This window comes from Patagioenas fasciata, chromosome 8 (assembly GCF_037038585.1).
Source record: "Patagioenas fasciata isolate bPatFas1 chromosome 8, bPatFas1.hap1, whole genome shotgun sequence".
Classification (NCBI taxonomy): Eukaryota; Metazoa; Chordata; class Aves; order Columbiformes; family Columbidae; genus Patagioenas; species Patagioenas fasciata.
In genome coordinates, this window is record NC_092527.1 from 43,225,046 (window position 1) to 43,294,331 (window position 69,286).

At 52.4% G+C, this 69,286-nt stretch overlaps 4 long non-coding RNA genes across 6 annotated transcripts in view; all 4 read left to right on the plus strand.

Moving 5' to 3' along the window:
* LOC136104203 (uncharacterized) overlaps positions 1-7,477 on the plus strand; it is a 13,186-nt gene extending 5,709 nt beyond the window's left edge. Inside the window, exons 1-6 of one of the 2 annotated variants that reach the window (XR_011740377.1) lie at positions 1-1,638; positions 2,106-2,185; positions 2,497-3,283; positions 3,466-3,554; positions 4,474-4,716; positions 5,999-7,477. The exon at positions 1-1,638 is cut by the window's left edge and continues 5,709 nt beyond it. This is a non-coding gene — a long non-coding RNA (uncharacterized lncRNA). Of the gene's footprint in view, positions 1,639-2,105; positions 2,186-2,496; positions 3,284-3,465; positions 3,555-4,473; positions 5,057-5,998 lie in introns of those variants that run through there. The other variant, XR_010651741.2, reaches the window with a different exon arrangement.
* An 18,724-nt stretch (positions 7,478-26,201) lies between these two features.
* On the plus strand, positions 26,202-32,353 carry LOC136104183 (uncharacterized). Its single transcript, XR_010651735.2, has 5 exons — positions 26,202-28,936; positions 29,404-29,483; positions 29,795-30,581; positions 30,764-30,852; positions 31,771-32,353. It is a non-coding gene; the product is annotated as an uncharacterized lncRNA (long non-coding RNA).
* A 2,460-nt stretch (positions 32,354-34,813) lies between these two features.
* On the plus strand, positions 34,814-46,344 carry LOC139828584 (uncharacterized). Its single transcript, XR_011740378.1, has 6 exons — positions 34,814-38,837; positions 39,305-39,384; positions 39,696-40,471; positions 40,731-40,888; positions 45,011-45,310; positions 45,639-46,344. It is a non-coding gene; the product is annotated as an uncharacterized lncRNA (long non-coding RNA).
* A 19,204-nt stretch (positions 46,345-65,548) lies between these two features.
* LOC136104185 (uncharacterized) overlaps positions 65,549-69,286 on the plus strand; it is a 4,805-nt gene continuing 1,067 nt past the window's right edge. Inside the window, exons 1-4 of one of the 2 annotated variants that reach the window (XR_011740380.1) lie at positions 65,549-66,328; positions 66,511-66,599; positions 67,522-67,989; positions 69,044-69,286. The exon at positions 69,044-69,286 is cut by the window's right edge and continues 1,067 nt beyond it. This is a non-coding gene — a long non-coding RNA (uncharacterized lncRNA). Of the gene's footprint in view, positions 66,329-66,510; positions 66,600-67,521; positions 68,894-69,043 lie in introns of those variants that run through there. The other variant, XR_011740379.1, reaches the window with a different exon arrangement.

Below are 69,286 nucleotides of genomic sequence, written 5' to 3' on the forward strand. Positions count from 1 at the left end.
AGAGATCCCAAGAAATCCAGCAAGAGGACGGCAAGGGGGAGCGCTCCAGCAGATCAGGAAATCTCGATAAATGCGGTTAGAGGATGGTGGGTGGGAGCCCCACAGTTGTTTAAGGCATCCCAAGAAATCCAGCAAAAGGACGGCGAGGGGGAGCGCTCTGGCAGATCAGGACGTCTCAATAAATGCGGTAAGAGGATGGCGGGTGGGAGCCCCCCAGTGGTTCAAAATGTCCCAAGATATCCAGGAAGAGAACTGTGAGGGGGAGCGCTCTGGCAGGACAAGCGATGTCAACAAATCCAGCAAGACAATGGTGGAGAACGCTCCGGTGAGTCACAAGACTCCACCAAAAAAGGCAAGAGAATGGTTAGAGGATGGTAACAGGCAGCTTTGAGAGCACTCTGGTGGATCAAGAAGCACCCAGGAAAAGGGGAAGAGGATGGTGGGGGGAAACGGCCTGGTTGATCACAAGACTCCCCCAAAAACCACAAGAGGGTGGCAGGGGGAACGCCCTAAGGGGTCAAGAGGTTCCAAGAAATGCAGCAGCAGGACGGCGAGGGGGAGCGCTCCAGCAGGCTGAGATTGTACTAAAGAAAGGCAAAAGGACAGCAGGAGGAGAGACCCAGTGGGTCAAGAGGTCCCAAGAAATCCAGTAAGAGGACAACAGGGAGCAGTGCTCTGGCAGGCCAAAATCTCAGTGAAGAAAGGCAAGAGGACAGCAGGGGGGAGTGCTCCAGTTCTTCAAGTGACTTCCCAGGTAGAAGGCAGAAGGACGGTGGGGTAGCGCTGGGACAGGTCAAGAATTCTCAATCTGGCAATAGGACAGCAGGGAGGAGCATCCAGCGGGACAGGAGCGCCCTGAAAATAGGCAAGACAAGGGTGAGTGAGAGCACTCCGAGATGTCAAGAAGTGTCAAAAAATCTGGTAAAGGATGGCAGGGGGGAGTGCTGTGGATATTCAAGAGACTCCCCAGTAAAAGGCAAGAGGACGGCGCGGGGAAGTGCTCCAGCACGTCAAGATCGCACTGAAGAAAGGCAAGGTCACAGTGGGGGGGAGCATTCCCGTTGTTCCAATGGTTCAAAAGGTCCCAAGAAATCCAACAAGAGAACTGCGAGGGGGAGCGCTCTGGCAAGTCAAGCGGTGTCAATAACCCCAGCAAGGCAACGGCGGAGAGCGCTCTGGTGAGTCACGAGACTCCCCTACAAAGGACGAGAGGATGGTGGAGGGGAGCCCACCGGTGGTTCAAGGAGCACTCAGGAAAAGGGGAGGAGGCTGACGAGGGGCAGGCCTCTGGCGGGCCAAGATCGCTGAGGGAAGGTGCGGGGGAGCTTGCTGGTGGCTCAAGAGACCTCTAGAAAAAGGTAAGAGGGCGGCGGGGGGTGGGAGGGCGCCTCAGCTGGTGAAGAGGAACCCCGAAAACAAGGCAAGAGAATGTTGGTGGGGGGAGCGCTCTGGCGGTTCCAGAGGCTCCCCGAGATCCGCTCAGACGGCAGCGGGTAACGCGGCAGCTCAGCGTCAATCAAAGAAGAACAGGAAGGCGGTTGACCTGCAATTCCAGAGCGAGGAGGAAGACTGGCAACCCGAACGAGGAGCAGCAGAACTTGGCATGGCCTCTGAAATCCTCCTTTAATCTGGGCTCAGGTAAGCTGGAAGCAGGGGACATAGGCTGGGGTTTGGGAGGTGGGCAGGTGAGAAATGATCCGCATTTTTGATCTCCTGAGTGCCTGAAGCGCCTGGGAGTTCATTTGGAGTCGTTGGCTTACTTGATTTTACACTGACTTTTGCATTATATTTTAATGACGTAGAATTTTCCGTTTTGACATCGAAACCTAAACTTCTTTGGAAATTCATCCTCTGTCCCTTCAGTCTCAGCTCGTGGCACTTCCACTGTCTCGTGGCCCGCGTTTCAATGTACATTAGATCGCTTCCTGGGCCTTGGATTTTAAGTAATGGTCCGTCACAAGTTTGTTTTTCTTGTCCTTAACGGGCAGCTTTGAGAGCTCTCTAAGGAAAAGTGATATCTTTTTACCTTGTTACTGCTCTTTCCATGTTACGAGCAGCCACCCTCTTTATGATCAGTCTCATGCTTTTCTTCCTTTCTTGCCCAGGTTCAGAAGACCGGGAATTCCAAGCTTCAAGTTTCCTGTGGAACATTGCGGGAGACCTTGATAACGTGGCAATGAGGGAGGTGATGAAGAGGAACAATACCTGTTCCTTTCCCATTTCAAGACGTTATTTTTTACCTTCCTGGTAGCTGTGAGATGATTTGCAATCTTGCGCTAGCATCTGCCTGAAAGAGAACACGGACCCTTTGGGTGCCTCCTCAAGAAATACTTGCTCTATGGTTCTGGCGATGTCCAGGCTTCAAGGGTGGGGCATAGGGGAGTGTAAATCTTAGGGGGCCTCCCGGGATGTCTGCAGGTTTGGGTGACCCGTGGCTGGGACGGGGACGCCGAGGTTGTCAATCTTGCCCTGAATCTCTCGCTCCCTCTCTTGCAGCACCCGAGACCGAATGGAGGAGCAAGTGTACGGGAAGTTCCTGCGCCACGACACAGATCACATTTATCGCTCTCGCCCTGAGAGACCCGGAGAACCAAACCGTTCCCATCGTGCCTTGAAGCAGCCTCTGCTCACGCACTTCTCCCAGGGAGAAGGCAGAATGGCAGTAGCTCGCCACGTTATACCACAGGGTGCACACTCCGCAGCTTTCAAGCCCAGCTCTGCGTTAGCTCACCCCTGCAATTTTGCACCGCCCACGCAAATTTGAGTTGTCGCTGGTTGTTGCAGCGTTTGGCTTTGGTGAGGACAGCGTGTGTTTGTCAGCAGTTGGTGTAGGGTGGAATCTTGAGGAGAAAGTGATATTTCCGTGCCAGAACTGGTTGGTGTTTGCATGGTATTGTGGTAGTTGTTCCCACAGGTGATCAGTGCTGGAGTGTTATTGCAGGATGAGGGGATTTTGAAGGCTTGTCTGTGAGATGCACTAGAGGCAGCAGTTGCAAACGAAAGGCTGAGGTGTGGAGAGTTTGTCGGTGGGTTTTGGACAGTTGTCAGTTGAAGAGTTGGTTGTTTGCAGGTGAGGTGTAGAGCAGAGGGTGAAGCTGACTTTGCCTGGGCGGCGCAACTGGATGGGTGTGCAGAGCTGAGGAGAGCGGGCTTCTGCGGGTGACCCTAAAGCTGGAGAACCAGCCAGCGGCAGCTCCAGACAGTCCCGCTGCCGAGCTTGGCCGTGTAGGGCCAGTGCCCTGGGGCACAGGGAGTGTGACCCTCCGCAAGCACCAAACAGCAGGTGAGGACTGTGGGGATTTGTACTGAGCTATGATATCTCTAAGGCATGTGCGAGGGGCCGGGGCCAAGGCAAGGTGGGCTCGTTGTGGGGTGTGGGGAGGTGTCAGCCCCCGGACTCAGCCCCTGTCTGATTGTAGTGCCCTTGGGCTGGTGTAGCTCAGTCCTCTGTGTGTTTCTCTTCAGGTGGAGCAGCGTGCAAAGGAAAAGCAAGGAAGGAGAGGAAGGTGGTGAACCTATGAGGAAGAGTGTAGCGAATCTGGCGTGGACTCACGGTAAGGTGCCATGAGAGACATTTATTACAAACTCAGGTTTGCATTTATACTCGCTATGATGCTTGCTCAAGCATTTGCTCTTTAGCTAAGTTAGACATTACATGAGCGATGTAACTGCCATATACGCATTTTTTTCTATAGTAAGCTGTCCCTCTGTCCCTGATGTATCAGTCCTGTATCCTGTATCTTAGTAGTCACAATTTTTCCCCAAGTAGATGAATATTTGCAAGCAGCTTTATCTCCAGTCGTTACCTGTTCATATAATTCTCATTCATCTTTGTGCCATGTCTCCAACTGAAATGTACCAGTTGTAGGAAAGTCTAGCACATGATTAGCAATCCATTCTAATAAACTCACCAATCAGACCCCTGATACATCCTGATTTTGCGTTTGTAGCGCATGTTGAAGGACATCCAGGGTTTGTCTTTGCTTAAGGGATAACTTCCCTCCCATGGTTCCCAATCGCTCACCTTTCGTTGGTGGTGGGCGCGCACTGTCCTGGTTCCCGGTCCTGTTTCCTGGTTCGATTGGGCTTCGCTACCAGAGCGGCTACTGCCTTTATAGGCACGCTGAAAGTCCCTGTTCCAGGGCGCCATTTGTAGCGAATGCGGTACGGACTCTCTTTTAAGGTGCAATGAGAGATGTTTATTACAAATTCAGGCTTGTGTTTATACTCGCTATGATACTTGCTCAAGCATTTGTTGATTAGCTAAGTTAGTCATTACATGAGTGATGTGTTTTGTGTTCCCACCAAAGTCACTGCCATAAACACCTTTTTTGTCTATCACAAGCTGTCCCTCTGTCCTTGATGCATCAATCCTGTATCAACTCCTCTGTCCTTGATGTATCACATAGCATACAGTCCTTTGTTCTTGTATTTTTCCACTAATGCTTGTTCTCATGCTGTTGACTCTTGCAGTTTCTCATGTGCCCGGTCTTCCGCGTACTGACACAGAAGAGCGATCACGAAAGAGGATTGGAGCGCACCTGTGAGTCAAGCAGAGTCAAGAAAGAAGATGACAGTGGTGGACCTGTGAGTCAGGAGGGGACAAAAGAGGAGAAAGGTGATGGAGCTACGAGTCAAGAGTGAGGAGGAAGATGGGCAGCCTGAGCCAGCGAGAAGGAGAATGTATCCTTAAGCACAGGGAACGATCTGTGATTAGTGCGTCCCCCTCCCACCCCTAGAAACCGTGCTCGGGGGTAAAGTGGTAAAATGGGAGCAGGGGCTGTTGGCTGTGTTTTGGGAGGTGGGGGTGGTGAGCAGGGGCTGGGCTCTTGGACTTGGGAGCAGTTAAGGGAGCAGGGTGGTCATCCCTTGGGAGGTGTCTGTCTGCCAGCAGGTAAAGGAGGGGGAAGAGGATCCTGCCGGGGTGAGGGCCTGGCCAGCTCTCCACTCCCAGGGCTCTTGATGCTGGTGTGGTGTGTTGCTGTAAGTGCCAGGGGTGACTGGCAAAGAAAGTCTTTGTGGGGTGCATGCTGGGAAACTGTGCTGCTACGGAGGGGCTGGGTTGGTGGGAAGGCCTGTGCGGGGGGCCGGGGCCAAGGCAAGGTGGCCTTGTGGTGGGGTGTGGGGATGCGTCAGCGACCGGACTCGCCCCCTCGTGTGACTGTACGGGCCTGGGGTGGGTATATTTTTGTTTTCTGTGCATCTCTGTTCGGGTGGAGCAGCTCGCAAAGGTGAAAGCAAGAAAGAAGAGGAAGGTGGTGAACCTACGAGGAAGAGCGATCAAGAAAGAGGATTGGAGTGCATCTGCAAGTCAACAGGGATCAAGAAAGAAGATGACGGTGGTAGACCTGCGAGTCAGGAGGGATCAAGAAAGAAGAGGAGGAAGGTGATGGAGCTGCGAGTCAGGAGTGAGGAGGAAGAAAATGTCCCCCTTGGGACAGGGACCTCCCTGTAATCAGGACTGCGCCCTCCCACCCCTGGAAACTGCTCAGGGGCTCAGACATCCATGGGAAGGTTGTGTCCGACAACACGAGCCAGATCTTCAGCACTGGCTGCTGTTCAGCTGGGACCAGGGGCTGCTGGTGGGGTTTTGGGAGGCGGGGTGGGTGAGTAGAGGCTGGGCTTTTGTACTCATGAGTGGTTGAGAGAGAGGGCTGGACACCTCTTGGGAGGTGTCTTGTCTGTCTGCCATCAGCTAAAGGAGGGGGAAGAGGATCCTGCCGGGGTGAGGGCCTGGCCAGCTCTCCACTCCCAGGGCTCTTGATGCTGATGTGGTGTGTTGCTGTAAGTGCCAGGGGTGACTGGCAAAGAAAGTCTTTGTGGGGTGCATGCTGGGAAACTGTGCTGCTACGGAGGGGCTGGGTTGGTGGGAAGGCCTGTGCGGGGGGCCGGGGCCAAGGCAAGGTGGGCTTGCTGTGGGATGTGGGGATGCGTCAGCGACCGGACTCACCCCCTATGTGACTGTACGGGCTTGGGGTGGGTGTATTTCTGTCTTCAGGGCATTTCGGTTTGGGTGGAGCAGCTCACAAAGGCGAAAGCAAGAAAGGAAAGTAAGGTTGTGAACTTACGAGAAAGAGTGATCAAGAAAGAGGATTTGAGTTCATCCGGGAGTCGAGGGATCAAGAAAGAAGAGGAGGAAGGTGATGGACGTGCACATTGAAAATGAGAGGGAAGATGGGCAACCTGAAGCATGGAGCAAGGGAATGTCTCCTAGAACAAAGGGACCTTTCTGTAATCAGAGATCCCCCCTCCTACCCTACAAACTGAACAAAGAGGACTGCGAGAGGGAGCGCTCTGACAGGACAAGAGGTATCAGTAAATCTGGCAAGAGGACAGTGGGGGAAGCGCTCTGGCGGATCAACAAGTCTCAATATATGTGGCAAGAGGATGATGGGGGAGAGTTCACCAGTGGTTCAAAAGTCACCCAGAAAAAGGGGAAGAGGATGTCAAGGGGGGAGCGCTCTGGTCGATCACAAGACTCTCCTAAAAAACACAACAGGATGGTGGTGGGGGGGAATGTCCTATATGGGACAAGGGGTCCCGAGAAATCCAGCAAGAGGATGGTGGGGGGGAGCACTCCATCAGACCAAGAATGTACTAAGGAAAGGCAAAAGGACGGCAGGAGGAGAGACCCAGTGGGTCAAGAGGTACCGAGAAATCCAGCAAGAGGACGACAGGGAGGAGCTCTTTAGCAGGCCAAAATCCCACTGAGGAAAGGCAAGAGGACAGCGGGGGAGAGCGCTCCAGTTCTTCAAGTGACTTCCCAGGCAGAAGGCAGGAGCATGGCGGGGCAGGACTGCGGCAGGTCAAGAATTCTCAGTCTGGCAATAGGATGGCGGGGAGGAGCGTTCCAGCGGGAGAAGAGCGCCCTGACTAGAGGCAAGACAAGGGTGAGGGAGAGCACTCGGACGTGTCAAGAAGACTCCCCCAAAAAGTGCAAGAGGAAGGCCGGTGGGGAGAGCAATCCAGCAGATCAGGAAGTCTCAATAAATGCGGTAAGAAGGTGGCAGGTGGGAGCTCCCCAGTGGTTCAAGAGGTCCCAAGATATCCAGCAAGAGAACTGTGAGGGGGAGCGCTCCAACAGGTCAAGCGGTGTCAAGAAATCCAGCAAGACAATGGTGGAAAACGCTCCGGTGAGTCACAAGATTCCCCCAAAAAAAGGCAAGAGAATGGTGCAGGGGAGCACTCTGGTGGATCAAGAAGCACCCAGGAAAAGGGGAAGAAGATGGTGGGGGGGAGCACTCTGGTTGGTCACAAGACTCCCCCAGAAAACACAAGAGGGTGGCAGGGGGAACGCCCTAATGGGTCAAGAGGACCCAAGAAATCCAGCAAGAGGACGGCGAGGGGGAGCGCTCCAGCAGATCAGGAAGTCTCGATAAATGCGGTAAGAGGATGGCGGGTGGGAGCCCCCCCAGTGGTCCAAGAGGTCCCAAGAAATCCAGCAAGAGGACGGCGAGGGGGAGCGCTCTGGCAGATCAGGACGTCTCAATAAATGCGGTAAAAGGATGGTGGGTGGGAGCCCCTCAGTGGTTCCCAAGGTTCCAGGAAATCCAGCAAGAGGACGGCGTGGGGGAGCGCTGTGGCAGATGAAGAACCCTCAGTACATTTGGCAAGAGGACGGTGAGGGGGTGCTCTAATGGGTCAAGGTTGCTCTGAAAAAAGCCCAAGAGGGTGGTAAGGAGAAGCTCACCGGTGATTCACGAATCACCCAGAAAAAAGGGAAGAGGACAGTGCGGGGGAGCTCTTCAGTTGTTGAAGAGAATCCCCAGAAAAAGGCAGGAGGATGATGAGGGGGAACACTCTGGCGGGTCAAGAAGTCTCGATAAGTCCGGCAAGAAGACGGTGGGGAGGAGAGCTCGTGTGGGTCAAGAGGTCCCAAGAAACCCAGCAAGAGGACAGCAGGGGCGAGCGCTCCGGCAGATCAGGAAATCTCGATAAATGCAGTTAGAGGATGGTGGGTGTGAGCCCCTCAGTTGTTTAAGACGTCCCAAGAAATCCAGCAAGACAACTGCGAGGGGGAGCGCTCCGGCAGGTCAAGCGATGTCAAGAAATCCAGCAAGACAATGGTGGAGAACTCTCCGGCGAGTCACAAGACTCTCCCAAAAAAGGCAAAAGAATGGTGCAGGGGAGCACTCTGGTGGATCAAGAAGCACCCAGGAAAAGGGGAAGAGGATGGTGGGGGGAAACGGCCTGGTTGGTCACAAGACTCCCCCAAAAACCACAAGAGGGTGGCAGGGGGAACGCCCTAATGGGTCAAGAAGTCCCAAGAAATCCAGCAAGAGGACGACAGGGAGGAGCTCTTTAGCAGGCCAAAATCCCACTGAGGAGAGGCAAGAGGACAGCGGGGGAGAGCGCTCCAGTTCTTCAAGTGACTTCCCAGGCAGAAGGCAGGAGCATGGCGGGGCAGGACTGCGGCAGGTCAAGAATTCTCAGTCTGGCAATAGGATGGCGGGGAGGAGCGTTCCAGCGGGAGAAGAGCGCCCTGACTAGAGGCAAGACAAGGGTGAGGGAGAGCACTCGGACGTGTCAAGAAGACTCCCCCAAAAAGTGCAAGAGGAAGGCCGGTGGGGAGAGCAATCCAGCAGATCAGGAAGTCTCAATAAATGCGGTAAGAAGGTGGCAGGTGGGAGCTCCCCAGTGGTTCAAGAGGTCCCAAGATATCCAGCAAGAGAACTGTGAGGGAGAGCGCTCCAACAGGTCAAGCGGTGTCAAGAAATCCAGCAAGACAATGGTGGAAAACGCTCCGGTGAGTCACAAGATTCCCCCAAAAAAAGGCAAGAGAATGGTGCAGGGGAGCACTCTGGTGGATCAAGAAGCACCCAGGAAAAGGGGAAGAAGATGGTGGGGGGGAGCACTCTGGTTGGTCACAAGACTCCCCCAGAAAACACAAGAGGGTGGCAGGGGGAACGCCCTAATGGGTCAAGAGGACCCAAGAAATCCAGCAAGAGGACGGCGAGGGGGAGCGCTCCAGCAGGTCAGGAAGTCTCGATAAATGCGGTAAAAGGATGGTGGGTGGGAGCCCCTCAGTGGTTCGCAAGGTTCCAGGAAATCCAGCAAGAGGACGGCGTGGGGGAGCGCTGTGGCAGATGAAGAACCCTCAGTACATCTGGCAAGAGGACGGTGAGGGGGTGCTCTGATGGGTCAAGGTTGCTCTGAAAAAAGCCCAAGAGGGTGGTAAGGAGAAGCTCACCGGTGATTCACGAATCACCCAGAAAAAAGGGAAGAGGACAGTGCGGGGGAGCTCTTCAGTTGTTGAAGAGAATCCCCAGAAAAAGGCAGGAGGATGATGAGGGGGAACACTCTGGCGGGTCAAGAAGTCTCGATAAGTCCGGCAAGAAGACGGTGGGGAGGAGAGCTCGTGTGGGTCAAGAGGTCCCAAGAAACCCAGCAAGAGGACAGCAGGGGCGAGCGCTCCGGCAGATCAGGAAATCTCGATAAATGCAGTTAGAGGATGGTGGGTGTGAGCCCCTCAGTTGTTTAAGACGTCCCAAGAAATCCAGCAAGAGAACTGCGAGGGGGAGCGCTCCGGCAGGTCAAGCGATGTCAAGAAATCCAGCAAGACAATGGTGGAGAACTCTCCGGCGAGTCACAAGACTCTCCCAAAAAAGGCAAAAGAATGGTGCAGGGGAGCACTCTGGTGGATCAAGAAGCACCCAGGAAAAGGGGAAGAGGATGGTGGGGGGAAACGGCCTGGTTGGTCACAAGACTCCCCCAAAAACCACAAGAGGGTGGCAGGGGGAACGCCCTAATGGGTCAAGAAGTCCCAAGAAATCCAGCAAGAGGACGACAGGGAGGAGCTCTTTAGCAGGCCAAAATCCCACTGAGGAAAGGCAAGAGGACAGCGGGGGAGAGCGCTCCAGTTCTTCAAGTGACTTCCCAGGCAGAAGGCAGGAGCATGGCGGGGCAGGACTGCGGCAGGTCAAGAATTCTCAGTCTGGCAATAGGATGGCGGGGAGGAGCGTTCCAGCGGGAGAAGAGCGCCCTGACTAGAGGCAAGACAAGGGTGAGGGGGAGCACTCAGACGTGTCAAGAAGACTCCCCCAAAAAGTGCAAGAGGAAGGCCGGTGGGGAGAGCAATCCAGCAGATCAGGAAGTCTCAATAAATGCGGTAAGAAGGTGGCAGGTGGGAGCTCCCCAGTGGTTCAAGAGGTCCCAAGATATCCAGCAAGAGAACTGTGAGGGAGAGCGCAACAACAGGTCAAGCGGTGTCAAGAAATCCAGCAAGACAATGGTGGAAAACGCTCCGGTGAGTCACAAGATTCCCCCAAAAAAAGGCAAGAGAATGGTGCAGGGGAGCACTCTGGTGGATCAAGAAGCACCCAGGAAAAGGGGAAGAAGATGGTGGGGGGGAGCACTCTGGTTGGTCACAAGACTCCCCCAGAAAACACAAGAGGGTGGCAGGGGGAACGCCCTAATGGGTCAAGAGGACCCAAGAAATCCAGCAAGAGGACGGCGAGGGGGAGCGCTCCAGCAGGTCAGGAAGTCTCGATAAATGCGGTAAAAGGATGGTGGGTGGGAGCCCCTCAGTGGTTCCCAAGGTTCCAGGAAATCCAGCAAGAGGACGGCGTGGGGGAGCGCTGTGGCAGATGAAGAACCCTCAGTACATCTGGCAAGAGGACGGTGAGGGGGTGCTCTGATGGGTCAAGGTTGCTCTGAAAAAAGCCCAAGAGGGTGGTAAGGAGAAGCTCACCGGTGATTCACGAATCACCCAGAAAAAAGGGAAGAGGACAGTGCGGGGGAGCTCTTCAGTTGTTGAAGAGAATCCCCAGAAAAAGGCAGGAGGATGATGAGGGGGAACACTCTGGCGGGTCAAGAAGTCTCGATAAGTCCGGCAAGAAGACGGTGGGGAGGAGAGCTCGTGTGGGTCAAGAGGTCCCAAGAAACCCAGCAAGAGGACAGCAGGGGCGAGCGCTCCGGCAGATCAGGAAATCTCGATAAATGCAGTTAGAGGATGGTGGGTGTGAGCCCCTCAGTTGTTTAAGACGTCCCAAGAAATCCAGCAAGAGAACTGCGAGGGGGAGCGCTCCGGCAGGTCAAGCGATGTCAAGAAATCCAGCAAGACAATGGTGGAGAACTCTCCGGCGAGTCACAAGACTCTCCCAAAAAAGGCAAAAGAATGGTGCAGGGGAGCACTCTGGTGGATCAAGAAGCACCCAGGAAAAGGGGAAGAGGATGGTGGGGGGAAACGGCCTGGTTGGTCACAAGACTCCCCCAAAAACCACAAGAGGGTGGCAGGGGGAACGCCCTAATGGGTCAAGAAGTCCCAAGAAATCCAGCAAGAGGACGACAGGGAGGAGCTCTTTAGCAGGCCAAAATCCCACTGAGGAAAGGCAAGAGGACAGCGGGGGAGAGCGCTCCAGTTCTTCAAGTGACTTCCCAGGCAGAAGGCAGGAGCATGGCGGGGCAGGACTGCGGCAGGTCAAGAATTCTCAGTCTGGCAATAGGATGGCGGGGAGGAGCGTTCCAGCGGGAGAAGAGCGCCCTGACTAGAGGCAAGACAAGGGTGAGGGAGAGCACTCGGACGTGTCAAGAAGACTCCCCCAAAAAGTGCAAGAGGAAGGCCGGTGGGGAGAGCAATCCAGCAGATCAGGAAGTCTCAATAAATGCGGTAAGAAGGTGGCAGGTGGGAGCTCCCCAGTGGTTCAAGAGGTCCCAAGATATCCAGCAAGAGAACTGTGAGGGGGAGCGCTCCAACAGGTCAAGCGGTGTCAAGAAATCCAGCAAGACAATGGTGGAAAACGCTCCGGTGAGTCACAAGATTCCCCCAAAAAAAGGCAAGAGAATGGTGCAGGGGAGCACTCTGGTGGATCAAGAAGCACCCAGGAAAAGGGGAAGAAGATGGTGGGGGGGAGCACTCTGGTTGGTCACAAGACTCCCCCAGAAAACACAAGAGGGTGGCAGGGGGAACGCCCTAATGGGTCAAGAGGACCCAAGAAATCCAGCAAGAGGACGGCGAAGGGGAGCGCTCCAGCAGATCAGGAAGTCTCGATAAATGCGGTAAGAGGATGGCGGGTGGGAGCCCCCCCAGTGGTCCAAGAGGTCCCAAGAAATCCAGCAAGAGGACGGCGAGGGGGAGCGCTCTGGCAGATCAGGACGTCTCAATAAATGCGGTAAAAGGATGGTGGGTGGGAGCCCCTCAGTGGTTCCCAAGGTTCCAGGAAATCCAGCAAGAGGACGGCGTGGGGGAGCGCTGTGGCAGATGAAGAACCCTCAGTACATCTGGCAAGAGGACGGTGAGGGGGTGCTCTGATGGGTCAAGGTTGCTCTGAAAAAAGCCCAAGAGGGTGGTAAGGAGAAGCTCACCGGTGATTCACGAATCACCCAGAAAAAAGGGAAGAGGACAGTGCGGGGGAGCTCTTCACTTGTTGAAGATAATCCCCAGAAAAAGGCAGGAGGATGATGAGGGGGAACACTCTGGCGGGTCAAGAAGTCTCGATAAGTCCGGCAAGAAGACGGTGGGGAGGAGAGCTCGTGTGGGTCAAGAGGTCCCAAGAAACCCAGCAAGAGGACAGCAGGGGCGAGCGCTCCGGCAGATCAGGAAATCTCGATAAATGCAGTTAGAGGATGGTGGGTGTGAGCCCCTCAGTTGTTTAAGACGTCCCAAGAAATCCAGCAAGAGAACTGCGAGGGGGAGCGCTCCGGCAGGTCAAGCGATGTCAAGAAATCCAGCAAGACAATGGTGGAGAACTCTCCGGCGAGTCACAAGACTCTCCCAAAAAAGGCAAAAGAATGGTGCAGGGGAGCACTCTGGTGGATCAAGAAGCACCCAGGAAAAGGGGAAGAGGATGGTGGGGGGAAACGGCCTGGTTGGTCACAAGACTCCCCCAAAAACCACAAGAGGGTGGCAGGGGGAACGCCCTAATGGGTCAAGAAGTCCCAAGAAATCCAGCAAGAGGACGACAGGGAGGAGCTCTTTAGCAGGCCAAAATCCCACTGAGGAAAGGCAAGAGGACAGCGGGGGAGAGCGCTCCAGTTCTTCAAGTGACTTCCCAGGCAGAAGGCAGGAGCATGGCGGGGCAGGACTGCGGCAGGTCAAGAATTCTCAGTCTGGCAATAGGATGGCGGGGAGGAGCGTTCCAGCGGGAGAAGAGCGCCCTGACTAGAGGCAAGACAAGGGTGAGGGAGAGCACTCGGACGTGTCAAGAAGACTCCCCCAAAAAGTGCAAGAGGAAGGCCGGTGGGGAGAGCAATCCAGCAGATCAGGAAGTCTCAATAAATGCGGTAAGAAGGTGGCAGGTGGGAGCTCCCCAGTGGTTCAAGAGGTCCCAAGATATCCAGCAAGAGAACTGTGAGGGGGAGCGCTCCAACAGGTCAAGCGGTGTCAAGAAATCCAGCAAGACAATGGTGGAAAACGCTCCGGTGAGTCACAAGATTCCCCCAAAAAAAGGCAAGAGAATGGTGCAGGGGAGCACTCTGGTGGATCAAGAAGCACCCAGGAAAAGGGGAAGAAGATGGTGGGGGGGAGCACTCTGGTTGGTCACAAGACTCCCCCAGAAAACACAAGAGGGTGGCAGGGAGAACGCCCTAATGGGTCAAGAGGACCCAAGAAATCCAGCAAGAGGACGGCGAGGGGGAGCGCTCCAGCAGGTCAGGAAGTCTCGATAAATGCGGTAAAAGGATGGTGGGTGGGAGCCCCTCAGTGGTTCCCAAGGTTCCAGGAAATCCAGCAAGAGGACGGCGTGGGGGAGCGCTGTGGCAGATGAAGAACCCTCAGTACATCTGGCAAGAGGACGGTGAGGGGGTGCTCTGATGGGTCAAGGTTGCTCTGAAAAAAGCCCAAGAGGGTGGTAAGGAGAAGCTCACCGGTGATTCACGAATCACCCAGAAAAAAGGGAAGAGGACAGTGCGGGGGAGCTCTTCAGTTGTTGAAGAGAATCCCCAGAAAAAGGCAGGAGGATGATGAGGGGGAACACTCTGGCGGGTCAAGAAGTCTCGATAAGTCCGGCAAGAAGACGGTGGGGAGGAGAGCTCGTGTGGGTCAAGAGGTCCCAAGAAACCCAGCAAGAGGACAGCAGGGGCGAGCGCTCCGGCAGATCAGGAAATCTCGATAAATGCAGTTAGAGGATGGTGGGTGTGAGCCCCTCAGTTGTTTAAGACGTCCCAAGAAATCCAGCAAGAGAACTGCGAGGGGGAGCGCTCCGGCAGGTCAAGCGATGTCAAGAAATCCAGCAAGACAATGGTGGAGAACTCTCCGGCGAGTCACAAGACTCTCCCAAAAAAGGCAAAAGAATGGTGCAGGGGAGCACTCTGGTGGATCAAGAAGCACCCAGGAAAAGGGGAAGAGGATGGTGGGGGGAAACGGCCTGGTTGGTCACAAGACTCCCCCAAAAACCACAAGAGGGTGGCAGGGGGAACGCCCTAATGGGTCAAGAAGTCCCAAGAAATCCAGCAAGAGGACGACAGGGAGGAGCTCTTTAGCAGGCCAAAATCCCACTGAGGAAAGGCAAGAGGACAGCGGGGGAGAGCGCTCCAGTTCTTCAAGTGACTTCCCAGGCAGAAGGCAGGAGCATGGCGGGGCAGGACTGCGGCAGGTCAAGAATTCTCAGTCTGGCAATAGGATGGCGGGGAGGAGCGTTCCAGCGGGAGAAGAGCGCCCTGACTAGAGGCAAGACAAGGGTGAGGGAGAGCACTCGGACGTGTCAAGAAGACTCCCCCAAAAAGTGCAAGAGGAAGGCCGGTGGGGAGAGCAATCCAGCAGATCAGGAAGTCTCAATAAATGCGGTAAGAAGGTGGCAGGTGGGAGCTCCCCAGTGGTTCAAGAGGTCCCAAGATATCCAGCAAGAGAACTGTGAGGGAGAGCGCTCCAACAGGTCAAGCGGTGTCAAGAAATCCAGCAAGACAATGGTGGAAAACGCTCCGGTGAGTCACAAGATTCCCCCAAAAAAAGGCAAGAGAATGGTGCAGGGGAGCACTCTGGTGGATCAAGAAGCACCCAGGAAAAGGGGAAGAAGATGGTGGGGGGGAGCACTCTGGTTGGTCACAAGACTCCCCCAGAAAACACAAGAGGGTGGCAGGGGGAACGCCCTAATGGGTCAAGAGGACCCAAGAAATCCAGCAAGAGGACGGCGAGGGGGAGCGCTCCAGCAGATCAGGAAGTCTCGATAAATGCGGTAAGAGGATGGCGGGTGGGAGCCCCCCCAGTGGTCCAAGAGGTCCCAAGAAATCCAGCAAGAGGACGGCGAGGGGGAGCGCTCTGGCAGATCAGGACGTCTCAATAAATGCGGTAAAAGGATGGTGGGTGGGAGCCCCTCAGTGGTTCCCAAGGTTCCAGGAAATCCAGCAAGAGGACGGCGTGGGGGAGCGCTGTGGCAGATGAAGAACCCTCAGTACATCTGGCAAGAGGACGGTGAGGGGGTGCTCTGATGGGTCAAGGTTGCTCTGAAAAAAGCCCAAGAGGGTGGTAAGGAGAAGCTCACCGGTGATTCACGAATCACCCAGAAAAAAGGGAAGAGGACAGTGCGGGGGAGCTCTTCACTTGTTGAAGATAATCCCCAGAAAAAGGCAGGAGGATGATGAGGGGGAACACTCTGGCGGGTCAAGAAGTCTCGATAAGTCCGGCAAGAAGACGGTGGGGAGGAGAGCTCGTGTGGGTCAAGAGGTCCCAAGAAACCCAGCAAGAGGACAGCAGGGGCGAGCGCTCCGGCAGATCAGGAAATCTCGATAAATGCAGTTAGAGGATGGTGGGTGTGAGCCCCTCAGTTGTTTAAGACGTCCCAAGAAATCCAGCAAGAGAACTGCGAGGGGGAGCGCTCCGGCAGGTCAAGCGATGTCAAGAAATCCAGCAAGACAATGGTGGAGAACTCTCCGGCGAGTCACAAGACTCTCCCAAAAAAGGCAAAAGAATGGTGCAGGGGAGCACTCTGGTGGATCAAGAAGCACCCAGGAAAAGGGGAAGAGGATGGTGGGGGGAAACGGCCTGGTTGGTCACAAGACTCCCCCAAAAACCACAAGAGGGTGGCAGGGGGAACGCCCTAATGGGTCAAGAAGTCCCAAGAAATCCAGCAAGAGGACGACAGGGAGGAGCTCTTTAGCAGGCCAAAATCCCACTGAGGAAAGGCAAGAGGACAGCGGGGGAGAGCGCTCCAGTTCTTCAAGTGACTTCCCAGGCAGAAGGCAGGAGCATGGCGGGGCAGGACTGCGGCAGGTCAAGAATTCTCAGTCTGGCAATAGGATGGCGGGGAGGAGCGTTCCAGCGGGAGAAGAGCGCCCTGACTAGAGGCAAGACAAGGGTGAGGGAGAGCACTCGGACGTGTCAAGAAGACTCCCCCAAAAAGTGCAAGAGGAAGGCCGGTGGGGAGAGCAATCCAGCAGATCAGGAAGTCTCAATAAATGCGGTAAGAAGGTGGCAGGTGGGAGCTCCCCAGTGGTTCAAGAGGTCCCAAGATATCCAGCAAGAGAACTGTGAGGGGGAGCGCTCCAACAGGTCAAGCGGTGTCAAGAAATCCAGCAAGACAATGGTGGAAAACGCTCCGGTGAGTCACAAGATTCCCCCAAAAAAAGGCAAGAGAATGGTGCAGGGGAGCACTCTGGTGGATCAAGAAGCACCCAGGAAAAGGGGAAGAAGATGGTGGGGGGGAGCACTCTGGTTGGTCACAAGACTCCCCCAGAAAACACAAGAGGGTGGCAGGGAGAACGCCCTAATGGGTCAAGAGGACCCAAGAAATCCAGCAAGAGGACGGCGAGGGGGAGCGCTCCAGCAGGTCAGGAAGTCTCGATAAATGCGGTAAAAGGATGGTGGGTGGGAGCCCCTCAGTGGTTCCCAAGGTTCCAGGAAATCCAGCAAGAGGACGGCGTGGGGGAGCGCTGTGGCAGATGAAGAACCCTCAGTACATCTGGCAAGAGGACGGTGAGGGGGTGCTCTGATGGGTCAAGGTTGCTCTGAAAAAAGCCCAAGAGGGTGGTAAGGAGAAGCTCACCGGTGATTCACGAATCACCCAGAAAAAAGGGAAGAGGACAGTGCGGGGGAGCTCTTCAGTTGTTGAAGAGAATCCCCAGAAAAAGGCAGGAGGATGATGAGGGGGAACACTCTGGCGGGTCAAGAAGTCTCGATAAGTCCGGCAAGAAGACGGTGGGGAGGAGAGCTCGTGTGGGTCAAGAGGTCCCAAGAAACCCAGCAAGAGGACAGCAGGGGCGAGCGCTCCGGCAGATCAGGAAATCTCGATAAATGCAGTTAGAGGATGGTGGGTGTGAGCCCCTCAGTTGTTTAAGACGTCCCAAGAAATCCAGCAAGAGAACTGCGAGGGGGAGCGCTCCGGCAGGTCAAGCGATGTCAAGAAATCCAGCAAGACAATGGTGGAGAACTCTCCGGCGAGTCACAAGACTCTCCCAAAAAAGGCAAAAGAATGGTGCAGGGGAGCACTCTGGTGGATCAAGAAGCACCCAGGAAAAGGGGAAGAGGATGGTGGGGGGAAACGGCCTGGTTGGTCACAAGACTCCCCCAAAAACCACAAGAGGGGGAACGCCCTAATGGGTCAAGAAGTCCCAAGAAATCCAGCAAGAGGACGACAGGGAGGAGCTCTTTAGCAGGCCAAAATCCCACTGAGGAAAGGCAAGAGGACAGCGGGGGAGAGCGCTCCAGTTCTTCAAGTGACTTCCCAGGCAGAAGGCAGGAGCATGGCGGGGCAGGACTGCGGCAGGTCAAGAATTCTCAGTCTGGCAATAGGATGGCGGGGAGGAGCGTTCCAGCGGGAGAAGAGCGCCCTGACTAGAGGCAAGACAAGGGTGAGGGAGAGCACTCGGACGTGTCAAGAAGACTCCCCCAAAAAGTGCAAGAGGAAGGCCGGTGGGGAGAGCAATCCAGCAGATCAGGAAGTCTCAATAAATGCGGTAAGAAGGTGGCAGGTGGGAGCTCCCCAGTGGTTCAAGAGGTCCCAAGATATCCAGCAAGAGAACTGTGAGGGGGAGCGCTCCAACAGGTCAAGCGGTGTCAAGAAATCCAGCAAGACAATGGTGGAAAACGCTCCGGTGAGTCACAAGATTCCCCCAAAAAAAGGCAAGAGAATGGTGCAGGGGAGCACTCTGGTGGATCAAGAAGCACCCAGGAAAAGGGGAAGAAGATGGTGGGGGGGAGCACTCTGGTTGGTCACAAGACTCCCCCAGAAAACACAAGAGGGTGGCAGGGGGAACGCCCTAATGGGTCAAGAGGACCCAAGAAATCCAGCAAGAGGACGGCGAAGGGGAGCGCTCCAGCAGATCAGGAAGTCTCGATAAATGCGGTAAGAGGATGGCGGGTGGGAGCCCCCCCAGTGGTCCAAGAGGTCCCAAGAAATCCAGCAAGAGGACGGCGAGGGGGAGCGCTCTGGCAGATCAGGACGTCTCAATAAATGCGGTAAAAGGATGGTGGGTGGGAGCCCCTCAGTGGTTCCCAAGGTTCCAGGAAATCCAGCAAGAGGACGGCGTGGGGGAGCGCTGTGGCAGATGAAGAACCCTCAGTACATCTGGCAAGAGGACGGTGAGGGGGTGCTCTGATGGGTCAAGGTTGCTCTGAAAAAAGCCCAAGAGGGTGGTAAGGAGAAGCTCACCGGTGATTCACGAATCACCCAGAAAAAAGGGAAGAGGACAGTGCGGGGGAGCTCTTCAGTTGTTGAAGATAATCCCCAGAAAAAGGCAGGAGGATGATGAGGGGGAACACTCTGGCGGGTCAAGAAGTCTCGATAAGTCCGGCAAGAAGACGGTGGGGAGGAGAGCTCGTGTGGGTCAAGAGGTCCCAAGAAACCCAGCAAGAGGACAGCAGGGGCGAGCGCTCCGGCAGATCAGGAAATCTCGATAAATGCAGTTAGAGGATGGTGGGTGTGAGCCCCTCAGTTGTTTAAGACGTCCCAAGAAATCCAGCAAGAGAACTGCGAGGGGGAGCGCTCCGGCAGGTCAAGCGATGTCAAGAAATCCAGCAAGACAATGGTGGAGAACTCTCCGGCGAGTCACAAGACTCTCCCAAAAAAGGCAAAAGAATGGTGCAGGGGAGCACTCTGGTGGATCAAGAAGCACCCAGGAAAAGGGGAAGAGGATGGTGGGGGGAAACGGCCTGGTTGGTCACAAGACTCCCCCAAAAACCACAAGAGGGTGGCAGGGGGAACGCCCTAATGGGTCAAGAAGTCCCAAGAAATCCAGCAAGAGGACGACAGGGAGGAGCTCTTTAGCAGGCCAAAATCCCACTGAGGAAAGGCAAGAGGACAGCGGGGGAGAGCGCTCCAGTTCTTCAAGTGACTTCCCAGGCAGAAGGCAGGAGCATGGCGGGGCAGGACTGCGGCAGGTCAAGAATTCTCAGTCTGGCAATAGGATGGCGGGGAGGAGCGTTCCAGCGGGAGAAGAGCGCCCTGACTAGAGGCAAGACAAGGGTGAGGGAGAGCACTCGGACGTGTCAAGAAGACTCCCCCAAAAAGTGCAAGAGGAAGGCCGGTGGGGAGAGCAATCCAGCAGATCAGGAAGTCTCAATAAATGCGGTAAGAAGGTGGCAGGTGGGAGCTCCCCAGTGGTTCAAGAGGTCCCAAGATATCCAGCAAGAGAACTGTGAGGGGGAGCGCTCCAACAGGTCAAGCGGTGTCAAGAAATCCAGCAAGACAATGGTGGAAAACGCTCCGGTGAGTCACAAGATTCCCCCAAAAAAAGGCAAGAGAATGGTGCAGGGGAGCACTCTGGTGGATCAAGAAGCACCCAGGAAAAGGGGAAGAAGATGGTGGGGGGGAGCACTCTGGTTGGTCACAAGACTCCCCCAGAAAACACAAGAGGGTGGCAGGGAGAACGCCCTAATGGGTCAAGAGGACCCAAGAAATCCAGCAAGAGGACGGCGAGGGGGAGCGCTCCAGCAGGTCAGGAAGTCTCGATAAATGCGGTAAAAGGATGGTGGGTGGGAGCCCCTCAGTGGTTCCCAAGGTTCCAGGAAATCCAGCAAGAGGACGGCGTGGGGGAGCGCTGTGGCAGATGAAGAACCCTCAGTACATCTGGCAAGAGGACGGTGAGGGGGTGCTCTGATGGGTCAAGGTTGCTCTGAAAAAAGCCCAAGAGGGTGGTAAGGAGAAGCTCACCGGTGATTCACGAATCACCCAGAAAAAAGGGAAGAGGACAGTGCGGGGGAGCTCTTCAGTTGTTGAAGATAATCCCCAGAAAAAGGCAGGAGGATGATGAGGGGGAACACTCTGGCGGGTCAAGAAGTCTCGATAAGTCCGGCAAGAAGACGGTGGGGAGGAGAGCTCGTGTGGGTCAAGAGGTCCCAAGAAACCCAGCAAGAGGACAGCAGGGGCGAGCGCTCCGGCAGATCAGGAAATCTCGATAAATGCAGTTAGAGGATGGTGGGTGTGAGCCCCTCAGTTGTTTAAGACGTCCCAAGAAATCCAGCAAGAGAACTGTGAGGGGGAGCGCTCCGGCAGGTCAAGCGATGTCAAGAAATCCAGCAAGACAATGGTGGAGAACTCTCCGGCGAGTCACAAGACTCTCCCAAAAAAGGCAAAAGAATGGTGCAGGGGAGCACTCTGGTGGATCAAGAAGCACCCAGGAAAAGGGGAAGAGGATGGTGGGGGGAAACGGCCTGGTTGGTCACAAGACTCCCCCAAAAACCACAAGAGGGGGAACGCCCTAATGGGTCAAGAAGTCCCAAGAAATCCAGCAAGAGGACGACAGGGAGGAGCTCTTTAGCAGGCCAAAATCCCACTGAGGAAAGGCAAGAGGACAGCGGGGGAGAGCGCTCCAGTTCTTCAAGTGACTTCCCAGGCAGAAGGCAGGAGCATGGCGGGGCAGGACTGCGGCAGGTCAAGAATTCTCAGTCTGGCAATAGGATGGCGGGGAGGAGCGTTCCAGCGGGAGAAGAGCGCCCTGACTAGAGGCAAGACAAGGGTGAGGGAGAGCACTCGGACGTGTCAAGAAGACTCCCCCAAAAAGTGCAAGAGGAAGGCCGGTGGGGAGAGCAATCCAGCAGATCAGGAAGTCTCAATAAATGCGGTAAGAAGGTGGCAGGTGGGAGCTCCCCAGTGGTTCAAGAGGTCCCAAGATATCCAGCAAGAGAACTGTGAGGGGGAGCGCTCCAACAGGTCAAGCGGTGTCAAGAAATCCAGCAAGACAATGGTGGAAAACGCTCCGGTGAGTCACAAGATTCCCCCAAAAAAAGGCAAGAGAATGGTGCAGGGGAGCACTCTGGTGGATCAAGAAGCACCCAGGAAAAGGGGAAGAAGATGGTGGGGGGGAGCACTCTGGTTGGTCACAAGACTCCCCCAGAAAACACAAGAGGGTGGCAGGGGGAACGCCCTAATGGGTCAAGAGGACCCAAGAAATCCAGCAAGAGGACGGCGAAGGGGAGCGCTCCAGCAGATCAGGAAGTCTCGATAAATGCGGTAAGAGGATGGCGGGTGGGAGCCCCCCCAGTGGTCCAAGAGGTCCCAAGAAATCCAGCAAGAGGACGGCGAGGGGGAGCGCTCTGGCAGATCAGGACGTCTCAATAAATGCGGTAAAAGGATGGTGGGTGGGAGCCCCTCAGTGGTTCCCAAGGTTCCAGGAAATCCAGCAAGAGGACGGCGTGGGGGAGCGCTGTGGCAGATGAAGAACCCTCAGTACATCTGGCAAGAGGACGGTGAGGGGGTGCTCTGATGGGTCAAGGTTGCTCTGAAAAAAGCCCAAGAGGGTGGTAAGGAGAAGCTCACTGGTGATTCACGAATCACCCAGAAAAAAGGGAAGAGGACAGTGCGGGGGAGCTCTTCAGTTGTTGAAGAGAATCCCCAGAAAAAGGCAGGAGGATGATGAGGGGGAACACTCTGGCGGGTCAAGAAGTCTCGATAAGTCCGGCAAGAAGACGGTGGGGAGGAGAGCTCGTGTGGGTCAAGAGGTCCCAAGAAACCCAGCAAGAGGACAGCAGGGGCGAGCGCTCCGGCAGATCAGGAAATCTCGATAAATGCAGTTAGAGGATGGTGGGTGTGAGCCCCTCAGTTGTTTAAGACGTCCCAAGAAATCCAGCAAGAGAACTGCGAGGGGGAGCGCTCCGGCAGGTCAAGCGATGTCAAGAAATCCAGCAAGACAATGGTGGAGAACTCTCCGGCGAGTCACAAGACTCTCCCAAAAAAGGCAAAAGAATGGTGCAGGGGAGCACTCTGGTGGATCAAGAAGCACCCAGGAAAAGGGGAAGAGGATGGTGGGGGGAAACGGCCTGGTTGGTCACAAGACTCCCCCAAAAACCACAAGAGGGTGGCAGGGGGAACGCCCTAATGGGTCAAGAAGTCCCAAGAAATCCAGCAAGAGGACGACAGGGAGGAGCTCTTTAGCAGGCCAAAATCCCACTGAGGAAAGGCAAGAGGACAGCGGGGGAGAGCGCTCCAGTTCTTCAAGTGACTTCCCAGGCAGAAGGCAGGAGCATGGCGGGGCAGGACTGCGGCAGGTCAAGAATTCTCAGTCTGGCAATAGGATGGCGGGGAGGAGCGTTCCAGCGGGAGAAGAGCGCCCTGACTAGAGGCAAGACAAGGGTGAGGGAGAGCACTCGGACGTGTCAAGAAGACTCCCCCAAAAAGTGCAAGAGGAAGGCCGGTGGGGAGAGCAATCCAGCAGATCAGGAAGTCTCAATAAATGCGGTAAGAAGGTGGCAGGTGGGAGCTCCCCAGTGGTTCAAGAGGTCCCAAGATATCCAGCAAGAGAACTGTGAGGGGGAGCGCTCCAACAGGTCAAGCGGTGTCAAGAAATCCAGCAAGACAATGGTGGAAAACGCTCCGGTGAGTCACAAGATTCCCCCAAAAAAAGGCAAGAGAATGGTGCAGGGGAGCACTCTGGTGGATCAAGAAGCACCCAGGAAAAGGGGAAGAAGATGGTGGGGGGGAGCACTCTGGTTGGTCACAAGACTCCCCCAGAAAACACAAGAGGGTGGCAGGGAGAACGCCCTAATGGGTCAAGAGGACCCAAGAAATCCAGCAAGAGGACGGCGAGGGGGAGCGCTCCAGCAGGTCAGGAAGTCTCGATAAATGCGGTAAAAGGATGGTGGGTGGGAGCCCCTCAGTGGTTCCCAAGGTTCCAGGAAATCCAGCAAGAGGACGGCGTGGGGGAGCGCTGTGGCAGATGAAGAACCCTCAGTACATCTGGCAAGAGGACGGTGAGGGGGTGCTCTGATGGGTCAAGGTTGCTCTGAAAAAAGCCCAAGAGGGTGGTAAGGAGAAGCTCACCGGTGATTCACGAATCACCCAGAAAAAAGGGAAGAGGACAGTGCGGGGGAGCTCTTCAGTTGTTGAAGAGAATCCCCAGAAAAAGGCAGGAGGATGATGAGGGGGAACACTCTGGCGGGTCAAGAAGTCTCGATAAGTCCGGCAAGAAGACGGTGGGGAGGAGAGCTCGTGTGGGTCAAGAGGTCCCAAGAAACCCAGCAAGAGGACAGCAGGGGCGAGCGCTCCGGCAGATCAGGAAATCTCGATAAATGCAGTTAGAGGATGGTGGGTGTGAGCCCCTCAGTTGTTTAAGACGTCCCAAGAAATCCAGCAAGAGAACTGCGAGGGGGAGCGCTCCGGCAGGTCAAGCGATGTCAAGAAATCCAGCAAGACAATGGTGGAGAACTCTCCGGCGAGTCACAAGACTCTCCCAAAAAAGGCAAAAGAATGGTGCAGGGGAGCACTCTGGTGGATCAAGAAGCACCCAGGAAAAGGGGAAGAGGATGGTGGGGGGAAACGGCCTGGTTGGTCACAAGACTCCCCCAAAAACCACAAGAGGGTGGCAGGGGGAACGCCCTAATGGGTCAAGAAGTCCCAAGAAATCCAGCAAGAGGACGACAGGGAGGAGCTCTTTAGCAGGCCAAAATCCCACTGAGGAAAGGCAAGAGGACAGCGGGGGAGAGCGCTCCAGTTCTTCAAGTGACTTCCCAGGCAGAAGGCAGGAGCATGGCGGGGCAGGACTGCGGCAGGTCAAGAATTCTCAGTCTGGCAATAGGATGGCGGGGAGGAGCGTTCCAGCGGGAGAAGAGCGCCCTGACTAGAGGCAAGACAAGGGTGAGGGAGAGCACTCGGACGTGTCAAGAAGACTCCCCCAAAAAGTGCAAGAGGAAGGCCGGTGGGGAGAGCAATCCAGCAGATCAGGAAGTCTCAATAAATGCGGTAAGAAGGTGGCAGGTGGGAGCTCCCCAGTGGTTCAAGAGGTCCCAAGATATCCAGCAAGAGAACTGTGAGGGGGAGCGCTCCAACAGGTCAAGCGGTGTCAAGAAATCCAGCAAGACAATGGTGGAAAACGCTCCGGTGAGTCACAAGATTCCCCCAAAAAAAGGCAAGAGAATGGTGCAGGGGAGCACTCTGGTGGATCAAGAAGCACCCAGGAAAAGGGGAAGAAGATGGTGGGGGGGAGCACTCTGGTTGGTCACAAGACTCCCCCAGAAAACACAAGAGGGTGGCAGGGGGAACGCCCTAATGGGTCAAGAGGACCCAAGAAATCCAGCAAGAGGACGGCGAAGGGGAGCGCTCCAGCAGATCAGGAAGTCTCGATAAATGCGGTAAGAGGATGGCGGGTGGGAGCCCCCCCAGTGGTCCAAGAGGTCCCAAGAAATCCAGCAAGAGGACGGCGAGGGGGAGCGCTCTGGCAGATCAGGACGTCTCAATAAATGCGGTAAAAGGATGGTGGGTGGGAGCCCCTCAGTGGTTCCCAAGGTTCCAGGAAATCCAGCAAGAGGACGGCGTGGGGGAGCGCTGTGGCAGATGAAGAACCCTCAGTACATCTGGCAAGAGGACGGTGAGGGGGTGCTCTGATGGGTCAAGGTTGCTCTGAAAAAAGCCCAAGAGGGTGGTAAGGAGAAGCTCACCGGTGATTCACGAATCACCCAGAAAAAAGGGAAGAGGACAGTGCGGGGGAGCTCTTCAGTTGTTGAAGAGAATCCCCAGAAAAAGGCAGGAGGATGATGAGGGGGAACACTCTGGCGGGTCAAGAAGTCTCGATAAGTCCGGCAAGAAGACGGTGGGGAGGAGAGCTCGTGTGGGTCAAGAGGTCCCAAGAAACCCAGCAAGAGGACAGCAGGGGCGAGCGCTCCGGCAGATCAGGAAATCTCGATAAATGCAGTTAGAGGATGGTGGGTGTGAGCCCCTCAGTTGTTTAAGACGTCCCAAGAAATCCAGCAAGAGAACTGTGAGGGGGAGCGCTCCGGCAGGTCAAGCGATGTCAAGAAATCCAGCAAGACAATGGTGGAGAACTCTCCGGCGAGTCACAAGACTCTCCCAAAAAAGGCAAAAGAATGGTGCAGGGGAGCACTCTGGTGGATCAAGAAGCACCCAGGAAAAGGGGAAGAGGATGGTGGGGGGAAACGGCCTGGTTGGTCACAAGACTCCCCCAAAAACCACAAGAGGGTGGCAGGGGGAACGCCCTAATGGGTCAAGAAGTCCCAAGAAATCCAGCAAGAGGACGACAGGGAGGAGCTCTTTAGCAGGCCAAAATCCCACTGAGGAAAGGCAAGAGGACAGCGGGGGAGAGCGCTCCAGTTCTTCAAGTGACTTCCCAGGCAGAAGGCAGGAGCATGGCGGGGCAGGACTGCGGCAGGTCGAGAATTCTCAGTCTGGCAATAGGATGGCGGGGAGGAGCGTTCCAGCGGGAGAAGAGCGCCCTGACTAGAGGCAAGACAAGGGTGAGGGAGAGCACTCGGACGTGTCAAGAAGACTCCCCCAAAAAGTGCAAGAGGAAGGCCGGTGGGGAGAGCAATCCAGCAGATCAGGAAGTCTCAATAAATGCGGTAAGAAGGTGGCAGGTGGGAGCTCCCCAGTGGTTCAAGAGGTCCCAAGATATCCAGCAAGAGAACTGTGAGGGAGAGCGCTCCAACAGGTCAAGCGGTGTCAAGAAATCCAGCAAGACAATGGTGGAAAACGCTCCGGTGAGTCACAAGATTCCCCCAAAAAAAGGCAAGAGAATGGTGCAGGGGAGCACTCTGGTGGATCAAGAAGCACCCAGGAAAAGGGGAAGAAGATGGTGGGGGGGAGCACTCTGGTTGGTCACAAGACTCCCCCAGAAAACACAAGAGGGTGGCAGGGGGAACGCCCTAATGGGTCGAGAGGACCCAAGAAATCCAGCAAGAGGACAGCGAGGGGGAGCGCTCCAGCAGGTCAGGAAGTCTCGATAAATGCAGTAAGAGCATGGTGGGTGGGAGGCCCCCAGTGGTTCAAGAGGTCCCAAGAAATCCAGCAAGAGGGCGGCGAGGGGGAGCGCTCTGGCAGATCAGGACGTCTCAATAAATGCGGTAAAAGGATGGTGGGTGGGAGCCCCTCAGTGGTTCCCAAGGTTCCAGGAAATCCAGCAAGAGGACGGCGTGGGGGAGCGCTGTGGCAGATGAAGAACCCTCAGTACATCTGGCAAGAGGACGGTGAGGGGGTGCTCTGATGGGTCAAGGTTGCTCTGAAAAAAGCCCAAGAGGGTGGTAAGGAGAAGCTCACCGGTGATTCACGAATCACCCAGAAAAAAGGGAAGAGGACAGTGCGGGGGAGCTCTTCAGTTGTTGAAGAGAATCCCCAGAAAAAGGCAGGAGGATGATGAGGGGGAACACTCTGGCGGGTCAAGAAGTCTCGATAAGTCCGGCAAGAAGACGGTGGGGAGGAGAGCTCGTGTGGGTCAAGAGGTCCCAAGAAACCCAGCAAGAGGACAGCAGGGGCGAGCGCTCCGGCAGATCAGGAAATCTCGATAAATGCAGTTAGAGGATGGTGGGTGTGAGCCCCTCAGTTGTTTAAGACGTCCCAAGAAATCCAGCAAGAGAACTGCGAGGGGGAGCGCTCCGGCAGGTCAAGCGATGTCAAGAAATCCAGCAAGACAATGGTGGAGAACTCTCCGGCGAGTCACAAGACTCTCCCAAAAAAGGCAAAAGAATGGTGCAGGGGAGCACTCTGGTGGATCAAGAAGCACCCAGGAAAAGGGGAAGAGGATGGTGGGGGGAAACGGCCTGGTTGGTCACAAGACTCCCCCAAAAACCACAAGAGGGGGAACGCCCTAATGGGTCAAGAAGTCCCAAGAAATCCAGCAAGAGGACGACAGGGAGGAGCTCTTTAGCAGGCCAAAATCCCACTGAGGAAAGGCAAGAGGACAGCGGGGGAGAGCGCTCCAGTTCTTCAAGTGACTTCCCAGGCAGAAGGCAGGAGCATGGCGGGGCAGGACTGCGGCAGGTCAAGAATTCTCAGTCTGGCAATAGGATGGCGGGGAGGAGCGTTCCAGCGGGAGAAGAGCGCCCTGACTAGAGGCAAGACAAGGGTGAGGGAGAGCGCTCGGATGTGTGAAGAAGACTCCCCCAAAAAAGTGCAAGAGGAAGGCCAGGGGGAGAGCAATCCAGCAGATCAGGAAGTCTCAATAAATGCGGTAAGAGGATGGCGGGTGGGAGCCCCCCAGTGGTCCAAGAGATCCCAAGAAATCCAGCAAGAGGACGGCAAGGGGGAGCGCTCCAGCAGATCAGGAAATCTCGATAAATGCGGTTAGAGGATGGTGGGTGGGAGCCCCACAGTTGTTTAAGGCATCCCAAGAAATCCAGCAAAAGGACGGCGAGGGGGAGCGCTCTGGCAGATCAGGACGTCTCAATAAATGCGGTAAGAGGATGGCGGGTGGGAGCCCCCCAGTGGTTCAAAATGTCCCAAGATATCCAGGAAGAGAACTGTGAGGGGGAGCGCTCTGGCAGGACAAGCGATGTCAACAAATCCAGCAAGACAATGGTGGAGAACGCTCCGGTGAGTCACAAGACTCCACCAAAAAAGGCAAGAGAATGGTTAGAGGATGGTAACAGGCAGCTTTGAGAGCACTCTGGTGGATCAAGAAGCACCCAGGAAAAGGGGAAGAGGATGGTGGGGGGAAACGGCCTGGTTGATCACAAGACTCCCCCAAAAACCACAAGAGGGTGGCAGGGGGAACGCCCTAAGGGGTCAAGAGGTTCCAAGAAATCCAGCAGCAGGACGGCGAGGGGGAGCGCTCCAGCAGGCTGAGATTGTACTAAAGAAAGGCAAAAGGACAGCAGGAGGAGAGACCCAGTGGGTCAAGAGGTCCCAAGAAATCCAGTAAGAGGACAACAGGGAGCAGTGCTCTGGCAGGCCAAAATCTCAGTGAAGAATGGCAAGAGGACAGCAGGGGGGAGTGCTCCAGTTCTTCAAGTGACTTCCCAGGTAGAAGGCAGAAGGACGGTGGGGTAGCGCTGGGACAGGTCGAGAATTCTCAATCTGGCAATAGGACAGCAGGGAGGAGCATCCAGCGGGACAGGAGCGCCCTGAAAATAGGCAAGACAAGGGTGAGTGAGAGCACTCCGAGATGTCAAGAAGTGTCAAAAAATCTGGTAAAGGATGGCAGGGGGGAGTGCTGTGGATATTCAAGAGACTCCCCAGTAAAAGGCAAGAGGACGGCGCGGGGAAGTGCTCCAGCACGTCAAGATCGCACTGAAGAAAGGCAAGGTCACAGTGGGGGGGAGCATTCCCGTTGTTCCAATGGTTCAAAAGGTCCCAAGAAATCCAACAAGAGAACTGCGAGGGGGAGCGCTCTGGCAAGTCAAGCGGTGTCAATAACCCCAGCAAGGCAACGGCGGAGAGCGCTCTGGTGAGTCACGAGACTCCCCTACAAAGGACGAGAGGATGGTGGAGGGGAGCCCACCAGTGGTTCAAGCAGCACCCAGGAAAAGGGGAGGAGGCTGACGAGGGGCAGGCCTCTGGCGGGCCAAGATCGCTGAGGGAAGGTGCGGGGGAGCTTGCTGGTGGCTCAAGAGACCTCTAGAAAAAGGTAAGAGGGCGGCGGGGGGTGGGAGGGCGCCTCAGCTGGTGAAGAGGAACCCCGAAAACAAGGCAAGAGAATGTTGGTGGGGGGAGCGCTCTGGCGGTTCCAGAGGCTCCCCGAGATCCGCTCAGACGGCAGCGGGTAACGCGGCAGCTCAGCGTCAATCAAAGAAGAACAGGAAGGCGGTTGACCTGCAATTCCAGAGCGAGGAGGAAGACTGGCAACCCGAACGAGGAGCAGCAGAACTTGGCATGGCCTCTGAAATCCTCCTTTAATCTGGGCTCAGGTAAGCTGGAAGCAGGGGACATAGGCTGGGGTTTGGGAGGTGGGCAGGTGAGAAATGATCCGCATTTTTGATCTCCTGAGTGCCTGAAGCGCCTGGGAGTTCATTTGGAGTCGTTGGCTTACTTGATTTTACACTGACTTTTGCATTATATTTTAATGACGTAGAATTTTCCGTTTTGACATCGAAACCTAAACTTCTTTGGAAATTCATCCTCTGTCCCTTCAGTCTCAGCTCGTGGCACTTCCACTGTCTCGTGGCCCGCGTTTCAATGTACATTAGATCGCTTCCTGGGCCTTGGATTTTAAGTAATGGTCCGTCACAAGTTTGTTTTTCTTGTCCTTAACGAGCAGCTTTGAGAGCTCTCTAAGGAAAAGTGATATCTTTTTACCTTGTTACTGCTCTTTCCATGTTACGAGCAGCCACCCTCTTTATGATCAGTCTCATGCTTTTCTTCCTTTCTTGCCCAGGTTCAGAAGACCGGGAATTCCAAGCTTCAAGTTTCCTGTGGAACATTGCGGGAGACCTTGATAACGTGGCAATGAGGGAGGTGATGAAGAGGAACAATACCTGTTCCTTTCCCATTTCAAGACATTATTTTTTACCTTCCTGGTAGCTGTGAGATGATTTGCAATCTTGCGCTAGCATCTGCCTGAAAGAGAACACGGACCCTTTGGGTGCCTCCTCAAGAAATACTTGCTCTATGGTTCTGGCGATGTCCAGGCTTCAAGGGTGGGGCATAGGGGAGTGTAAATCTTAGGGGGCCTCCCGGGATGTCTGCAGGTTTGGGTGACCCGTGGCTGGGACGGGGACGCCGAGGTTGTCAATCTTGCCCTGAATCTCTCGCTCCCTCTCTTGCAGCACCCGAGACCGAATGGAGGAGCAAGTGTACGGGAAGTTCCTGCGCCACGACACAGATCACATTTATCGCTCTCGCCCTGAGAGACCCAGAGAACCAAACCGTTCCCATCGTGCCTTGAAGCAGCCTCTGCTCACGCGCTTCTCCCAGGGAGAAGGCAGAATGGCAGTAGCTCGCCACGTTATACCACAGGGTGCACACTCCGCAGCTTTCAAGCCCAGCTCTGCGTTAGCTCACCCCTGCAATTTTGCACCGCCCACGCAAATTTGAGTTGTCGCTGGTTGTTGCAGCGTTTGGCTTTGGTGAGGACAGCGTGTGTTTGTCAGCAGTTGGTGTAGGGTGGAATCTTGAGGAGAAAGTGATATTTCCGTGCCAGAACTGGTTGGTGTTTGCATGGTATTGTGGTAGTTGTTCCCACAGGTGATCAGTGCTGGAGTGTTATTGCAGGATGAGGGGATTTTGAAGGCTTGTCTGTGAGATGCACTAGAGGCAGCAGTTGCAAACGAAAGGCTGAGGTGTGGAGAGTTTGTCGGTGGGTTTTGGACAGTTGTCAGTTGAAGAGTTGGTTGTTTGCAGGTGAGGTGTAGAGCAGAGGGTGAAGCTGACTTTGCCTGGGCGGCGCAACTGGATGGGTGTGCAGAGCTGAGGAGAGCGGGCTTCTGCGGGTGACCCTAAAGCTGGAGAACCAGCCAGCGGCAGCTCCAGACAGTCCCGCTGCCGAGCTTGGCCGTGTAGGGCCAGTGCCCTGGGGCACAGGGAGTGTGACCCTCCGCAAGCACCAAACAGCAGGTGAGGACTGTGGGGATTTGTACTGAGCTATGATATCTCTAAGGCATGTGCGAGGGGCCGGGGCCAAGGCAAGGTGGGCTCGTTGTGGGGTGTGGGGAGGTGTCAGCCCCCGGACTCAGCCCCTGTCTGATTGTAGTGCCCTTGGGCTGGTGTAGCTCAGTCCTCTGTGTGTTTCTCTTCAGGTGGAGCAGCGTGCAAAGGAAAAGCAAGGAAGGAGAGGAAGGTGGTGAACCTATGAGGAAGAGTGTAGCGAATCTGGCGTGGACTCACGGTAAGGTGCCATGAGAGACATTTATTACAAACTCAGGTTTGCATTTATACTCGCTATGATGCTTGCTCAAGCATTTGCTCTTTAGCTAAGTTAGACATTACATGAGCGATGTAACTGCCATATACGCATTTTTTTCTATAGTAAGCTGTCCCTCTGTCCCTGATGTATCAGTCCTGTATCCTGTATCTTAGTAGTCACAATTTTTCCCCAAGTAGATGAATATTTGCAAGCAGCTTTATCTCCAGTCGTTACCTGTTCATATAATTCTCATTCATCTTTGTGCCATGTCTCCAACTGAAATGTACCAGTTGTAGGAAAGTCTAGCACATGATTAGCAATCCATTCTAATAAACTCACCAATCAGACCCCGATACATCCTGATTTTGCGTTTGTAGCGCATGTTGAAGGACATCCAGGGTTTGTCTTTGCTTAAGGGATAACTTCCCTCCCATGGTTCCCAATCGCTCACCTTTCGTTGGTGGTGGGCGCGCACTGTCCTGGTTCCCGGTCCTGTTTCCTGGTTCGATTGGGCTTCGCTACCAGAGCGGCTACTGCCTTTATAGGCACGCTGAAAGTCCCTGTTCCAGGGCGCCATTTGTAGCGAATGCGGTACGAACTCTCTTTTAAGGTGCAATGAGAGATGTTTATTACAAATTCAGGCTTGTGTTTATACTCGCTATGATACTTGCTCAAGCATTTGTTGATTAGCTAAGTTAGTCATTACATGAGTGATGTGTTTTGTGTTCCCACCAAAGTCACTGCCATAAACACCTTTTTTGTCTATCACAAGCTGTCCCTCTGTCCTTGATGCATCAATCCTGTATCAACTCCTCTGTCCTTGATGTATCACATAGCATACAGTCCTTTGTTCTTGTATTTTTCCACTAATGCTTGTTCTCATGCTGTTGACTCTTGCAGTTTCTCATGTGCCCGGTCTTCCGCGTACTGACACAGAAGAGCGATCACGAAAGAGGATTGGAGCGCACCTGTGAGTCAAGCAGAGTCAAGAAAGAAGATGACAGTGGTGGACCTGTGAGTCAGGAGGGGACAAAAGAGGAGAAAGGTGATGGAGCTACGAGTCAAGAGTGAGGAGGAAGATGGGCAGCCTGAGCCAGCGAGAAGGAGAATGTATCCTTAAGCACAGGGAACGATCTGTGATTAGTGCGTCCCCCTCCCACCCCTAGAAACCGTGCTCGGGGGTAAAGTGGTAAAATGGGAGCAGGGGCTGTTGGCTGTGTTTTGGGAGGTGGGGGTGGTGAGCAGGGGCTGGGCTCTTGGACTTGGGAGCAGTTAAGGGAGCAGGGTGGTCATCCCTTGGGAGGTGTCTGTCTGCCAGCAGGTAAAGGAGGGGGAAGAGGATCCTGCCGGGGTGAGGGCCTGGCCAGCTCTCCACTCCCAGGGCTCTTGATGCTGGTGTGGTGTGTTGCTGTAAGTGCCAGGGGTGACTGGCAAAGAAAGTCTTTGTGGGGTGCATGCTGGGAAACTGTGCTGCTACGGAGGGGCTGGGTTGGTGGGAAGGCCTGTGCGGGGGGCCGGGGCCAAGGCAAGGTGGCCTTGTGGTGGGGTGTGGGGATGCGTCAGCGACCGGACTCGCCCCCTCGTGTGACTGTACGGGCCTGGGGTGGGTATATTTTTGTTTTCTGTGCATCTCTGTTCGGGTGGAGCAGCTCGCAAAGGTGAAAGCAAGAAAGAAGAGGAAGGTGGTGAACCTACGAGGAAGAGCGATCAAGAAAGAGGATTGGAGTGCATCTGCAAGTCAACAGGGATCAAGAAAGAAGATGACGGTGGTAGACCTGCGAGTCAGGAGGGATCAAGAAAGAAGAGGAGGAAGGTGATGGAGCTGCGAGTCAGGAGTGAGGAGGAAGAAAATGTCCCCCTTGGGACAGGGACCTCCCTGTAATCAGGACTGCGCCCTCCCACCCCTGGAAACTGCTCAGGGGCTCAGACATCCATGGGAAGGTTGTGTCCGACAACACGAGCCAGATCTTCAGCACTGGCTGCTGTTCAGCTGGGACCAGGGGCTGCTGGTGGGGTTTTGGGAGGCGGGGTGGGTGAGTAGAGGCTGGGCTTTTGTACTCATGAGTGGTTGAGAGAGAGGGCTGGACACCTCTTGGGAGGTGTCTTGTCTGTCTGCCATCAGCTAAAGGAGGGGGAAGAGGATCCTGCCGGGGTGAGGGCCTGGCCAGCTCTCCACTCCCAGGGCTCTTGATGCTGATGTGGTGTGTTGCTGTAAGTGCCAGGGGTGACTGGCAAAGAAAGTCTTTGTGGGGTGCATGCTGGGAAACTGTGCTGCTACGGAGGGGCTGGGTTGGTGGGAAGGCCTGTGCGGGGGGCCGGGGCCAAGGCAAGGTGGGCTTGCTGTGGGATGTGGGGATGCGTCAGCGACCGGACTCACCCCCTATGTGACTGTACGGGCTTGGGGTGGGTGTATTTCTGTCTTCAGGGCATTTCAGTTTGGGTGGAGCAGCTCACAAAGGCGAAAGCAAGAAAGGAAAGTAAGGTTGTGAACTTACGAGAAAGAGTGATCAAGAAAGAGGATTTGAGTTCATCCGGGAGTCGAGGGATCAAGAAAGAAGAGGAGGAAGGTGATGGACGTGCATATTGAAAATGAGAGGGAAGATGGGCAACCTGAAGCATGGAGCAAGGGAATGTCTCCTAGAACAAAGGGACCTTTCTGTAATCAGAGATCCCCCCTCCTACCCTACAAACTGAACAAAGAGGACTGCGAGAGGGAGCGCTCTGACAGGACAAGAGGTATCAGTAAATCTGGCAAGAGGACAGTGGGGGAAGCGCTCTGGCGGATCAACAAGTCTCAATATATGTGGCAAGAGGATGATGGGGGAGAGTTCACCAGTGGTTCAAAAGTCACCCAGAAAAAGGGGAAGAGGATGTCAAGGGGGGAGCGCTCTGGTCGATCACAAGACTCTCCTAAAAAACACAACAGGATGGTGGTGGGGGGGAATGTCCTATATGGGACAAGGGGTCCCGAGAAATCCAGCAAGAGGATGGTGGGGGGGAGCACTCCAGCAGACCAAGAATGTACTAAGGAAAGGCAAAAGGACGGCAGGAGGAGAGACCCAGTGGGTCAAGAGGTACCGAGAAATCCAGCAAGAGGACGACAGGGAGGAGCTCTTTAGCAGGCCAAAATCCCACTGAGGAAAGGCAAGAGGACAGCGGGGGAGAGCGCTCCAGTTCTTCAAGTGACTTCCCAGGCAGAAGGCAGGAGCATGGCGGGGCAGGACTGCGGCAGGTCAAGAATTCTCAGTCTGGCAATAGGATGGCGGGGAGGAGCGTTCCAGCGGGAGAAGAGCGCCCTGACTAGAGGCAAGACAAGGGTGAGGGAGAGCACTCGGACGTGTCAAGAAGACTCCCCCAAAAAGTGCAAGAGGAAGGCCGGTGGGGAGAGCAATCCAGCAGATCAGGAAGTCTCAATAAATGCGGTAAGAAGGTGGCAGGTGGGAGCTCCCCAGTGGTTCAAGAGGTCCCAAGATATCCAGCAAGAGAACTGTGAGGGGGAGCGCTCCAACAGGTCAAGCGGTGTCAAGAAATCCAGCAAGACAATGGTGGAAAACGCTCCGGTGAGTCACAAGATTCCCCCAAAAAAAGGCAAGAGAATGGTGCAGGGGAGCACTCTGGTGGATCAAGAAGCACCCAGGAAAAGGGGAAGAAGATGGTGGGGGGGAGCACTCTGGTTGGTCACAAGACTCCCCCAGAAAACACAAGAGGGTGGCAGGGGGAACGCCCTAATGGGTCAAGAGGACCCAAGAAATCCAGCAAGAGGACGGCGAAGGGGAGCGCTCCAGCAGATCAGGAAGTCTCGATAAATGCGGTAAGAGGATGGCGGGTGGGAGCCCCCCCAGTGGTCCAAGAGGTCCCAAGAAATCCAGCAAGAGGACGGCGAGGGGGAGCGCTCTGGCAGATCAGGACGTCTCAATAAATGCGGTAAAAGGATGGTGGGTGGGAGCCCCTCAGTGGTTCCCAAGGTTCCAGGAAATCCAGCAAGAGGACGGCGTGGGGGAGCGCTGTGGCAGATGAAGAACCCTCAGTACATCTGGCAAGAGGACGGTGAGGGGGTGCTCTGATGGGTCAAGGTTGCTCTGAAAAAAGCCCAAGAGGGTGGTAAGGAGAAGCTCACCGGTGATTCACGAATCACCCAGAAAAAAGGGAAGAGGACAGTGCGGGGGAGCTCTTCAGTTGTTGAAGAGAATTCCCAGAAAAAGGCAGGAGGATGATGAGGGGGAACACTCTGGCGGGTCAAGAAGTCTCGATAAGTCCGGCAAGAAGACGGTGGGGAGGAGAGCTCGTGTGGGTCAAGAGGTCCCAAGAAACCCAGCAAGAGGACAGCAGGGGCGAGCGCTCCGGCAGATCAGGAAATCTCAATAAATGCAGTTAGAGGATGGTGGGTGTGAGCCCCTCAGTTGTTTAAGACGTCCCAAGAAATCCAGCAAGAGAACTGCGAGGGGGAGCGCTCCGGCAGGTCAAGCGATGTCAAGAAATCCAGCAAGACAATGGTGGAGAACTCTCCGGCGAGTCACAAGACTCTCCCAAAAAAGGCAAAAGAATGGTGCAGGGGAGCACTCTGGTGGATCAAGAAGCACCCAGGAAAAGGGGAAGAGGATGGTGGGGGGAAACGGCCTGGTTGGTCACAAGACTCCCCCAAAAACCACAAGAGGGTGGCAGGGGGAACGCCCTAATGGGTCAAGAAGTCCCAAGAAATCCAGCAAGAGGACGACAGGGAGGAGCTCTTTAGCAGGCCAAAATCCCACTGAGGAGAGGCAAGAGGACAGCGGGGGAGAGCGCTCCAGTTCTTCAAGTGACTTCCCAGGCAGAAGGCAGGAGCATGGCGGGGCAGGACTGCGGCAGGTCAAGAATTCTCAGTCTGGCAATAGGATGGCGGGGAGGAGCGTTCCAGCGGGAGAAGAGCGCCCTGACTAGAGGCAAGACAAGGGTGAGGGAGAGCACTCGGACGTGTCAAGAAGACTCCCCCAAAAAGTGCAAGAGGAAGGCCGGTGGGGAGAGCAATCCAGCAGATCAGGAAGTCTCAATAAATGCGGTAAGAAGGTGGCAGGTGGGAGCTCCCCAGTGGTTCAAGAGGTCCCAAGATATCCAGCAAGAGAACTGTGAGGGGGAGCGCTCCAACAGGTCAAGCGGTGTCAAGAAATCCAGCAAGACAATGGTGGAAAACGCTCCGGTGAGTCACAAGATTCCCCCAAAAAAAGGCAAGAGAATGGTGCAGGGGAGCACTCTGGTGGATCAAGAAGCACCCAGGAAAAGGGGAAGAAGATGGTGGGGGGGAGCACTCTGGTTGGTCACAAGACTCCCCCAGAAAACAGAAGAGGGTGGCAGGGGGAACGCCCTAATGGGTCAAGAGGACCCAAGAAATCCAGCAAGAGGACGGCGAGGGGGAGCGCTCCAGCAGGTCAGGAAGTCTCGATAAATGCGGTAAAAGGATGGTGGGTGGGAGCCCCTCAGTGGTTCCCAAGGTTCCAGGAAATCCAGCAAGAGGACGGCGTGGGGGAGCGCTGTGGCAGATGAAGAACCCTCAGTACATCTGGCAAGAGGACGGTGAGGGGGTGCTCTGATGGGTCAAGGTTGCTCTGAAAAAAGCCCAAGAGGGTGGTAAGGAGAAGCTCACCGGTGATTCACGAATCACCCAGAAAAAAGGGAAGAGGACAGTGCGGGGGAGCTCTTCAGTTGTTGAAGAGAATCCCCAGAAAAAGGCAGGAGGATGATGAGGGGGAACACTCTGGTGGGTCAAGAAGTCTCGATAAGTCCGGCAAGAAGACGGTGGGGAGGAGAGCTCGTGTGGGTCAAGAGGTCCCAAGAAACCCAGCAAGAGGACAGCAGGGGCGAGCGCTCCGGCAGATCAGGAAATCTCGATAAATGCAGTTAGAGGATGGTGGGTGTGAGCCCCTCAGTTGTTTAAGACGTCCCAAGAAATCCAGCAAGAGAACTGCGAGGGGGAGCGCTCCGGCAGGTCAAGCGATGTCAAGAAATCCAGCAAGACAATGGTGGAGAACTCTCCGGCGAGTCACAAGACTCTCCCAAAAAAGGCAAAAGAATGGTGCAGGGGAGCACTCTGGTGGATCAAGAAGCACCCAGGAAAAGGGGAAGAGGATGGTGGGGGGAAACGGCCTGGTTGGTCACAAGACTCCCCCAAAAACCACAAGAGGGTGGCAGGGGGAACGCCCTAATGGGTCAAGAAGTCCCAAGAAATCCAGCAAGAGGACGACAGGGAGGAGCTCTTTAGCAGGCCAAAATCCCACTGAGGAGAGGCAAGAGGACAGCGGGGGAGAGCGCTCCAGTTCTTCAAGTGACTTCCCAGGCAGAAGGCAGGAGCATGGCGGGGCAGGACTGCGGCAGGTCAAGAATTCTCAGTCTGGCAATAGGATGGCGGGGAGGAGCGTTCCAGCGGGAGAAGAGCGCCCTGACTAGAGGCAAGACAAGGGTGAGGGAGAGCACTCGGACGTGTCAAGAAGACTCCCCCAAAAAGTGCAAGAGGAAGGCCGGTGGGGAGAGCAATCCAGCAGATCAGGAAGTCTCAATAAATGCGGTAAGAAGGTGGCAGGTGGGAGCTCCCCAGTGGTTCAAGAGGTCCCAAGATATCCAGCAAGAGAACTGTGAGGGGGAGCGCTCCAACAGGTCAAGCGGTGTCAAGAAATCCAGCAAGACAATGGTGGAAAACGCTCCGGTGAGTCACAAGATTCCCCCAAAAAAAGGCAAGAGAATGGTGCAGGGGAGCACTCTGGTGGATCAAGAAGCACCCAGGAAAAGGGGAAGAGGATGGTGGGGGGAAACGGCCTGGTTGATCACAAGACTCCCCCAAAAACCACAAGAGGGTGGCAGGGGGAACGCCCTAAGGGGTCAAGAGGTTCCAAGAAATCCAGCAGCAGGACGGCGAGGGGGAGCGCTCCAGCAGGCTGAGATTGTACTAAAGAAAGGCAAAAGGACAGCAGGAGGAGAAACCCAGTGGGTCAAGAGGTCCCAAGAAATCCAGTAAGAGGACAACAGGGAGCAGTGCTCTGGCAGGCCAAAATCTCAGTGAAGAAAGGCAAGAGGACAGCAGGGGGGAGCGCTCCAGTTCTTCAAGTGACTTCCCAGGTAGAAGGCAGAAGGACGGTGGGGTAGCGCTGGGACAGGTCGAGAATTCTCAATCTGGCAATAGGACAGCAGGGAGGAGCATCCAGCGGGACAGGAGCGCCCTGAAAATAGGCAAGACAAGGGTGAGTGAGAGCACTCCGAGATGTCAAGAAGTGTCAAAAAATCTGGTAAAGGATGGCAGGGGGGAGTGCTGTGGATATTCAAGAGACTCCCCAGTAAAAGGCAAGAGGACGGCGCGGGGAAGTGCTCCAGCACGTCAAGATCGCACTGAAGAAAGGCAAGGTCACAGTGGGGGGGAGCATTCCCGTTGTTCCAATGGTTCAAAAGGTCCCAAGAAATCCAACAAGAGAACTGCGAGGGGGAGCGCTCTGGCAAGTCAAGCGGTGTCAATAACCCCAGCAAGGCAACGGCGGAGAGCGCTCTGGTGAGTCACGAGACTCCCCTACAAAGGACGAGAGGATGGTGGAGGGGAGCCCACCAGTGGTTCAAGCAGCACCCAGGAAAAGGGGAGGAGGCTGACGAGGGGCAGGCCTCTGGCGGGCCAAGATCGCTGAGGGAAGGTGCGGGGGAGCTTGCTGGTGGCTCAAGAGACCTCTAGAAAAAGGTAAGAGGGCGGCGGGGGGTGGGAGGGCGCCTCAGCTGGTGAAGAGGAACCCCGAAAACAAGGCAAGAGAATGTTGGTGGGGGGAGCGCTCTGGCGGTTCCAGAGGCTCCCCGAGATCCGCTCAGACGGCAGCGGGTAACGCGGCAGCTCAGCGTCAATCAAAGAAGAACAGGAAGGCGGTTGACCTGCAATTCCAGAGCGAGGAGGAAGACTGGCAACCTGAACGAGGAGCAGCAGAACTTGGCATGGCCTCTGAAATCCTCCTTTAATCTGGGCTCAGGTAAGCTGGAAGCAGGGGACATAGGCTGGGGTTTGGGAGGTGGGCAGGTGAGAAATGATCCGCATTTTTGATCTCCTGAGTGACTGAAGCGCCTGGGAGTTCATTTGGAGTCGTTGCCTTACTTGATTTTACACTGACTTTTGCATTATATTTTAATGACGTAGAATTTTCCGTTTTGACATCGAAACCTAAACTTCTTTGGAAATTCATCCTCTGTCCCTTCAGTCTCAGCTCGTGGCACTTCCACTGTCTCGTGGCCCGCGTTTCAATGTACATTAGATCGCTTCCTGGGCCTTGGATTTTAAGTAATGGTCCGTCACAAGTTTGTTTTTCTTGTCCTTAACAGGCAGCTTTGAGAGCTCTCTAAGGAAAAGTGATATCTTTTTACCTTGTTACTGCTCTTTCCATGTTACGAGCAGCCACCCTCTTTATGATCAGTCTCATGCTTTTCTTCCTTTCTTGCCCAGGTTCAGAATACCAGGAATTCCAAGCTTCAAGTTTCCTGTGGAACATTGCGGGAGACCTTGATAACGTGGCAATGAGGGAGGTGATGAAGAGGAACAATACCTGTTCCTTTCCCATTTCAAGACGTTATTTTTTACCTTCCTGGTAGCTGTGAGATGATTTGCAATCTTGCGCTAGCACCTGCCTGAAAGAGAACACGGACCCTTTGGGTGCCTCCTCAAGAAATACTTGCTCTATGGTTCTGGCGATGTCCAGGCTTCAAGGGTGGGGCATAGGGGAGTGTAAATCTTAGGGGGCCTCCCGGGATGTCTGCAGGTTTGGGTGACCCGTGGCTGGGACGGGGACGCCGAGGTTGTCAATCTTGTCCTGAATCTCTCGCTCCCTCTCTTGCAGCACCCGAGACCGAATGGAGGAGCAAGGGTACGGGAAGTTCCTGCGCCATGACACAGATCACATTTATCGCTCTCGCCCTGAGAGACCCGGAGAACCAAACCGTTCCCATCGTGCCTTGAAGCAGCCTCTGCTCACGCGCTTCTCCCAGGGAGAAGGCAGAATGGCAGTAGCTCGCCACGTTATACCACAGGGTGCACACTCCGCAGCTTTCAAGCCCAGCTCTGCGTTAGCTCACCCCTGCAATTTTGCACCGCCCACGCAAATTTGAGTTGTCGCTGGTTGTTGCAGCGTTTGGCTTTGGTGAGGACAGCGTGTGTTTGTCAGCAGTTGGTGTAGGGTGGAATCTTGAGGAGAAAGTGATATTTCCGTGCCAGAACTGGTTGGTGTTTGCCTGGTATTGTGGTAGTTGTTCCCACAGGTGATCAGTGCTGGAGTGTTATTGCAGGATGAGGGGATTTTGAAGGCTTGTCTGTGAGATGCACTAGAGGCAGCAGTTGCAAACGAAAGGCTGAGGTGTGGAGAGTTTGTCGGTGGGTTTTGGACAGTTGTCAGTTGAAGAGTTGGTTGTTTGCAGGTGAGGTGTAGAGCAGAGGGTGAAGCTGACTTTGCCTGGGCGGCGCAACTGGATGGGTGTGCAGAGCTGAGGAGAGCGGGCTTCTGCGGGTGACCCTAAAGCTGGAGAACCAGCCGGCAGCTCCAGACACTCCCGCAGGGCCGGGCAGGGCCAGTGGCCTGGGGCACAGTGAGTGTGACCCTCCGCAAGCACCAAACAGCAGGTGAGGACCGTGGGGATTTGTACTGAGCTATGATATCTCTAACCCATGAAACTGGGGTCCAGCCTGAGCAGGGCATGTGCGGAAGCTGTGCTGCAGCGGAGGGGCAGAGCTGAGGGGAAGGGCTGTGTGAGGGGCCGGGGCCAAGGCAAGGCGGGCACGCTGTGGGGTGTGGGGAGGTGTCAGCCCCTAGATTCAGCCCCCGTCTGACTGTAGTGCCCTGGGGCTGATGTAGCTCAGTCCTCTGTGTGTTTCTCTTCAGGTGGAGCCGTGTGCAAAGGAAAAGCAAGGAAGGAGGCGAACCTGTGAGGAAGAGTGATCGAGAAAGAGGATTGGAGGGCACCTGTGAGTCAAGAGGGATCAAGAAAGAAGACAACGGTGGTGGAACCGCAGGTCAGGAGAGCTCAAGGAAGGAGAAAGGTGATTGTGGCAGTATTCTGACATTGGGCCTATGAGAAACTGTGAGAGTTGACAGCGTGAGAACAATCATTAGTGGAATAACACAAGAAGCAAGTACTGTATGCTACGTGATACATCGAGGACAGAGGGATTGGTACAGGAATGATACATCAAGGGGGATGACGGGGGTAGCTTGTGGTATAGACAACGATGCTTTTATGGCAGTAACAATATATCACTTATGTTATGACGAACTTACCAAATCAGCAAATGCTTGAGCAAGCATCATAGCGAATATAAATGCAAACCTGAGTTTGTAACAAATGTCTCTTGTCTCACCTTAAAAGAGAGTCGGTGCCACATTCACTACAAATGGCACCCGAACAGGGACTTTGAGTGCGGCTGTAAAGGCAGCAGCCGTTCTGGTGGCAAAGCCCAATTGAACAAGGACAGGGAAACAGAGCCAGGAAACAGAAACCACAGCGTGCGCCCATCAGCAAGAAAAGATGAGCAATTTGGAACCATAGGAGGGAAGTTATCCCTTGAACCAAACAAACCCTAGATGTCCTTCAACTTTTATTAAGAAAGCAAAATCACAATGTACCAGTAGTCCGATTAATGACTTTATAAGAAAGGCTTGCTGATCATGTGCTGGACTTTCCTACAACTGGTACATTTTAGTTGGAGGCATGGCAGAAAGTTGAACGAGAATTATATGAACAGGCAGCAACTGGAGATAAAGCTGCTTGTGAATATTTATCTACTTGGGCAAAAATTATGTCTGCTTTAATAGCGACTCAGAAGGAAGTAGTTGCGCGGGTTGCAACTAATTGTGAACCTTCTGCTCCTCCCTTGCCAGGGAAGGAGGGGGATCCTGTAGATAGATTAGGCAAAAATGCACTGACCACAGATGTAGTAGTGGATAAAGGATTGGCTGATAACAAAGCCCCTGCATGTACCCTACAGTGAACACTTTTGGCAAATGATGGTTTGTGGGAGTCGCCTGACAAGCCCCTTGATCCTGGCCCGACGGACCCAGAGTAAGAGCCTGATTTATTCCCCCCGGATGTTACTTTGCAACCGAAAGTGCACACTAATTAAACCATGTGGGATAAATGTAGAGAAGAGGCTTTGAAAACAGGAGACTCGAAAGTGGTTACGGCATGGCCAGTGATCTGTTGTGAACAGCAATCTCCAGGCTTTCAGCAGCTACCATATGATGTTGTAAAGGAATTACCAACATTAGCTAAAGAAAATGGGGTTACTTTATCATTTGTTATACATTTTTGAAGCATTAAGCTCCTCTTACGAACTTACTCCACATGACTGGCGTTCTTTGTTGAAAATGATCTTAACCATACAGTATATTGACTAGTAGTTATCTGATTTTTGGGAGAACTGTACTATAGAGACCGTTGATAATGCATATCGGATGAGATGGATTGATTGCAGTCCTTTAGCTGGGGAATGTGCCCACGCTTTGCCAGATAATCAAGTTGCGTAACCCAGAGAGATATATATGTGGTGTAATAGCAAAACTAGCAATGAAAGTGGTTCGGAAGTTACTGGAGGTTGGGAGAGATGCCAATACGTCCTTTTCAAAAATCTTGCAAGGATCACAGGAACCTTATGCGCTGTTTTTAGACCGCTTGCAAACTGCTTTGGAGAGACAAATTGATAATGACACAGCGCATGAGTTGTTACTAAAATAATTGGCTTTTGAGAATGCTAATGCTGATTGTCAGCGTGTGTTGCAGGATTTGGGGAATAGGGAAAGGTGTACTATAGCAGATATGAGAGTGTGTCAAAACATAATGCAACTGAACATTATACCAGCTCTCTAGCTGCTGCTTTAGCAGCACAGTTACAAGTATTGGGAACAGAACTGAAATCGAATTGTTTTTGTTGTGGGACACTGGGTCGTGTAAAGAAAGATTACACAAAGTATGCACACCAGACTTCGAAGGCTGTACCTCCTAGAGATCGTCCAAAATGGGGAAAGGGCAAGCACTGTGTGAGTGAACATCATTCAAGGGTTAATGTAAAGGGGGAGCCAATTAACCCTTCCCAGGAGGTGGGGGACAGGACTTCCCCCACCCCCATCAAATAAATTCAAGTCTAAACTCATGACCCGAGATCTCTTCCCTGGAACAGCTGGAAGTGCAGGGCTGGACTTGGCTGCCAGCCCGTCAGTGATGATAATTAATTACTGCTGTGGTATTGCTTATTCCCAGAGGAGTGTGGGGGCCTTTAGTGCCTAGTGTGCATGCTTTGTTAATAGGTTGATCATCTACTACCAAATTGGGTTTGTTTGTTTTACCTGGAGTAATTGACTCTGATTATCAAGGTGAAATCAAAATTATGGCATGGACACCTGTGCCACCTTGCTACATCCTGAGGATGCCCCCAGATTTGCATTTTGTGTTCCTTCACTTAATCAAGAGGAGCCTATGAAGAGATAGCATTGGGTGGTATCACCACAAGGGATGAGAAATAGTCCAACCATTTGCAAGACAGTAGTTGCAGCAGCTGTACAACCTGTGAGGAAGCTGTACCCCTCAGCTTGTATCTGTCGTTATATGGATGATATCTTGCTTGTCATGTTATAAGAGCAGGAACTACAACAAGTAATGCAAGTCCTATGTAACGCTATACAAAAGGCTAGATTACAAATTGCACAAGAAAAAATTCAGAAAACTGCTCCATGGAAATATTTGGGGTGGCAAATACCAGAACAAGAAATCATTCCTTAGCCAGTAACTCTTAAATTCCATAATATCATGACCTTAAATGACTTACAAAATTGCTAGGAGCCATAAATTGGCTCCGACCTATTTTGGGCATTGCCACAGAGGAACTGTGTCTACTTTTTACACTTTTGAAAGGAGACCTGAATTTATTGTCTACTCAGGTATTGGATGACAAAGCTTAGCAGGCCATATAGAAAGTATTCGATGCTGTTGAACAAAAATAGGGATGGGGACGCAATTTGCAGCTGCCAGTTTGGCTGGCACTCATAGCCAATACCGTCCAACCGTTTGCAGTACCGTTTCAATGGGACAAGTCATTAAGTGATTCTTTAAGAGGTGGAATGGGTTTTTCTAGCTCACACACCAATGAAAACAGTTTGGATAATAAAAGAAATGTATGCAAACCCAATAATTAAAGGCAGAGAATGTTTGTATGCTATGTATGGGACAGACTTTGAATGTATATTTATTCCTACAACAAAGGAGAATTTGCAATGGTAATTAACTGAAGATGTGAATTTCCAGATTGCATTGGCAACATACGCAGGGAACATATCAGTTTATTACCCTCAACATAAACTGTGGGCTGAAATTGGTAATTTACCGTTGTGTGGCAAATGCTGCTGTCAGCAACGACCAGTAAGTGACAAGACTGTATTTACTGATGCCTTTGGTCGCTCACGTAAAGTTGTAATTACGTGGCTAAACTCAGATACCCAGTGTTCCAAACACAAGGTAGAAAAAGGAGACCAGGGGTCAAACAAGTTCTTGAGCTGACAGCTGTTAGGATCGCTTTTGAGTGTTCTGTAATGAGCCTTTGAATGTTGTAACTGACTCATATTATGCAGCTGGCATACTTAACCGCCTGGAAGCTTCTTTTCTGAAGGAAGAGGATAATCCTCTTTTGATGGCTGAATTGAGAATGCTATGGTTCCTAATAAATCATAGACGTCATGGTTTTTATGCAGCGCACATCCGCTCTCGCGCTGCCCTTCCAGGACCTCTTGCGGAAGGCAATAGGAGGGCCGATGCACGAGCTGTGCCGCTTACTGTGCCTAAAGCCTTGGAGCAAGCTAAATTATCACATAAACTCTTTCACCAGAATGCAAAGTCGTTAAAACGACAATTTCAAATTACAACGGATCAGGCCAGGAGCGTTCTTATGTCCTGCCCTGATTGCCAACAGTCGGCACCCGTGCCATCCAAAGAGGGTGTTAATCCAGGAGGGATTACTGACAAGTACGGCCAGCTGATGTAACGCGTTGTTCTGAAGTGGGTAAATACGTACGTGTTTCTGTAGACGCTCATTCCAGATTTCTCGTTGCGGCTGCACGCACTGGTGAAAGAGCACGGGACGTCTGTAAACAGTGGTTGGCGTGTTTTGCTGTTTCAGGAGTTCCAGGATATGTAAAACCAGAGGAAAGCGGAACGCACGCTGGATTAGAGGAGCGATCCCCCGAGTGCCCAGCGCGCCGTAATAAAAGTGCCTGCTTTTTAACACTTTCAAAACCATGTTAAAGAGTCTGTTTGCCGACTTTTCGGTATCGTTTTCTGGCGACGAGGATGGGATAATCTGCCTGAACTCCCGTGGACCCCAGGATCTCTGGGACCTTGTGCCGGCACCGGGGAATTCCCGGAAGGGATCACGGATCCTCGGGCCAGCTCGGGACGTGGGTAAAACCCCATCAATGAGGTAAGGCACTTTCATTGTCTGGTTTGTTTGCAGGCTGCCTGCGCGAGACGTGGGCGACACCAGCGCGTTGGGTCTGCGCGTTTTGGTAAATTGGGTAAATTAAAAAGAAATAAAAAACTAAAGAGGAAAATGAGAAAACAATAAATAAAAGAGAAAAACAAGGGAACAGTAATTTGATAAAGGTACCTTTAGTGATTTTGCTGTTTGTGCCTTAGCAATTGTATAATTGTTTGTGTCTTTAGTGATCTGTTGTTACTTGTGTCTCGGGTGATTTTATAGTCCAATACTTACGGTTAACCAATTGTCTGTTATTGTGATTGTGAAATAGGTAGTGGACAAGGGACAGGAGCGATTCGGAAGAAATCCCGCCCGGGCTGTGTTTTGTGACAGTGGAAAAGGATCGTTTGACTCCCTGGGGAACAGCAACCAGGGAATATTGTAATTAATGGTGGCCACTGTAAAGAATATTAATATGCTGCACAGGTCTGGGTGGGTATACCCGAGATGTGTAGTATAGTAATGCACTACATGTAATATATAATGAGATATGTTTTAAATCATATATTGTCTATTATATAATGCATATTACACAATACAAAATGTTACATATGCATTGTATTTGAAAAAGAATAATCAGGGAAAGAAATTGAAACCAGTAAAAGGTTTGTTGACGAACAGATATTGGTGTAGAATACACAGAGAACATTAGATCAGGATTGTCCCTTGGTGAATGCAGGGTGGCATCCTGATGTCCTTATATCGGGGGACAGGCTGAATTAGTATGGACAGTGCATTTTATACGGGATTGGACACGCTGTGCCTAAAGCTGTAAATACGCCAAAGCCTTCTGAGATAAAACAGGATCGTCTGTGCCTCATTTGCTACACCCCTTTACCTGTTTCCCAAATTGATTTAGACTGTATTTACCATTGTAAAAATAAAGCTTTCCCCCTTTAATTTTTGTCATGTATTGTAATTCATAGAGATATTGGAGCCTGTCCTACCTAAACTGTAGAAAAGACAGCAGCCATGTGTATTTTTAAGTAAAGATTAAATCAAGTCTGCTAGCTCATTATCTTTAAGCGTTCTACTGTGATCACCTCCCTCCCAAGGTTTTGTGTCTATTGTATCAGGGCCTGACACCCACGGCCACAGTGGATGAATCGCCATGGGCACAGCACCAGGACCCGCTTGTTGGTGTCCAGGGTATCCACTCCAGCAGACACTGTTAGTAAAAGAGCACATCATGAAACTGGAGAACCATCTAATTGTGTCATTATACACATTCACTGCTCTTTTTTCTGCTTTATACCCCTGGTAGCTTTTTAAAATGGCACAGTTTGAAAAGGATTTCTGTTTTGGCCCTGCACACGGAGGCTGATTTTCCTTTTCTAGGGCCTTCCACCCGGTTCACCGCACCCGTGTGATCACTGCGCTGCACGTGGGCAAAATCAGCTGTGCCCTGTGTTTCTCCCGTAAAATAGTAAGAATGCTAATACAATCGTGCCAGGAACTACCTTCACTGTGAATATTTGAATGTATTGTTAATGGGTACTTGCATTGTGGATTAGATGCAACAAAAATCCATACTTTCTTTTATCCTTTGCTGTACAGGAGGTGGTTGAACTTTTCTATAGCAGATTCAATCACCTGTTGTGAGATGGTTGTCTCCTGTGAGGAAGCAGGGTAGATTTACCCATGCTCTATAAGCACCATGGATGAGCTATATAGAGTAACAGCTTAAAAACAAACCAACCGACAACAAGAAGCTAACGATCAAAACAACAAAAGGAAAAAAAAATCCAAACCAACCCAAAAGCGCAGAGGCTCCTGAACGCCCCCTCTCAGTGCTGTGCTGTCCGTTTCCAGGGAGCCCGTGGGGTGTCCCCACAACCGCAGACACAGGTGACCCGGCTGGGTGGTGCCAGCAGAGAACAGTTGGTGTGACCCAGCCCGCTGCGCTGCCCTGGGAAAGCCGGGGACAAAGGGCCGGGCCGGGGCATGGGGAGGTTGGTTCCAGCTCACGGATCAGCTCACAGCGACTGCGGAAACAGCCCCGAGCCGGGACGGGCCCGGCCGTGTGCTCCTGTCCCCCGCCGCGGGGTCCTGGCTCTGGACATCGTTGCACAGGATCGTTTGAGAACCGTTCCTGAAGGATGCGCAGCGCCCAGAGCAGCAGCGCCTGCCCGGCTGCTGCTCAGCCGAGGGTAAGGGCTGGAACTGACCCTGTAGCAGCAGCAGAGCTGCCACAGCTGCGGGCGAGCCGAGTTACTGCTGCAGACAAGACACGGGGCACAGGGAGAGGCAATGTATTTTATTAGGACAGAAGGCATCTTTAGGAAAAAAACACATTTTAGCAATGTCGGGCTATTATCTTTTATCAGTGTGTCTGCCATGTGCGCGGCTCTGGGAAAGCGCGTTCGGGGAGCTCAGGCTGCCCACGGGTCAAGAAAAAGCGCCCGCGCTGCGGGGCCCGGGGGCGCTGCGTGACCGCGCTCGGTGCTGCCGTCTGGTGGCCACCGCCCGGAACTGCAGCTGGGGAGCGGCGCCCAGTGCCCGTGCCGCGGGTAAGAGGGGGGCGCTGCCGCTGCGACCGAGGTCGTGCCCGTCAGAAAGGGGGGGGCAGCGGTCGGACGAGCCGCCGGGAAAAAAAGAGGCGCCCGGCTCTCCCGGGGCGGCCCCGCTGCGAGAGGAACGGGCGAGGCGGCAGCAGGAGGCGGCGGCGTCTCCTCGGTCCCGGGCACAGGGGAGAGAAACCTGCCGGCCGGAGCTCCTTAGGGCTCTCTCTGTTCACAATGAATTTAAGGGTAGGTGACCACCCGCCCCGCTTGTCAGCGTCAAGCAAAGGAGCGCGGTTTGTTGTTTCCTTTCAAACGCGGCTGCTGGAAGCCGCGCGGGCAAACGGCGTGGGGGTCCCGGCAGGGCGGAGAGCAGACGGGTGAGGGTGCAGAGCGGGCCAATCAGATGGCGCGGGAAGGCTGGGGGGGGGGCGGATCGCTGATAGGCTACCAAGGCACGTCAATTGCCATTCTGTCCACCAATCAGATTGCCGGAGGGGCGGGTGTCGGACGCTCCGTACTGCGCATGCGCAAACTGCGAGTACTGATGGGCCAAGAGAATGATGATTGACTTGTCTTCGGCAGCCAATCGTGTTGCGGAAAGGGGCGGGTGCTGCTCTCTCCCTACTGCGCCTGCCCTCACTGCGAGCTCTGATAGGCGGAGAAAATGGTGATTGACGTGCCTAGGCAGGCTATCATTTTGCCGGAGGGGCGGGCGTTGCTGGCTCCTGGGCACCGGACGGAGCATCCAATAGGAGGACAGTGTGGGGGGGTGGAAAGCAGCCAATCAGCGCGGGTCCTGGCGAGCGGGTCCGTGGTGTCTCGGGGTGGCTACCGGGAATTAACGGGAACGTGGGTCGGGGCGGTTGCGGAGCGGTTGCTGCAACCGGCGCCCGGGGACCTGGAGGTAGGCGGCTCAGAGCAGCCCTTCGTGAGGTCCCCGGAGGCGGCAGAAAGGCAGAGGGGAAGGAGGCGACAGCCGGGGGCCTCCCGCCGCGGAGGTCTCCGGGGCGCGGCGGGTGTCGGTGCCCGCGGAGCCCGGCGGGACGGTGGGAGAGTGCGAGGGGAACGGAGCGGCGAAAGAGGCGGCAGGTGAGTGCGGCCGCGGCGAGGGTGACCGTGCCGTTGGAACGGGAGGAGCGGGATGGGCCGGCGCGGTGAGGAGGCGTTCGGTTCGGTTTCCCCCCTGCCCTTACGGCCGAGTTGGCGAAGCCGGTGGGAGGTGTGTGACCCCGAGGGCAGGTGCGCCGAAGGCTTGCGGTCTGGAGCCGTGTGTCCCTCCGGGACAGCAGTCCCTCCGGGAGCGGCGCAGCCCCCGTTAGTCGGGGGGAGACGTTTCAAACCAGAGCTAAGGCGCGGTGGCAGGCTCGGTGGCGTGGCGGGTCGGGCGCCGCTTCGGCGGGAGCTCGGGGCGAGGCCCGGCGGGTTCTGTGTCCTGTACGTGCGGCTTTCGTTCCGCGGCTCTCTGTGTGCTTTTTTGTTTCGTTGCGTTTGTTTTCTGGGGTTTATTTTGCGGGGTTCCCGCGAAACGCGGCACGACCGCTCGCCCGGGGCTGCCGCGGCGGTCTCAGTGCTGCCGCCCTGTGGCGAAACTCGGGTACTGCAGCGCACGGCCGGGGGAAGAGGCGCCGTTTGACCCGAAGCGGTCAGGAGTGCCAGAAACCAACGCCAGAACCGGCAGGAGCTGCGGCTTCGCAGTTCTGTCAGCATTGATCTTAGGACTCTGATTTTGATGCTAGTCGTTTTTACTTACATTACGCTACAGTGTTCTGTTTGGTACCGCTAGTGGGTAACAAATAATTGTGCTGTACCACAACCCGAGATGATAATATTTCGTAGATTTATACTGCCAAAGAGTTTGCAAGTATATTGAAAAGGGGGGAATTCAAGAGAAGCTACCAAGTTAATGTATACTGCGATGAAGTTATAGAAGATGTACCCTTCATTAACCGGTTCACGTGAGGTAAATGCTTTCTGACCGCCTGCACGATGAGGGGATGTTTTGCACCTTTTAGATCCTTCTGCATGACAAGAGGGAGACAGAAGATTGAATAACACATTGTTTAGAAGCTGAGAGCTTAGTTTATTTTTAACTAATAGATGTGTTGTCAGTGAGAAACTAAACACTTATAACTAACTTCATCAATTATTTCTTAGGCTAGATATATTGTATGTTTAAAATTTAAAACAATTGTAATTAATATGTAGCAGCTGTGTGACTATAAGCAATGCAAGAGCATCCAGTCGTGGGAGCACTTACAGAGGACGACCCCCAGAGCTCCCCAGTGCAGATGAAAGAAACATTGCCTGCTTAACGGTGTAATTGACTCTGCTGTCAAGCTTATTTCTCCGTTTCAGTACGAGCCCGTCCTGTGGCCTCACAGGGCTGTGTCCTGTGGCGGTGCTGTGGGGAAGGGGCGAGATGCTTTCCTGCACCGGTGGATGTGTTTGCTTTTATGCTGAGCGTGTCCTAAACGGTGTCAGTTTGTCTTAATGCTGTCTGGCGTTGCTGCAGTTGCTCTGGTTTTTTGAGGATGCCTTGTGTTTTGGGGTGGCCCGTTTCCCTCGAATCCTCCGTTAGCTCAGCTGCTCTCCTGTCCCTTCTTCTGACTAATTCCTCTGCTTTCTCCTGCTCTATATTTTTCAGAGGCTGAACTCTAATTTGGAATCTCTGTGTTTCTGAGGGGGAGCTGTGAACGCCCGATGCTCAGCAGACCCCCCAGCCCAGGCGGGGAATGGAACCTGGGGAGCAGCGCCCGGGTGGGAGACGCGGCGCCGTCCTCCGTCCCCAGCGTGCGGCAGAGGAGCAGGAGGCGACAGCCGGCCGGGGGCAGATGCCGGGTGCGTCCCCAGCTCACCAGAGCTCCCGCCGAGCCTCCTCCCGCGGCCCCGCTCGCCCCGTGCAGCCGCCCCCAGCTCCGGCAGCTCCTGTGAACCCGTCCCGTGTTCCTGGGCCGCTCCCAAGCCCCGTCGTGAAGGCGGCAAGCCGGCCCTCGGCACCTCTCCGGTGGCCCCTGCGGAAGGAGCAGGCTGGGGCAGGGGTGAGCTACGGTGCTAACGGCCGCTGCTTCTTCTCTCCCTCTCCCAGAGGCCGCGCTGAGGATGTGGCCGTTCGCTCCCAGCCCGGGGGATGCCGTTGGCTGCGCCCGCCTCGGGCTGGCGAGGCTCGTCTGGCAGCGTGGCGGGAGAAGGGACAGGGGAGCACGTCCCGTGCGTGGACGGGGGCTGCTGCTGCTGGAGCCAGAGAGGTTGGGGAGAGGTAAAGAGGAAGAAATGCGGGGCCGTCGGCCCAACGTCCGCTTCCTGCGGCGGGCGAGAGAGCGAGCCCCTCTCTCCGGGTGGCGAAGGCTCCCTCTGCGCGGCGTGCGGCGGGCCGGAGGCCAACGTGCGCGGCAGGGTCCGTGCGCGTATCCTGGAGCGGGACGGCTGCCTGGCGAGCGAGCCAGCGAGGCTCCATGTCCCCGAAGCCTCGTCTCGTGGAGCCCTGACACCCCACCGTGTTCTCCTAGGCTGAGGACGGCCGAGCGCCCCAAGTTACCGGAGAGGAAGGGAGGAGAGAAGGAGACGGGAGCGTCTGAGCTGTTAGAAGCCTCCTGGCAGCCACCGAAAGCGAGAGCCGCTGTGAGTCCCTGGCCCTCGGGGCCTCGTCCCCCACTTGCACGTCCTAGTGCCTCCCTGCCCCTCCTTGGTGGTGGTTTTGGTTTATTATTATTATTTTAAAATTTTGCTTCCCTATACCTCTCCTTTTCTCTCTATTTTTGTCTCCTGCTCCATCTTCTATAGCTGTTTTTCCCTTTTCCATATCTTTGTCTTGATCTGCATCAGTCTCTTTTTTTCCCCACAGTTTCTCTGGCCTGTTCCCTGCTGTTCTTTTCTTCTCAGTACCTGTACGTGCAGGTCTTATCTCCCACCTTCCTATCTCTCTTCTTCCTGCCTTGCCCTTCTCTCTCTATTCGTTTGTCTCGCTCACTGTTGCTGGCGTTTTTTGTTCAGCATCTCAGCGTTCCATTCCTCCTTCCTGTTCATCTCTTATTCTTTCTGACCTTTAATGCTGCTCCCTGTCCCATTGTTTCTCGCTGTATCCCTGTGTCCTGCTCCCTACCCACAGTCATATTCTTCCCTGTCCTGTTGGCCATCCCAGGTTTCTTCCTCCATCTCCATCCTCGCCCCATCTCTTGGTCCTGCTCCCTACCCACCCCGGTTCCTGTTTCTCTGCCCTTCTCCTTGTCTTACTCCTGGTTTCTCTGTCCTCTTCCCTCTTTGTTTTTGTTTCTCTGTCGCTCTGCCCTGCTCCCTGTCACTGCGTTTCCTCCTTCCTGTCTCTGTCCCGCAGCCCGGCGCCCACTTCTCCTTTGTCTGTCTCTCCCACTGCCCATTCAAGGATTTTTCCCACCGTCTCTGTCTCCTGCTCCTTGTCTCTCATTTTGGCCTCTTCTTCCCTTTGCCCTGCTCCCTGGCCCTTTTGCCCCTCTCTCTGTCACCTTGTCTTGCTCCCTGTCGCTATCTTTCTCTGGCAAGCTTATCCTCCTTTTCAAAGGAATCACAAAATCACTTTGTTGGAAAAGATAACTGCAATTTAAAATATCTTTACCCTTTGAAGAAACAGCCTGGAAAAGATAATTTTTTTTTTTTCCAGTGGGGCGGTTCACGAGGACGGATGGGCTGCTGGGCTCTTCAATGACAGCATCCAGGGCGAGGAAGGAAATCTTGGCTATACTTGGGTGATGTCTGTGTCTGTGTTCTGTGTGTATCTGGGAAAATGTGTTCTAGGGAACTCAGACTGCCAATGAGTCAAAAATGGCCTGGTTATCCAAAAAACGCAAACGCTCCAGTGGCCGTATCAACAGCTGTACTGAAGATGGTGCAAAATACTTTTTTCTGCACTCAACTGTAGCCTTCACAAGAAAAAAGGAAGTGTCAGGTTCCTCTCCAGCTTTGTTCTGAAGGGCTTTTCCTCTTTCAGCTGGATGTCTGCTGCCACCGTTTCACCGCGGTTGCCCCGTCTTCTGCTACAGAAGTACCAGACAGACAGAAGGAATCCAGAGCGGTCTGCCCGTACAAGGTACGGCTAGGACGCGTGTCTGCACTTTTCCTGAGGTACTTGTAGAGTGGACTTTAAAGTTAACATTAAGAATGCACCGACTCTCCTTCTATATTTTTAATACGAAATATTTTACCAGGAGTACTAAAAATAAGGTCTGTTCTGGAGCACGGTACACCTGTGCAGAGCTCACCTCCCTCTGGTTATTTTCTCTTCCTGAAAGCGTAATCTTCTGTTTCTGTGAGCTTACTATTGAATGATACTATGGAAATGATTTTGTACTAAAAGAGGAAAGGAGGTGTTTGTAAGAGTTCAGATGTCCAGAAGAAACAACCTGATTCAATGACAAATGCTTTGTTCTTTTTCACTCAATAGGTTTTTAAAATATCTTAGAATAGTACTCAAAAAGCTGACAGAGATACAGGCACCTGGGCAAATCGGTTTTGTTCTGCGTGTTTGCCAGGTGTTCCCAAGAAGCACTTTCAGCCTCGTAACTGGTGGCGGTGAGTCCATGTGTGGTTTGGATGAGTTATTGTTTCAATAGTGACTTTTTTCTCTTAACCTACAGTGTGTAGTTCTGACTTCAGTTGGTAAGAAATCTTCCAAAACGGCAGCATTCCTCATTCCAAGAAGCTGCATTTTATGAACCTGCCCTCCGAGTGGATCTTCCCAGGTGATGTAGTGGGCAGTGGCCTCATCAACAACAGGACTGTTCATTTTCTTTGAAACAACCAACCAAAGTCCATTTCCTTCCGCAGAGCCCAGCACAGCAGGCCTGGCAAAGGTTGGTGGCACCGCTGGGCTTTGGGTTCCCGGTTGCGACAGTCGAGCTGTCACGGTCACAGAAACGTGTTCCCCTGTGTGCTGCAGTGCAGCCAAAAGTGTTCGTGAGTCTGACGCTCCTTTTTCGTAGCCTTATGCTGCACTGCAGGAATGGGGATATTTATTTATTTTTTAAAGTAAACCCATGTCTTCTGTCTCACTGATTTTCCTATCAATGAAACTTAAAAAAATAAAATGGTCTAATTTACATGTTGACTTCCATAGTTAAGAGTAATTGTTGGGTAGGTGCAGCATATAATTTATTAGGTGTACTTAAGCAGATGGGTATTTGTTCTAAAAATTGAAAAAGAGAGGCAACTGGATGCTATGAGTGTTTCCCCAATATCTGACAGCGTGCTCTGACGTACTTTGTTTCTGTCTGGCTCTCAGTGGCGCTTTTCCCTGGCAGGTCGGGGTGTCCCTCGTGCTTGAGCTGTGCAGCTGGCCACGTGTCACTGCTCATCGTGCCACACGCCAAGTGTGAATCGATAGCTCTGTCTAAATATACATAAATGTAATAATATGATTGTAACAATATGCCAACATCTGCAAGTCTAGAAAGATATTTGTGTCCAAAGAGAAGGCTAAACAGGTGCGTAAGTATAAATGGATATTCTAGATAATAAGTGGTGATATATATAAGCATAAACAGATATTCTGTATAAGTTTAAGCAGATATATACATGTAAATGCATACGCAAGTGTGTAGATGTCTAAGTAGATATACATTACAGTGGAAATAGATGATATATATGAATCAAATATATTCCCTAAATACATACGTATGTGTAAAAAGAGACATAGGAGTCAATGTCAGTGATGTACAAGGTTTTTAAAATGCAAAGAAATTCTGTTTATAGAAAGGATTAAAAAACTCATCCTTACCCGGAAATGTCTCTGGCGGGTGCACTTGAGGGAAAGGCCTGAGCTGCCCCCAGGGAGCAGAACGGCACCCGCACCTGGTCAGCGGTGGGAGCAGGGGCTGGGGGGCTCTGTGTGCGAGCCAGACGCTTCGTTCCATAACTGCGGCAGCCGGGGAGCTGCTGCGAGCTCTCTGCTGAGTGACTGACTGTGTGGTGATGGTTTTTACTACTCACAGGGCACTGGGCGAGCCCAATTTAGTTTTCTTGTAATCTAACTTAAGTAAAAGCGTACTGAATAGAATTAATCACCCGACTTACAAGGCTGTGTGTCGTCTTTGTGTTTGTGTGTTTTTTTTTTTTTTTTTTGAATACGCTCTCTGCTTCATGTTGCTGGGAAAACTGTGTGCTGTAAAGTTCTGCTCATATTTACCAAAAGCAGCTGCAGGTTACACTGGACATCTGTGAGATCAGGTGTGGTTTGTACTTCGCAGGGAAAGAAACAGATGGGGTCGAATAGAAACAGAACAGAGCAGAGCGTCGTGCCGGATATGCAAATCTCCTCGGGGCTTGGGCAGGGAGGTGAGTAGGCGGGGAGAATGCAAATTGAGATTCGAAGCCTGCAAATCAGATTGCGAGAGATAAGAGGAGGGGCGGGGCGCGTGGGAAGGACAGGCGGGGCGAGGATGGGGCGGAGAAATGCAAATCAGAGGCGTGGCTACGCAAATAGGGCACTAGAGAGCTCGAACGGGCCGCCGGGAGGTTCCGCCGAGGAGGGTTCTCTGGGTGGGGTGGTTCTCTAGAGCGGATTTTCTATTCCGCGTTGTCCCGGGTGACTCGTTTGCTGTGGGTGATCCCGGGTGGTCACCCCGGTGCAGGTCACCCCCGCACGCACGCGCACGTTCAGCCCCGGTTCCGCGCATGCGCGGTGGCGCCCCGGTGCTCCCGCGGTGCACCGGCCGCCGGGTGTCGCTGGTGCTGCCGCCCGGTGGCCACAGCGCGGTACTGCAGCCCGGCGCGGGGAGTGCGGCATCGGGCTCAAACCAGAGCTCAAGCCCTGCGCTTGTGGGACGGCCTAGTAGAGCTGGGCTTCGGTTTGGAGGAGTTTTAATGCACGTGTTAAATTCCAGAGGAAAACTTTGTCTAGTCAGTTAATTGATACGGTTTTAGTGGCATGTTTTACATGTTAATATACAAAGCAGGGTTACAGTGTTCTGTAACATGCATAGGAGGACGTATATTTAAGACAATTCTAGATGTAAACAAGCATTATGGTTCTTATTGGGATATTTTGGCATCTAAACTCTTAAATGGGGGAAAACGTGTGAAGCTCCTGCTAGAACCGCTGCAGGGTGGTGAAGAATGAATGTGGGACAGATCACGTTTAGATGCTTCACTCCTGTCACTTTCAGTCCATAAAGAAGCCAAATAACATGTTTGTGATTTATAAACGTTACTTTAATGTTCATGGTTTTTGCAGGTCACACATCCCAGGGTCTCAGCTGCTGCAGTTCACATCATGTACAGTGAACAGGAGGCGCTGGGTGTCCCCAAAGCGCGCTTCAAATCTGTAGGGTACTCTTACCTGGAACCCTCATTTGACATTTACCGTCTTTGGTTTTCTGAGTGTATTCAACTAAGTAGTAGTTTATTTTTAATGCATCATATTCAATTTATGTTAAAACACTTTCTTTCTAATCTGTGAAAGTATGCAACGTGACTCAATATGTTTGAATTGTAATTATTGGCCAGGTGACATGTAGTGGAAATAATCTTTATTATGATAGTGATGTTTTTCTCAAGGATTTTGCTAAGAAAAGCGAATTTCTCAGATTAAATGGGTAGAAGTCAGCCAATACCTTTTTCAAAGAATGTGAGTTTGTCTCTACCTCTGTGACTAGTTGGAAGTATTCGGGTGTACATAATGTATACATTAAAAACAAATAAAGGCATCACTGATGTTCTGTTGTTGTGTATGGGTGTTTTTTCCTGTTGCTTCATAGTGGTCCAGACAAACTAAACAGAACACAACAGCAGAGTATGAGTCAGTGCACCTGGAGCTGGATCGTGTCATCTTGATCTTTATCACAAGAGACGTGTGATTCAATCACACTAAAAGAATATTACCAAATTGATATATGTCCACCTGTAAAATAATCGCTACATGCTTCGGTACAGTCTGTGTAGTTATGACAACATAATTTAGATAGCAGCAATTTTTAACCTGTTTTTTCCCTGGTAAATAATTTGTGAAGATAGAATGGAAGAAAAAGATTAACAAAAGTTCATAAAAAAAAAAAATAGATTTTGTTATGATTTCCATTCAATTTCTGATCTGTTTACTTTTGTTTTACAGTTATCTCAAAATTCCTGGATACAGAGCAACTACTTTCCATTTCGGCACAGGTTCCAAAGCAGGATAAGGTATGTTTCAAAATGCACCTTAGATGAGCAGTTACCTGGCTATATAGAAGTGTGGCACCTATGCATGATATGGTAGGAAAAAGACTGCGCCTTACAAAGACACGGACTAATGTTGTCATAGTCTGAGAGTGTATCTTATTGTACAGCAGCAGGAGATTCTATAGGAGAACGTTAGAAACATTTGGGTTTGCTTCAATATCACGTTTATCTTAATTTATACAAACTGACTGCAAAAGCTGTTGACTTTTTCATCACTCCCCACTCTCATTCTCTGTAAATGTTCATCCTGTTTGACAGTACCAGGATGAGAGAGGAATTTTCTTCACATCAGCATAAAAGGAAAAAGTGTTAACAGACATTTACTCTCTTATTTTTGGAGGTTAATACAATTTTTAATAGCCAAAAGAAAATTAGGCATCTTTCTTACTAGAAATTAAATACTTTCTTAGCTTTTAGGTAAGACAAATTAAGATAAATCAGTCTCTATTGTCTAGAAAGATCATTTTGAAAATGGTTCTTAAGAAGCACTCTTGACCTGGCTCGGCTGTGCTTGTAATGCAGATAAACCTGTATCGATCACTGAGTCAGCTGTGTGAACACGCGAGGTCAGCGATGGGACGTGGCTGTCGGTTCCCGTGACACAGACGCTGCACGAGCCAAGCGCAGGTTTTTCGTGCAGATGTTCCGTGTTCCCCCCGCACAGCACCGGACAGAAAACGAAGCACGTCCTGGCAGAGCATCAGCCAGAACAGTGTCTGGCAGCCCCTTCTGCGGGCGGTTCTCACCTCGGCCCGTGCTTTTCTGCTGGGCTGTGAATGCAAGGAGCAGCAATGTAGTGAAGAACTGATTCCTGTGAAGTTTTCCCAGGGTCCTGTCTTAGGGATTAAAAGAGTGCCCTGCTCTTATCTGTCACCTTCAATCACATGTCTTACCAGGTGCACCAAAATGAAATGTGGATAAAAGCGCTTATTGCTAAAAGCATAAATAGACAATAGAGCTATAAATGCTTATAACAAGATAGTTTCCTTGAAGGACAAGCAATAGTTGGTGTGTTGATGTTAAAGCTTCATCAGGAAGGCATTTTCTTGCTCAGCGCAGGTTCAGTCTGTGAGCGCGTTGTGCCCCGTGTTGCAGCCCCTGGAGCCTCAGGAGCTGGTGAACAGGGGAGGCTCCGTCACAGAGCGCCCGGGAGAGCTACTGAATGTTCTTCAGGTTCATGTTCCTTACAGCCCCCTCTTTCCCCCTCAGGATTTATAGAGAATTTCACCTCTGAAGTCTTCTGGGAGCTGGAGACAGACAGAATCTTTGCCTTGAAAATCACTCCAGTGATCACTTCAGGATCTTTCAGAGAGAGATTTTGTTCATCAGACCTTGTCTTGTATATTGATCTGTACGTTAACACGTGCACTACAAATATCAAACCAAGATAAACACGTGTAGCTCACTACTGGATCTGGGTTAGACCAGACACAGCAGTAACCGCTGTGCGCCTGAGGCAGCGGAACCTCAGCTTTTTTCTACCAAGCATATTGTAACCGTTCCATTATAAGTTGCATTTGCCTGCTGTACCTGAGTAGGATATTTCTGCCAATGCGTTGGAGGCTTCTGCTTGCCTGTGTTCGTGCTGGTGTGCCAGCATCCTAGGGACTTACAACTTTGTCACCTCTCCGTGTCTTCTCGCGGGCTGACTTGACTGCTTCCTCAATGACTTATCTAATGCCAGTTAAAGCAATCAGGTACAGGCTCGGTCAAGGTTGTAGTAAATGCAGAAAAATCTCTTTAATGACACATCAGAAAGCTGAATGTTTGTTGCTCCCAGCTTTCATTGCAGAGATCTGTAACACGAAGGAAAGATCAGGTGCGTGACTAAAGCTGGCTGGATGTCTTCGTGTATACAGAGGACCATGCACACCGAACTTGTAACTGCGCTGTTTCCAATCGCAACTGGCCACAATATAGCAGAGCATGTTATCAATGTTAATTCAAGAGCTAACTCCGTTGCTTTTATTAAATGCTGGATTGACCTATTCAGTGTGTTCCCCTCTCCATACAAGTTTTCATTGCAGAACGTCCCCAGCTGTCCGTGTGTGGGGAGGTGACTCCGATTCAGGTCCCCTTAGTTAGAAAAGAGTATATGGGGTACTCAAGGACCATAAACAAAAAAACCCCAACACCTTTTATTTTGCAGCTTGGCCCAATTAGCAGGAAGATTTACGCTACTTAAGCCAAATTGGTGAACAGTTTAACAGCCAAAGGGTTTACACAAAGGAGTTTTGTGGCTCTAAGCCTTAGGTTATACTGCTCATAGAGGGAGAGGAGATGAAATAAGGGTGTAGGAAAGGAAAAGAGAAGCAAAGAAGGAGAACGAAAGGCCCGTCCCCTCCCATGTCAGCCCGCGGCCTTTGTCTGCGGGCCTCGGCTGGTGTTGGGATGTAAATCGCGATTCACCTTCTCCTGAGTGCCCCATCTGCTGCTGGACACGGTGTCCATACGGGATTGTTTTCGCTCTGAGTGACCCATCGCTGCGGGATGAGCTGTTGTTGCCATAATGTCTGAGACATAATTCTGTTGAGTCTCTGGTGCAGGAGGCAGATGGTGCTTGTCTGAAAAACCCCCAGTTTCAATCACTACAAGTGTTCATGGTTTGTTCAACATGAACGTTCTCTCATCCTAAGGGGGACTGTCAATTGGCAATCTTGGTGAGATGCGTTACTGGAGAAATCGTGTCATCGGTGAAATCAAGTGCTTCCTCTTATGAAATCTGTGTATATAAGCAAATTAAAGGTATCTGGACAAAACAAAACATCCTTAAGAGACCCTCCTGTCTCAGTCATTCTGGCCGGGGTCTGAGTGGCTGGAACATGAGGGTGGGCAGGATCAGGGCAGTGAGCAGCAGGGAATACCAAGAGTCACTCGTCCTTTCTTCTCAGGGCAGCACCGCACTGTGATCATCTGCAGTGCTCAGAATCCTGTGATTTAACAGCACAAATTCTTCTATCATGCAATAGTTCCCACATCTGGTATCTTCTCAGCCAGGAACAAGATGGGTTTAGGGAGGGGATTGCAGATGTAAAGCGTTACCCGCAGTGTGTGGAAAGAAGATGCTCAGAGCCATGAACTGGTTGAGAACTGGGGGTCCCCGGTCTACAGTTGGTGTTTTGTCTGCTCATCAGACACTGGCGCTAAGTGCTCAAGCAAACTTTCCTTTCCACAGCCAGGCCCACCTGGGAGTTGGTTGAATGCATGAGCTGTCTTTAAAGAACACGTGAATTTATCTGATTCTCCGCTGGATTTTTTTCCCCCGTAGCTTTATGCCACCAGATTTGTTGCATTAATATGTTACTTAGAGAATTCCCTGCAGACCCACCTCTCAAGCCTCTTGTCATGTTACTTACCTGACACATTCAATGCCTATACATCTCAGTAACAGTGTGCATCTTTGTACAACACAAACATGTGCGTGTGTGTATGCACATAAAGGTATGTAATTTGGGTCAAATCTTTATTTGCTGTATGTAGGTATGATAACACAACTTGCAGAAAAACACAACCTACCAATGAAAACAAGTTTCAGCTCTGCCCATGGGTGTTTTACCCGGATGACTGTTGATTGTTCACCGTTACCCACCGGCGTCCTTTAAAACTCACAAAGGTATTGGGACTAGATTTGTTTTTTCATAACATGTTTGTATACTTAATGTATAACACATCGATAAAGTGCACATTATACAGTAATTTAAGCAACAAAATAATTTCAGTGGAGATTTCTGGAAGTAAATGAAGGTATAACTGACGTATTTTATAGCTGCCCAATTTGTAGTTAATATGGTCAAAAATGTGCGATTACATGCAGTTATGTTGTGTGTAGATGTGCAGTTGTATACCTTGCTGATAAGTGCATCCTATTGTGGGTATTTTCATAAGAATTGATATGGGAAAATGAATCCAGGTGGTGTTTCTTCCACTCCCCCCTCCTATATTGTTGTGTTTGCTCTTTAGAAACTGTTTCTGATAATACGGCAAGTTGTTATTGTTGGTTTGAATTCCCTGTAGATCACTGAAATGAAACACACACAGCTTCATTTCAGCAGGTTTAATAGAAATGAATGGGAGATATCAGGAGACCCTGAGGGAAATGTATCACATGAACTACTTGTGAGACCATTTAAAACTATTTATTATGTGCTAACTACACTTATTTTGTCCAATTAATAGCTAATTGCACGCTTTCTTAAAGCTATCTTTCTGTTGAGTTATGGCTCCTTACAGAAATAACCCAAAGCACACTGATCCAGTGTCCTTCTTGAGCCAAAAAACCCTCACAAAGTGTGTTTTATTAAACATGACTACAAACATATAGGCATTTATCAGTAAGGGTGGCCTTCATATTTACTGATTTTTATGGGTGAATTATCTACACAAAGTGACACAATGCATTAATTCTGTAATGCAGAATGGTTACTTTTAGTCCGTTCCTTGCGTTTCCAGCAGAACTGTCTGTTCTGTGTTGTCCTTGCTGCGGGTCGGTTGCTCTGCCGTCTGGTTCAGGAGACTCACTGAGGGTAATGTCGCATGTCAATTTTATGGACATTCTTTCTAGAAACTCTGTGGGGTTTCTATTAACGTGAGGGCCTAGGGGAATTAGAGTTGCATTTGATGTATTGATAAAACACACTTGATTCCATAGCTGTATGTTTAGTTCATTCTCTTGTGAAGCTTTCTTATGAGCTGTTGGCATTTGAGCTGTGTGTCCTGTGTCTGATAGCAGAATTTGACCTGAGATGACGGTATAAACTTGGAATTTGCTTCAAATAAATATGTGCATTTGCCTGTATCTGGCAGAGATGATAGCATTTTATGAGTAACCTCCTATCCTGATGTATGGAGTATGAACTTTATGAGCTTGCTTTGTTTCTCCAAGTTGTGTAAAGTGACAGTATGTGCTGTGCAACAGTTAAATCAGTGTCTCTTTTCAGAATAGTGTGTAAAGTATTGAACAAGACCCGTGAGCGTGTTCATTGTCTGTACAAACTCTGACACCGTGTCGGTGCTGGATTTGCTGCTCTCATTGCCCACGCCTGCACTCTGTCTGATGATGGTGAGTTTCTCCATTGATGACATGATCATGGCCAGATAAAGACCCTCCTGGTGGAGAATAACCAGGCTGTTTGGTCTGGTTCCCCAACTGCTAAGCCCACGCGACGACTCTTTTTGGTCTCCGTAGGCTTTAGGTGGGTGTCTGTGGTCTGTCATTGCTGCTTTTGTGCTGATCTTCTTTCTGTCTCCATTCACTGGAATCACATCCTCCATTCAACTGCTGCAAGTCTGCACAGCCAGTCTGTTCAAGACAGCCAGTTTAAGCGTATTCTATTCAAAAGAAAGAAGTCTTTGGACACTCTGAGTTTACAGCTCTGTTCCGAAAGGGCACAAGTTAATACAGGTGGATCAACATTATGTAAATGCCATAGGACAAAATGTGGCTACTGTTGTTTATCTGCTACAATTTCTGCAGCATTTTCAGACAATTTTAAAAGTAGACTCTTGTAAGGAATCCAGGATCTTGTGCTTACCTGCATATTGCTCATTCTGCACATTGTCTTCAATTAATGCTGACCTGAGGTATTTATCTGCAGTACAACACAGTGTAGATACTAAATCAGGTCTGGAAGCCATCTCAGGAGATGTATTAGCTCATAATTACATCAAAAATAGAAGGAATGCTACTTCCTTGTTTCCTGTGCTTATTGTAATAAGGCACATATGTGGTAGCAAGAGTTCGTGACCCCCATACTTCATATGCTTATAGCAGTGTACAAATAAGTTATTAAAATTAAACTGGCTTTCAGATCTTCTGTTTTAATTACTTTTCCAATTTGACTCTTTGTGTTTTTCTTTATCACTGGAGTCCAACCCCACTCACTGTCCCGCGACTGGGGACTCCAGACAAGGCGACACAGACGTGGGGGTGGCTGCACAGTGGAGCTCAGCAGACTTGAGAACCACTCAGCTGGTGTGAGGATCAGACACGTACAAAGCAACTTTGCTTTTTAAATGATGAGGATGATGTGCTTTGTTTTGGAAGACATCAGATTTTGAATGTTTAAGGAAGCTGTAACTACCTCGATGTTTCCTTCTTACCGCAGTCGGATTTCTGGTTCTGTCTGTCGAGTTGTGCTCCTCTCCCGCACCAAGTGGTGATCGTGGGGCTCAGGGTGAGGGGGGGCAAGGAGGGCGGGGGTGTCCGTGGACTTGAATAAGTTTTGTTTGGGGTTTTTTAGACGCCTCTGTTGACACATTGTATAAAAACTGATTGCTGCAGTGCTAATGAATGAACAGGAGGATAAGCAACAGATTTGAGAACCTGTTTGGGTTTTGGTTTATTGAAAAATTATTATTTAACTCAAAAAGCAATAAGATCTTGCAGTGGTCTTCTAATACTTACTGGTAGCTTTTTAATGTACTGGTTTGGAACTTTGAGATTATATTTGATATGAAGTGGCTGTTCCATCGTGGAATATTGCAGGAGTAAACTCTTGCATTTCAGCATTCCTGGTAGATCTGCAGCTTGATAAAGACCTGAGGCTGTTTAGTTTAATCAGACTTTTGTAGATCCCACCTTCACTGTTCAAAGCACTGGCTGTCAATGTGTTTTCTGGTGTTGTCACTTCTTTCTGAACAAAGACGACAGAGGTACACAGCTCTACTGGTATTGTCTGTTTTATTTAAACATGGAACTTTAACTTGAAAGCTTAGAAAGCTGTGGTCTGTGGTATATCTTTGTAATGTTTGTAAATTCTTATGCAGATACTCTTATGCCAACCAGCACGAACTTTGAGTGTGAACTGCTGTGCAGTTAGAAAGAAGAAAGGTGTGTGAGCTAAACCAGCAGGAAGGCTGCAGCCGTGTAACCTGAGGGGTGCAAACGGCACGAAACGGGCTGCAGCGGCGGAGCCCTCGGTCCCGGGCTGTCCCGGGCAGGCGGCAGAGCCCTCGGTCCCGGGCAGACGCAGCCTGAAAGCTCCCGGCCCCGCCCTGCGGGCGGACAGCGCCGCTCTGCGGCCGCCGGTGGCTCCGGGACGGGAGGCGAGGGGCAGGGGGGGCCAGTGCCGGGCGCGGAGGCGGGGGGGGGGGGGGGGGCGCAGCCCGGTGGCGGACGCGGACGGGATTGGCTCCTGCGCGGGATGGGCGGGGACACGCTGCGTAAGTGCGCGGGCCGCGGAGCGCGTGCCGGAGGTGCGGCGGCTGGAGCAGCGCGCGGGGGACGGCGGGGCCGGCGGTGAGCGAGGGGCGGGCGGACAGCGGGGAGACTGGACGGGGCGGCCCGGGACCGGCTGAGGGGCGAGGCTGGAGGGTGACAGACGGGCTGGTTTCGGAAGGAGGAAGGCGAGGGGCAGCCAGCCGCAACAGCGCGGCCCCAGGCCGGGGCGAGGGGGAAACACGCGGGCGGCTGTGAGGGAAGGGAGCCCCGCGCTGAGCGCTGCGCGGGGCTCGGGCGGGGCCGTGGGGCGGAGGGGGAGCCCCCGTAGTGACACAGGACAGAGGGAGGAAAGCGAGCGGGAGGGGGCAGCGGCGGGTCGGGAGCGCCAAGGGGGGGCGCGAGGGGCGGGGGGGGCCGGGAACGGAGGGAGCGGCGGAGGAACCTGAGGGCGGGACGGTGCGGGAGGAGCTTAGGCGGGAAAAGCTGAGGTACCTCGGGGAGGGGATGATATCGGGGGAGGCTTTGACAGGAAAGGCTGAGGTACCTCGGGGAGGGGATGATATCGGGGGAGGCTTTGACAGGAAAGGCTGAGGTACCTCGGGGAGGGGATGATATCGGGGGAGGCTTGGACAGGAAAGGCTGAGGTACCTCGGGGAGGGGATGATATCGGGGGAGGCTTTGACGGGAAAGGCTGAGGTACCTCAGGGAGGGGATGATATCGGGGGAGGCTTTGACAGGAAAGGCTGAGGTACGTCGGGGAGGGGATGATATCGGGGGAGGCTTTGACAGGAAAGGCTGAGGTACCTCGGGAAGGGGATGATATCGGGGGAGGCTTTGACAGGAAAGGCTGAGCTACCTCGGGAAGGGGATGATATCGGGGGAGGCTTTGACGGGAATGGCTGAGGTACCTCAGGGAGGGGATGATATCGGGGGAGGCTTTGACGGGAAAGGCTGAGGGACTTAAAGGAGAGGACGGAAGGGAGAGAGGTTTTGGTGGTAAAGGCTGAGGTACCTCAGGGAGGAGATGGCATCGCAGAGGCTGCAGTGGGAAATGCTGAGGTAGCTCTGGGACGGGATGGCACTAAGGTGTGGTTTCAAAGGGAAATGCTGAGGTACTTTGAGGAAAGGATGCTGGGCTAGGAACTATGAACACATCAGATCGGTTAAGAGAATGTTGATGACAGAAATTTCTACAGTAAAGTATTCCAGCAAAGACAGGGAGATGAGCAAAACTTATATCAGGCCTCCTAGGATTCCTGCAGGTTAGGGGTCAGGGATGATGAGGTTGTTAACTCGGTCCTAACTTTTTCTTTCTCTCCCTCTCTTGCAGCACCAGACTGAATGGAGAAGCAAGTGGATGGGAAGTTCCTGCGCCACGACACAGACCACATTTATTACTCTCGCCCTCCGAGACCCGGAGAACCGAACCGTTCTCATCGTGCCTTGAAGCAACCTCTGCTCACGCGCTTCTCCCAGGGAGAAGGCAGAATGGGAGTGACTCGCCACGTTAAACAACAGGGTGTACACTCTGCAGCTTTCAAGCCCAGCTCTGCGTTAGCTCACCCCTGCAATTTTGCACCGCCCACGCAAATTTGAGTTGTCGCTGGTTGTTGCAGCGTTTGGCTTTGGTGAGGACAGCGTGTGTTTGTCAGCAGTTGGTGTAGGGTGGAATCTTGAGGAGAAAGTGATATTTCCGTGCCAGAACTGGTTGGTGTTTGCATGGTATTGTGGTAGTTGTTCCCGCAGGTGATCAGTGCTGGAGTGTTATTGCAGGATGAGGGGATTTTGAAGGCTTGTCTGTGAGATGCACTAGAGGCAGCAGTTGCAAACGAAAGGCTGAGGTGTGGAGAGTTTGTCGGTGGGTTTTGGACAGTTGTCAGTTGAAGAGTTGGTTGTTTGCAGGTGAGGTGTAGAGCAGAGGGTGAAGCTGACTTTGCCTGGGCGGCGCAACTGGATGGGTGTGCAGAGCTGAGGAGAGCGGGCTTCTGCGGGTGACCCTAAAGCTGGAGAACCAGCCAGCGGCAGCTCCAGACAGTCCCGCTGCCGAGCTTGGCTGTGTAGGGCCAGTGCCCTGGGGCACAGGGAGTGTGACCCTCCGCAAGCACCAAACAGCAGGTGAGGACTGTGGGGATTTGTACTGAGCTATGATATCTCTAAGGCATGTGCGAGGGGCCGGGGCCAAGGCAAGGTGGGCTCGTTGTGGGGTGTGGGGAGGTGTCAGCCCCCGGACTCAGCCCCTGTCTGATTGTAGTGCCCTTGGGCTGGTGTAGCTCAGTCCTCTGTGTGTTTCTCTTCAGGTGGAGCAGCGTGCAAAGGAAAAGCAAGGAAGGAGAGGAAGGTGGTGAACCTATGAGGAAGAGTGTAGCGAATCTGGCGTGGACTCACGGTAAGGTGCCATGAGAGACATTTATTACAAACTCAGGTTTGCATTTATACTCGCTATGATGCTTGCTCAAGCATTTGCTCTTTAGCTAAGTTAGACATTACATGAGCGATGTAACTGCCATATACGCATTTTTTTCTATAGTAAGCTGTCCCTCTGTCCCTGATGTATCAGTCCTGTATCCTGTATCTTAGTAGTCATAATTTTTCCCCAAGTAGATGAATATTTTGCAAGCAGCTTTATCTCCAGTCGTTACCTGTTCATATAATTCTCATTCATCTTTGTGCCGTGTCTCCAACTGAAATGTACCAGTTGTAGGAAAGTCTAGCACATGATTAGCAATCCATTCTAATAAACTCACCAATCAGACCCCTGATACATCCTGATTTTGTGTTTGTAGCGCATGTTGAAGGACATCCACAGGGTTTGTCTTTGCTTAAGGGATAACTTCCCTCCCACGGTTCCCAATCGCTCACCTTTCGTTGGTGGTGGGCGCGCACTGTCCTGGTTCCCGGTCCTGTTGCCTGGTTCGATTGGGCTTCGCTACCAGAGCGGCTACTGCCTTTATAGGTACGCTGAAAGTCCCTGTTCCAGGGCGCCATTTGTAGCGAATGCGGTACGGACTCTCTTTTAAGGTGCAATGAGAGATGTTTATTACAAATTCAGGCTTGTGTTTATACTCGCTATGATACTTGCCCAAGCATTTGTTGATTAGCTAAGTTAGTCATTACATAAGTGATGTGTTTTGTGTTCCCACCAAAGTCACTGCCATAAACACCTTTTTTGTCTATCACAAGCTGTCCCTCTGTCCTTGATGCATCAATCCTGTATCAACTCCTCTGTCCTTGATGTATCACGTAGCATACAGTCCTTTGTTCTTGTATTTTTCCACTAATGCTTGTTCTCATGCTGTTGACTCTTGCAGTTTCTCATGTGCCCGGTCTTCCGTGTACTGACACAGAAGAGCGATCACGAAAGCAGCCGGCAGCTCCAGACACTCCCGCAGGGCCGGGCAGGGCCAGTGCCCTGGGGCACAGCGAGCGTGACCCTCCGCAAGCACCAAACAGCAGGCGAGGACTGTGGGGATTTGTACTGAGCTATGATATCTCTAAGGCATGTGCGAGGGGCCGGGGCCAAGGCAAGGTGGGCTCGCTGTGGGGTGTGGGGAGGTGTCAGCCCCCGTCTGACTGTAGTGCCCTTGGGCTGGTGTAGCTCAGTCCTCCCTGTGTTTCTCTTCAGGTGGAGCAGCGTGCAAAGGAAAAGGAAGGAGGCGAACCTGTGAGGAAGAGTGATCGAGAAGGAGGGTTGGAGCGCACCTGTGAGTCAAGAGGGACCCAGAAAGAAGACACGGGTGGTGGAACCACAGGTCAGGAGAGCTCAAGGAAGGAGAAAGGTGATTGGGGCAGTATGGGTTTTTCTAGCTCACACGCTAATGGAAACAGTTTGGATAATAAAAGAAATATATTCAAAACCAATAATTAAAGGCAGGGAATGTTTATATGCTATGTATTGGATAGACCTGAAGGTGTATTTGTTCCTACAACAAAGGTGAAGTTACAATGGTAATTAACTGAAGATGTGAATTTCCAGATTGCATTGGCAACATACGCAGGGAACATATCAGTTTATTACCCTCAACATAAACTGTGGGCTGAAATTGGTAATTTACCGTTGTATGGCAAGTGCTGCTGTCAGCAACGACAAGACTGAATTTACCGATGCCTCTGGTTGCTAACGTAAAGTTGTAATTACATGGCTAAACTCAGATACCCAGTGTTCCAAACACAAAGTAGAAAAAGGAGACCAGGGGTCAAACAAGTTCTTGAGCTGACAGCTGTTAGGATCGCTTTTGAGTGTTCTGTAATGAGGCTTTGAATGTTGTAATTGACTCATATTGTGCAGCTGGCATACTTATCTGCCTGGAAGCTTCTTTTCTTAAGGAAGAGGATAATCCTCTTTTGATGGCTGAATTGAGAATGCTATGGTTCCTAATAAATCATAGACGTCATGGTTTTTATGCAGCGCACATCCGCTCTCGCGCTGCCCTTCCAGGACCTCTTGCGGAAGGCAATAGGAGGGCCGATGCACGAGCTGTGCCGCTTACTGTGCCTAAAGCCTTGGAGCAAGCTAAATTATCACATAAACTCTTTCACCAGAATGCAAAGTCGTTAAAACGACAATTTCAAATTACAACGGATCAGGCCAGGAGCGTTCTTATGTCCTGCCCTGATTGCCAACAGTCGGCACCCGTGCCATCCAAAGAGGGTGTTAATCCAGGAGGGATTACTGACAAGTACGGCCAGCTGATGTAACGCGTTGTTCTGAAGTGGGTAAATACGTACGTGTTTCTGTAGACGCTCATTCCAGATTTCTCGTTGCGGCTGCACGCACTGGTGAAAGAGCACGGGACGTCTGTAAACAGTGGTTGGCGTGTTTTGCTGTTTCAGGAGTTCCAGGATATGTAAAACCAGAGGAAAGCGGAACGCACGCTGGATTAGAGGAGCGATCCCCCGAGTGCCCAGCGCGCCGTAATAAAAGTGCCTGCTTTTTAACACTTTCAAAACCATGTTAAAGAGTCTGTTTGCCGACTTTTCGGTATCGTTTTCTGGCGACGAGGATGGGATAATCTGCCTGACCTCCCGTGGACCCCAGGATCTCTGGGACCTTGTGCCGGCACCGGGGAATTCCTG